We start from the raw sequence: 52,826 nt of genomic DNA, 5'->3' as shown, positions 1-52,826 counted from the left end.
GGGGGGGGGGAGTAACATTAGTAACATTTAAGTCACCATGTTGTGTGAGTTAAAACGCATTTTTAATTATGGCTATTGATGCCAAGCACACATTATAGTAATAATAATAATAATAATAATAATAATAATAATAATGCATTCTCTGGGGATTTCTTTTTCAGCCATCTGAAGATAGCAGGTATCTGTTCCAGCTGCAGCCTCTAATTGGAGTGATTTTGCGCACTGTCAAGCCACACTTACGCGCGACATGACCGCTGGTTAATTAATGTGCAATTTAAAAATAACCGACAATACCTAAGTATTCGCGTGCACATTTAAAACTGGTCGGTTATGGATAATTATGCAACAAAGCTTATGTTATGTAAACTGACACGTCGACGGGTCACGCGTGCTCCGCGGAAGAAGAAACAAAGTTGTGAAACACTATAGGACACGACTTGGACCGCCGGGGGCCACATCCGTTTAACAGCAATCTCCCCCGGGTAACCCGGGGCAACAGCTCGAGCGCGTCATCGCCCCCTCTTTAACCTCGGACCAAAGTGCCGCCTGCAGCTGCGCGGTTTAAATACCGCAGCCCGTACAGATCGACGTGACGAGGGGCGGTGCTCGTGCTCCCAAACAAAAGCCTAATTTCCGTGCGTTCGATTGCAAAGCGTGCATGTCGCAACATGAAGATATTTAAGATATTTACTTGATCCGCGCCCTCGGTGTCCTCTTGTGGTGCTGATTCTGATGACACACGTCAGGGCATCTGGATCATCTGGAAACATGACACGTTATTAATAACACGTTTATTACGACCCGAAACGTAGCAGATGAGCTCGTGGCATTTAGTTTAAACACACACGATCTCGCTGTGACATTAGGGCCTCCATTATTAAGCCGCAAGGATTGTTTACAGGCGCGTGCACAGCTACCGTGCGCATGCGTATCTAGATTATACGTGCATATGGAAACAGGATTTGAGGGCACTCTCAGTCTTTCAGTTTAATAGTCTTATAAAGTATGCACATATGTTAAATAGACATATCAAACTTTTTTCTTTTTTTTAGGGAAATAACCTGCTGCACTGATTGTTAACCCCAAGCGTATAAATACAATACAATATAATAATGGGAAATGTGTGAGAGGCCGAATGCAGTAAAGGATTGAATCTGAAAAATATATTATTAATTAAATAAACCTCTAATCATTAGGATATGACATGTTCCTGCAGTCAAATCCGGGCAGAGACACGTGGGATGTTTTTGTATGCACAATGCATACAAAGCGTGTCCAACTGTTTGCCTACGTGCACATAACTTGTTGGTTTGAAATTGAAATAACATCTGTTGCGTGTGTCTTCTCGTACGTACAGCATGGTTCTCTCTATGAACAAGTAGACTAGTACAATGCTGATTCCCTACTTGGTTTAAACGGGGTCCCTCACCATGCAGCGTGGCAGCGGGGAGCTCCTCGCAGGAGAGTTTTATTTTGGAGGTTGTAGCACTGCAGTCTTTCTCCCCGGCTGTCCCTGCTCAGAATGGAGCAGATTGGATTGCTGGCGAATGAGGGCGCTTCACCGCCATTAGAAACACACACACACGCACAAGCGCGCGCGCGTGCACACACTCCCACACGCACACGCTGGCTCGGTCTTCGCTACGTAGCGCGTGTAACACTGAAAGTAAGCGAGATGATGGACTGAGTTGCGGGTAACACCAACACGCAATCTTCATCGCGAAAGCGCCACAGGTTCTTCGATAATCGGATGATGTGAACACCCTGACCGCAGAGACCAGACCGGCTGGGAGTGAAGAAGCAGGACTAACTCTGTGCCTGTTCCTCACGCTGGCCATCAAATGACCAAGTTCTGAAAAGTCGATCCGTCGTGCTGTCTATGCGGGGTTTTTTTAAACTCGGGACGTCGAAATAAGTGAGTACGCGCGTGTGCTGCGGTTCTTCTTCTTCTTCTGTTGCATCTTTTTTTTTGGATCGTGTTTTCTGTGCGTTCATCCATATCTCCGAAACGCCATGCGTTTACGCAGTTTACGCAGGATCCTGGAAACGTTGCACACACACACACACACACATACACACAAAAAGTGCATTACATTTGTTTTTCTTTTCTTTTACAACTCGGGCTGCTCGTTGCAACAACAACAACAACAAACAATGTGTCGACCGATCATAAATATGTAGTGTGCTGAGTGTACTGCACGGTTGAATGGAGCTCACGTTATACGTGACATACGCTTAAGAGTTGCTCTAAAATTCCGCTGCAACTGCCCACGAAGTGACAGCCATGGCCGGCGGGGACGTGTAGCCCAAACAGCGGACTGAAACATATCAAATCCCGAAGGAGGAATAGAAACATCTGCTCGAGATAGCGATGAGACAGACACGCTGGCTCATTGGGGGAAAAAAGGGGGATCAAACCTCGAAGTTGAAGGTGCATAGCGGAGATAGTATATGTGGAGTTTCTTCATTGTTGACACAGCATGGTGTATAGCTGTATGCACAGAGGGAGATCAGTATAGGCCCATGCTCGCTCCGGTGAATATGCTTATTCATTTTTATATATTTTTTATTGTAGATGCATGACACGAGGAGTGCAACCACAGTCAACCACGGTCAATTTTCTTTTGAACTATTCTGATCTATTAATCAACACATGTAGACAAGTGTTAGTGAGAAGTTGTCAGAGTTCATGATAAAGAACTGATAAAGTCTCATCAACTGCTCAAAAATCCCCAAAGTAATTCAAATGACATCAATATGAAACGGAGAAAAGCAGCAGGATTTGTTTTCTTTTTATTATAGAGGAATTGCTGGCTAATTAGTATTGGCTGTCACGGTAGTTTGACGTTATTGTTATTAATATTATACACAATTAGAGGCAATCTGCAAACTCTATAAGGCCCTATGCACTTTTTTTTTCCTCATCTTCATTCATCAAATTGTTGAGCTATCTGCATTTTGAGGGAATGAGGGTTTTGTGTAACATTTCAGTTTGTTTCACGCTGTTGTACTTTTTTGATACTTTTTAGATTCAGAATAGATTAAGAACAAGGTTTTACCGCACCATTGAGTCCCATGACTTTTTCCTTTTACTTCCTCTGTTGTTTCCCCTGATCATTCTGTTTACCTAAATCACATCACATAGCTGTATAAAATGCTGCGTCCGCTGGATGGCGTTAGTTTAGGGTCCAATTTGGATATAATTCACAAACCCTGACACTATAGGGTATAGGCCATATCACAAACCCCTTTTTCCTTTAAGAGCGCATGGTTGAATGATGTTCACCTAAATAAAGCTGAGCCATATTCAATATGATTTATTGTTGCTCATCAGACGGAGAGAGAAAGCCCGACCATGGACATGTTTAATGGCAGCCATTACAGCACCTCTCCAGGTAGCTGAAGTACACAGTGTATTAACAGACGAGTTGAGGAGTTTTAAGAGGCATTATAGTTCCATCAGTTTCTGTCTCACTGTTTGCTACACTCCCACATACAACATTAAGTACAGCTGTTATATTCTGACAGCACTCTGGAAAACCATTAGATTTGACACACATCAACGTGCACTTTGTCTTCAGTGATGGTGGTTGTCAGGATGAGTGTGTGTCTGACATGAGAAACAACAGGGTTGAGTGCATTAATTAGAGTTACGTGCTGCACATTTATACTTATACTTTTCTTTATTCTCCCGCATGAGATTGAACTTGAAGCACTGGATGTGTGCCATTTATTTGAACCGGATTGGGCTGATTAGTTTAAATTAGCTCTCTCTGAAATGACCAACTGTTGCATGCCCGTGCGTACACACACACACACACACACACACACACACAGACAGACATTTTCCACAAAGATCACACACACTTTCTACCGTTTCTGCTGGAAACCAGGCCCTTACTGGCACTCTTTACCTTTTCTTGCTCTCGCTCCGATACACACACTTGATTTTACACCCCCCACGCACACACACACACACACACACACACAGACACATATACACACACACACACACATACACACACACACACACACACACACACACAGGGTGTAGCAATGTTTGCAGATGTGTGTCCTGCTTCCAGCACTGGCTCTCCTCATGCCAGTGTGCTGACTCTGAGTTTTCCACTCTCTCTCCCTCTTATGAAATAAGAGTAAGAGACATTAGAGCATATCCACTAGCCAGATCTGAATGCCTGGGCGCGTTCACAGAGACACGGGTTAAAAATGTGTGTAAGCCTATACCCTCTCCACAAACGCACACATTCTTATCTCGCCACAGGTCAAAGTATTTATGTGAATGCATCCAGTCAGAGGTCTAGTAGAAGCAGCTGGCTGGGCTGCAGTTTTCGGGCCCTGGCTTCTTCGTCTGTGTGGACTCTACCTCACGAGTTTCTGGCCTAACGTGCAGGCTCATGTTGAAGTCTGTGGTATGTTTACTCTAAGTTTGTTTGTTTTAAAGAAATAGGTTGCAGTGGTGACAATCTATTTGCATGGTTCTTATTGAGAGACACAGTTGACCATGGACAACTTTGCTATTATTTTTGAAAAGATGACGACGATGTTGAAGTCATTCTGCCATGATATTGGTGAAATAATGTATGGTGGTGATCTTGCGAGCCCTGAAATATAATCGTGCCTTGTGATTAATGATGCTCCATGTATGGGTGCCAGTTGCTTGGGAGTCTATGGATGTTCAGTGAGGGAAAGGCCTGTTGTGTTGCTGTGGAAAAAGTTAACATAACCACTTTTTATTTTTTTACTGATAACAATTTATTTCTCTCCACATTGTGAAATCAATCAGTGCATCAATGTATTTCCAAGGGTCGCATTTTGCACTGAAAATCTGCGTCTCGCTGCTTTGTTAGCCTCCATTGTTGTTATCAACAGGTAAATAACCTGTCGTCACTTTTCTGGTGCTTACATCCTGAGCGATGAGTACACAATCAAGCAATCAGGTGTTTGGATAATTGGTCCAATGGGTGAGATTTTTTTGCTATGCTCGTGTTTTGTCAAATTAGAGTGCCAATTGGGTGCAGAGCAGAAAATGTGTTTAGGTTTTTTTCCAGTGTCTCGGTATAATTGTGCTTTATGTGTCATTTTAGCAACGTGTTTAGCAATTTAAAAAAGAATGTAAGCTCAATGGCTGGACATCAAGTCTTTTTGGTAAGATTTTGTGTATATATTTACGTGTTTTTACTATGGGAGTGCAACGTTGGCTACACCACAACTAGCTAAACCACCGGCTATCTACACCACCTGCTAGCTAAACCCCCTCCCAGCTACACCAATGGCTAGCTAAATTATTGCCTTGTTAAATCACACGCCAGCTGCACCACCGGCTAGCTAAATCACCGGCTAGCTACACCACCAGCTAGTTAAATCACACGCCAGCTACACCACCAGCTAGCTACACCACTGGCTAGCTAAACACAACACATTTCCCCAAAAGGGCTGGTTCCTCTCAGCGGGTTTCCGTGTGGCATCACACTCATGTGGGCTTTACGCCATAATTGTAGTTAAATTGCCTCTTTTTTGGGGGTGTTCCTTGTGAAATCAGACGCTGAATAGATTCCGTTATATGGGCTTAGCAAGTAATTCACTGACTGGTTCCAAAGCAATTAACAAGGTCATATTAAATTGATTAGCATCTTCCTTTCATTGGTCTTCAGCCCTCAATTGGCCCATCAGTGAGGCACTTGGAGCTCTGGAGTATCAGTACATTTGTAGTGAAAGATAGACTGTAATGAATGAAAAGATAGGGGCCTAGAGAAGGAATAAAAGACATAATGACAAGTTGATAGTGAGTGAGTGAAAGATCAAGAATGCACTAATGGGAGGCATCACATTCACATTAGTCCATTCAAAGACTTGAAGAGTCCCTAAAGCCTAAGGCAGTCATGCCTCTTGTCATACTGTAGCATATTTCTGAAACCCTGTTGGACTAAAGGCAGATCAAGTGCTGGTTTACAGCCCCATCACCTAAAACATGTTTGGATACATGATTTAAAAAATAAAAGAGAACTCAAAGATGACCTACTAGGCCACTGACTGGTTTTTAATATGCAATATTGGAAGCATGTCCGGTCGGCAACCTACAGGTTTGAAAAGTGAAGCCAATGCATTCTCTCTAATAGCCACCATAGGGCAACTCCTTTGGTTCCAAAACTAAGTCTAATTGTATAGAAATGAGAAAATTAACCTATTTTTCACTTGATTTATTACCTCAGGGAACATTGTATACATGAGCTTATGGTTTCAATCACTAGTTTCAATTCAGCATGATGTTCATTTTGTAAATTATTGTCCCATTTAGAAGCAAATAGACCATAAAGCAGGACATGCTTTTGGGAATGGTTAACTTGTGATTGACTGATCTGGGAGTTGTCTTTGTGTTGGTCTTACAACTAAAACCCTTTTACAGTGTGTTTAGAGTTCATAAAAGTTAATTGTAACAACTTGGTCGCCTAAATGAGCTCCGCCCTCTCATATGACGTCTGGTCGCAAAACTCATTCTGCTTTGATCCATACCACTTTAACAATGTTTCTCTCTCGATTGTGTACTTTCATGTTGGACAGCCCGAAATGACACTGTGCATACAGGAGCCTTCACTAAAACGCCACTTGCTATGTCTTTGTACATTTTTGGAATATCTGATTCACTCAGAGGAGCTCTGTCCTGGTTGTTTTTTACCTTCAGTGATACGTCTGCCACTCTCGTTCTGCCTTGCACTTCATTTCCTCTAGCCCGAAGCACTTAACTCCACTCAGGTGGCCACCACGGCTGTCTGATATTACTGGAATGTTGACAGAGGCATGGTGGGACATAAAGAATGAGAAAGATTAAAAGCTAATGCTAATTATCCATTGGCCAAAACGAGTGTGTGTGCACCTGTTTCTCACGAGTATCTCTCACAGATTGAGTTTGACAGCTCATCGAGGGCTCTAAGTGGAGAGGTGGTCCATCAAAGCAATAATCCCATTCAAGAGGTAACCTCAGTGTTGTGCATTTATGTTAATTCATGCGCGGGTGTGTTTCCATGCCTGCTTCCCACCTCAAGGTAAACACCCACACACTCCAGATTACAATTCCTTTTCTTTGCTTTTAGAGTTTTTCAGGATGTTAAGTAAACATTTTTTTGTTGACATTCGCTGCTGTCTCTCAACAAAACGCATATATTCTGACAAACAGGTTGGATGTGTTCTCCTCGTGAAACATTTCCTTTTTAAACCATTTATTTTAATCGCTCATTGTGCACATGTTCAAGCAGTCTTCTTCTTCTGTTTCTTCTTCTTCTTCTTCACGTGGTAATTTGCTACGCTTCCCGGTAGACGGCGGGGACTGTGTATCGCATCGCATTTCGCTCCATAGTGCCGCAATTGGTCAATACTGTCTTTTTGCTCAATAAATGCATCTAGGCACTGGATCCTTTCTCTTGAGGGATCCAAACCAGAGAAAACGTATAACAATGTCAGCTCTATACTCCAAATTCACTCGCCATGAGCTTCAAAAGTACTACAAATTTGCTTGTCCAAATTTCTCAGCTCTAAAATGTATAACTTTGAAGAAATGTGTCCTGGATTTCTGTCCCCTGATATTTGTGCCATTTAGAGTTGACCTCCTCACACAGTGGTTCTTAAAGAAGATCGATAACTTAGAAATGCAAGTCAAACAGCAAATGTGTTTGAATGACCCCACTCTTGTCCTCACAAAAAAGAACATTCGCCTCAGCGTCCTCAGACACAACATAGATGTGTGTGTGTGTGTGTGTGTGTGTGTGTGTGTTAACACAGAGATGATGTGACCTCTCACCCCATAACTTTGTTTCCCCTTTGGCTTCAACTTCACACCATCACCCCATCCTCCTAACCTCCTCCCTCTCTTGACAGCTACCTTTTTGCACAAACACAGATGATCAATAGAGAATTGAGGAAACATGGAATAGGCGTGGGGGGAGAGGAGGAACCTGGGCTGGCAATGTGTGTGTGTGTGTGTGTGTGTGTGTGTGTCTGTGCATGTGTGTGTGTGTGTGTGTGTGTGTGTGTGTGTGCGTGTGTGTGCGTGTGTGTGTGTGTGTGTGTGTGTGTGTGTGTGTCCGTGCATTTCAGGGCAGAGGTAGTGGGAGGAGGTTTGACCACAGAGGCCTTAAATGTTTACCAAGAGACCCCAGGAGGCCTGGGCTGAGCCTCCCTCTTTTCTCATTGGCTGAGGCGGCCTTCCCGCGAGTCTGAGAGCTCGCAATTGGCCGAGAGGAATTGGGGAGAAACATGCACGAGATGAAGCACCAGCCTTGCCAGGGCTTTCACAGAAGCTTTCACATGAGTGAGGGGCTGAGACTAATGTTGGGATTAACATAAGGCCACATGTCGGAGTGGAGGGACTGTAATATGGAGGCCTCCAGTTATAGTACTTTCATTACTCGACTGATTAAAGAACGTTAGACTCTTAGAAAGAAAAGACAATGTGAAGGAAAAAAGAAAAGAGGAGCAAAGAACTGTGTCCAGTCTTGTGTCCAAACTTTAATTTTTGCAAAGATGTAGAGATTCCTATCTTTATGTTCTTGGTACATTGTTTTTGCTGTAGTTGCACTTTGTACAGAGTATACATTTTATTAATCTGCAGCAAATATAAGGGATGGAAGGTTTTCTTATTTTAAACAGCTGTCAGTGTGTTGATATGTGCTGTTATACAAACACTCATAATGAACTTTGCTCACACATTTTATTTTTATTTTGTGCCCCTAGGTCTGGCAATGCTCTAGCCAAGCTTTTCAGACTTAAATAAAATGTGCCTTAACTGGCCACATTGTTACTCAGTAGTTGTCACTCTATATATGAGAATGTTGTGAAATAGTCACTTGCCTTACTATAGGCACGTGTAGGCATGGCAAACAGTTTTCCCCTTTGAAAAAAAATCATACAGAGGAAGAATTTTATATCTGTGTAATTCACTGTCAGAATACACCAGAACTGGGAAAATACGGCCACAGTTGCCCTGAGAAACATAGCCTCTCAGTTTGGGTTTGCTGGCTCCCCAGCAAAGTTGCGGAGACACAGCTGTAAATAGCAAAAGGGTGCGGACAGAAAGTTTGGCCTATATTTAGAGGTTGGACTTGACTTGAGAACTTGTCCGGCAACACCAGGTTATTGATCAGGAAGAGAGTTTTTCTGAATCATCTGGATGAGAGAGGCAGTCACCACACGTCTGTGTTAAAGGTTTTGTTGGAATCTTCAAGTCTTGTTTTTGGAGGGGAGTCAATGTTCCTCTCGGTGTGGCACAAAGACATCTTTCTATATTCTCTCAGCGTGTGATGATTGGACACCAAATGTCAGATACTCCTATTTGTAACATGGAATAGATTTAGTGTGGGACAGTGGATCAAATTACTTTGTATTAAGATGTTGCACGTATGACCTACGGGTGGTAATCACATTACACACGAGTATCAAGCAGCTCAAAAGTCAGCTCAGAAAGCAGTGAAGACCAAAACAGAGTTAAAAGGAGGGGGCATATTGGACTTTTCATGTGTTCAGGATTCAGGAACATGACTGAATGATAATGTTGCCCCCATATCTCCTTGATGAGTAGATAAGCAACTGTTTTCTTAATAATTTCCCCCATATCATAGACCCTATGTAAGAAGTGACTGTCACCATCTTGGTTGTTAGCCATCGTCATCTGTTTTGTCTGCAACCAGAAGTACAACCGAATGCTGAGCAAGTGGGCTTGTAGGCAACCAAAATGTGGCGATCAACTGCCGTGGACTGAGAGGTTTAAAGTTGTAAGAAAAAAACACGGACAACTCCCAGACCTGACAATGCCGAGGTAGCGTCCTGTCAATCAAAAGGTAGCCCTGTCCTAAAGCATATGCTGCCTATGGTCTATGTAACTCTAAATGGACCATCATTTACAAAATGAACATCATGCTGTATTGAAGAATACTTGAAACTAGAGATTGAGACCATAAACTAATGTTCACAATGTTTTCCTGAGGTAATAATCAAATGAGAAGTAGAGTCATTTTCTCATAGACTTCTATTCAATCTGACTTCATTCTGCAACCCAGTCAGTGTCAGTGGTCCTGAGGACCATTTGAGAGAATGCAAGTTCACAGCACTTCCGCCTCGGCTTCCCTTTTCAGACCCGGAGGTTCTGGAAGGCCCCGTATCGACTTTAAAGGCGATAATGTGTCAGTGTTGCGCTTACAGCTTGTTTCTGCTGCCCCCAGGGGGCCATCAAAATGAATGCAAGTTTAGTATTACCACATGTGCTGTTACGCTTATGCAGTGGTATTTGTCACTGTTTATAAACCAGATTTGTATTACATGGACTTGAGTGATGTTTAAAAAATATTAGGCCGCACCTCGGAGGAACCGCAGGCATACTGACAACAAGTTAAATTACCCTGATATTTAATTCCCGATCAGTTGGCATCATGAGGGGTCACCTTTGTCTTCCATCTCAGCTCAATCTTCCTGCTGTCATTTCTTAAACCTACAGTATATACAGTCTGTTTGAAATCATATCTTGTGACAAAATATTTTCAAATGTTTTATGAGAAATGTCAAATTAAAATGTTTAGAGGAGATTACACAAAGAAATAACACTCACTGCTTACGTCTGAACCTACAAACGCTGCAGCACCGGCTGGGCATGATAATTAATTATTCCCTGTCCGGTGTTGGGTTTCACATACACCAGCTTGAAATAAATGGCAGTGCCACCCACCCACAGTTTAGTGCTCTCAGGGCAGAGAGCGAAAAAAGGGAGAAAAAAGGGAGAAAAAAGGGAGAAAAAAAGTGGGAGCGAGGCAGAGAGTACTGAGGGAAGGAGGCGGCTTTTCACATGGGCATGTCATCATGGAGTTCAACTGATGTGTTGTGTATCTGCACCTTCCTCATTCTCCCCTCTGTCTCTCTCTCCAGCATCATGACTGTCTTGTCCTCCTCCTCCAATCTCCTGCTCCTTCTCCTCATGTCCTCCCTGGATTGGCTGTCCACTCCGGGATCTGCTTTTTTCATGGGCCGGCACCGCGTGATGTCACCAGGTAGGTTTTCTTTTTTTTTGCACCGGGGACAAATAAGCAGTAGAAACAGACTGATGTGTAACAAAAACAAATGAATAAATCATCCTTCAGCTTATTAGGCGCTCTCTCATGCAGCTCATCAAACATTAACAACTGTGATTCAGGTTTTGCACACAACTCGTTGTTGACACTCGTTATCGCGTCTTCTGTCAGACATCAGTTGCAGAACGCCATGTTTGCTCAGATACATGTGGAAAGGTTCACCGTTGAGCAAACGCCGCACTTTCCTAGTTTGGCTTGTCAAACAGCCTGGTGATCAATAGTGCTAGGGTAAATATATAGTCGGAGCTTCGTTGTCAAAGTCCAGGGACACGACGACGCAGGATGTTCAGCCAGCTGATCCAGCTGATCCAGCTGTCACTGAACCATTTGAAGTAATTAGGTGAAAGAATGCTGCAGCCGAGGAAAACAGGCCAAACACGCAGATTGGCGTGCGATTTTACCACTCGAAATCCCTAAAGTGGCCAAGATGGCTGTCTTTTACCGCTTGATATCCGCAATCGATTCTCAATCACAAAACAGACTGAGCGTAATAGCCTTGTGGTGATTTGGCATCTTCCCATAATGGTTGCAGCTGGAATTAGGTGAAAGTGTGCGGCCCTGCCAAAAGTAATTTGGTTCATTCATGTCTTTCTATGCGAGAACAGCATGATTTAGAGAAGTCCTCACAGCCAAGCTTCAGCTCCCAAGAATGGATCAATTCTGCTGTTGACTTTGTCTCTAACCTTTAAAACGTTGCCGTCTGGCCTTTTTGTTCTGCTGAGTCGGCATTCCTGGGTTTTATTTTATCGGGGATGACACTTTTGACTGCAACCATTTTTCTATGAAAACCTTTATTGTCCATGGACCTGGTCCAGTTGGCTGAATGCAATCTGTGAACAAATCCTAAGAGTAGAAAATCAGGCTCTGCGTTAGTTTTATGTATTTCAATTGAGTTCATTGTGATCAAGTTCACATAAAAGAATGTAATTAGCCGCTCATCAACGTGCCCTTGGGACATCGTTTTGATAAAGCCACACATACAATAGAGCTGAAACAATTCATCAATGTTATGACAGAATACCAACGCCTATTGTGGTCATTGATATATAAATGAAATCCTTCATCAAGTGGAAATATAGAATGTGTCCTGGTAACAACATTTTGAAATGTGTTGACGAGGTGTTGTTCTTCTTTAAGCTCACTCAGTTCCAGTTAAGGGAACATTAGCTTTGGATGGAATTCAAGGTACCAGAAACATTTGGCAACGCAATAAAAGTCGTCCGTAAATATACATTTTGGGAAGTCGCTGTCCTGCCAGTCTATTCTTAAGTGCATGTGCATCTGCTCATTGGCATTAATAAGCGAGCCAGACGGCGTTAGGCGGAGACCTGAGAAATCTCCAAACCATCTCTGACCTTTTTCTCTCTTTTTTTATGTGGGTTACGTGAATACCAACTGGTAATATTACTTTATTATGGCCGCAGAAGGCCAATTGATCTTGTGTTCACACCCTTCTTCTCCTCTGTCTTTTTAGACGGCTTTCTTGGGGAGAAAACGCTGCCGCTATTAATGCTTCTGTGTTGAATATTGAAGCCTCACACTCAGATTTAAGGATGATTTTTATTTTTTTTAATAGGTCTATATAGTCCATTGTGCAATCTGCAGCTTTCTTCACTGCATCGATCAGGGAATAAGGGAATAAGTCAAAGCTTCATCAGTTGGGGAAAACAAATGACTCAGTGGACCGATGTGGCACAGAAGTTTGAGAACATTGGTTCAATTATCGTGTGCTGTGGACATATTGTTCTTTCTGCTCTCCTGCTCTAAGTACTTTAGCAAGCAAAAAAAATAATATATATATATTCGGGTGCCAGTGCTGGCCAAAGAAATGTTGTCTGACAGATTTTGGTTGTTCAACAACTCCTCCTCTTTGCTATTACACAGCGGTTTAAACCACGGACTGAAGTAATATCATTGCGAACACACATTCCAATGTATCAATAGATCATGGCTGTAACAGGCCGTAGCTGAGTGATGACATGTGACGGTTACAAGATGTGTATAGAATAGAGGTAGCCAGTCATATCCTAGTTAATTATCGAAATATTCTTTTGATATTAACAAGCAAAAAAAGAGTGATTTCAACACGGCTACCCCTGATTACAGATGCTATTTTACAATTAAAGGCACTCATGTATGAATTAGTACTGTCACACGGAGCTTTGAGCTCCACATATTTGCCCTTGGGCCTTTTGACTTTTGTTCACAGACTTACAGCAAATATCTTTATCTCTGTGACTTTCTGCTATCTTTCTGATAAGCAGATGAGGCTTTGACCGGTCCACCTCCTTCCAATCATTAAAATGGTCTCCATGCGCATCTTCCCTGACAACCGTTAAAACATCTGTAAACACAAAGCAGCCAATGATTGCGTGAGCAAACACACGCAGCCTGTGCCTTTCTCAAGCTCGACAGTGTAAACTCCAACCTGACACATGCTTTCTGCACTCGAAACAACCAATATTGGAACCGCCGCTCTTTTTCGCAATCACATCTAGGATGCTGAAATCACTCAATCTTATTGAGTAACACTTTTGGGGCTGTTTAAAAAAACATTTTGCTGTTCCAGCTGGAGACCTAAAAGAGCCCTGCTCAGGGTTATTCTGTTTCTGCAGCATTTTTATGTCCGTTGTAGAGCCAGCCGCATAACTAGCCCAGAGTAGACGTTTGGAGGTGTATTTAAAGGCTTACCAAAGGGATTATAATCTGTGGTAGTCGTTTGTCTCGATCTGTCTTCATGTACAGACTCACTCTTTCTCCCTCCCTCACACCCCTCGCAATCTTTCCTAAACGTCCGAGGGCCTCAGGAGGACTCTGCTCCTCAGACTTTCAGACTGATGCCGTTTAGCGTGGCTCTGTTCTCGGACACAGAGAGCAGTGGACTGGCGAGCCTGGCCTGGAGAGAGCGAGAGGAGAGAGAAAGAGAGAGAGAGAGACAGAGTATGGTTCATTAGCAGCAGGCCGGACTGAGGAGTACCATATCAACAGTAACAAACAAGTGAAACCGGAAATGTGTAACACTCTTAATATTACATTACATTACATTACATGTCATTTAACTGACGCTTTTATCCAAAGCGACTTACAATAAGTGCATAAAACCGTGAGTCCAAACTCAGAACAACAAGAATCAAGCAAGTACAATTTCTTCAATAAAGTTAAACTACAAAGTACTATCCGTAAGTGCCATTTAAGTGCTACTAAAGTGCTATCGGTAAGGGACATTTAAGTGCTACTACGGCATTTAAGTGCTACCTATTCAAGGTATAGTCGAAAAAGATGTGTTTTTAGTTTGCGCCGGAAGATGTAGAGACTTTCTGCTGTCCTGATGTCAATGGGAAGCTCGTTCCACCAATGAGGAGCCAGCACAGCAAACAGTCGTGATTTAGCTCGAAGTGAAGGAGCTACAAGCAGATTGGCAGAAGCCGAGCGAAGTGAACGGGCTGGGGTGTACGGTTAGACCATGTCCTGGATGTAGACCGGACCCGATCTGTTCGCAGCACGGTACGCAAGTACCAATGTTTTGAAGCGGATGCGGGCGGCCACCGGTAGCCAGTGAAGGTCGCGGAGGAGCGGACTAGTGTGGGTACATTTTGGGAGGTTGAAGACCAGTCGAGCAGCTGCATTCTGGATGAGCTGTAGAGGTCGAATGGCATTAGCAGGTAGACCTGCCAGGAGGGAGTTGCAATAGTCCAGCCGTGAGATGACCAGAGCCTGGACCAGAACCTGTAATATCTTTTTCTATGTGTATACTATTTGGGTAAACGGTTCGTTTACCCAAATAGAGGCTACATCAGTGTGATGTAGCCTTTACTCAATTCAATTCAATTCAGTTTATTTTCTATATGTCAGGATCTGTAGTTTGTTTTGTGTTTCCTGTTTTATTTTGTAGTCCCTGTCTCTCGTGTCCTCTGTTTCCCTGCACTTCCTGTCCCTGTGATTGTCTTCCATGTCCCTGATTGTTTCCTCCTGTGTCTAATCACCTGCACCAGCCCTGTGTATTTAATCCCTGTTTGTGTCTTTCCCCTTTGTCAGTTCGTCCTGTTATGATCACCATAGATCACGGGGGTGAGGTAGTCCATTGGATTTTTGCTGCAAGCATTAAAGTTGCCTTTTGTTCCCTATTCGTCGGTGTTTGGGTCCTATTCTTGCCGCTACTCCTGTGACAGTATAGCCCAATATCACAAATTACAAATTTGCCTCAGAGGGCTTTACAATCTGTACACATATGACATCCCTGTCCCAGGACCTCACATCAGATCAGGAAAAACTCCCCAAAAATAACCTTTGACAGGGAAAAAAGGGAAGAAACCTTCAGGAGAGCAACAGAGGAGGATCCCTCTCCCCAGATGGACAGATGCAATAGATGTCATGTGTACAGAATGAACAGCATTACAGAGTTACATAAACACATTACATGAATACTCAAGGCTATGCCTAATATATATTTATTAATAAAGCAATTTCTTCAAGCATTTGTGAAATAAGGAAATATAAAGGAGTTGCATATAATTACTTAACTTAAAATCACAGCGTTAAAATTGAATCATGAAGCATTTTCTTAGAATATGAAAAATGAATACCAGGGACACTTTTTCAGAAAGACGAATTAATTGCTTCGAGTGGTAGAGGCGAGTGGAGCGGCCACAGCTTAGAAAACGATGTCAGGTTTTCAGTTCTCACTTATAATAAACGCTACGGAGCCTTTCTCATTTCTTAAGCGGGGGACGTCCCACCTCAGCGTGAGGCCGCCACAGTTGCAGGCTGAATTTAGCACGTGGCTTTGTCCCGTGGGAAAACGTCTGACACCCCGCTGAATTGCCGAGGCTAGCAGAAAGGAATAAGCCAAAAAGAAAAGACGGGGGAGAAAGATAGAGGTCCGGAGAGTGTGCCCTCAGTACATATGCAGGTATCCAAGCTGGAAGCCAGACACCCCCGCTCATCTATATTTACTCTCACTTGGATGTAATATAACATAACTAAGCCAATACTGTGGGCTGTAATGGCATTAGGGGAGATTAACATCATTAGTTCAGGCAATAAATCGCTGGGAGAAGAAAAAATGCTGACTGGGTCACTGCATGGTCAAACGCATCAGATTGTCCCTGCAAGACTTCAATGCTATGAACGCTGAAGGGAACCATGAGGATCAGATGGAGCGTCAACTCGTCACTGGTCCCGAACTTAAAGAAGGAAGAAAAATACCCATAGGTCCTGTTGTGCAACTGGGAGGAAAGGCGGAACATTTCCAAGGGGTCGGACAATGGAACTTTGATATTCCCTGTTGGTTTTAGTTTTGAAGGTGTAAGTTCAGGAGGTCCGCTTGTGTGTGTGCTTTTGTGTGTGAAACCAGCTTGTGCATGTTGGGAGTTATTTATATCATACAAGCATTCCCCTGTTTGTATCTTGTTGCAGCCTCTCACCTTTCTCCCCCTCTCTTCTGGCCCACTTCTCGCACTCTCCGGATCTCTCGATGGCCTCCTGACTAAACATTTAACTTCCACTCCCAACCGCAATTTGGAGGTTTTCATTTTCTCCATAAAATAAAGGACATAGGCATAAAATACGGATTTCAAAGAGCCATATGGAGGTCTCTCCCTCCTTGCAGCTCACATCCACCCTTTGTCACCTTCTTTCGGATGAACACATTCCAACACCTCCACAGCACGCATCCCTGCACCGCTCTCGTGTGCTGACATTGCTGATCTACACACTCCATTGTTCATTAACTTCATAAATGATGTTTGTTTGAAGTATAACCTTGTGTAGACGCCCCTTCTCTTTGCCACAGTCACTAGGTAATTTGTGATATTGGGCTATATAAAATAAACTGAATTGAATTGAATTAGTTTTTCCGCTAAGGGGATTACTACGTCAGCGTCTGACCCGGAAGTGTATTATAGCATTATTTTATTTTTTTATTCTTAATTAATCTCGTAAAAGCGAGTGAATATTGCCCAATGTTTGTGCTGAGATAACATAAAATAAGCACTTGATGTTATAGCTTTACCATAAAAAGAAGAGACATTACATTGCATTGTACGCCTCCTGTTAGGCTTAAATTGAGACTTGCAGCGGCCATTCAGTTTTGTGTGCCTTGTAATTGTGTTTACCCGGTCAGTAGAGAGCAGCGTACGAGTTGTGAGTGAAGTGACCGAGGACAACAGGTTCGACTGTTCAGCAGCCATGTGTGTGTTCTCTTCAAGCAGAGGGCAATTCAAATCAATTACGTGCTAATAGCACAATAAAGAGACACTTAACGTCCTTACAGACAGTCTGTCTATATGTGTTTTTTCTTTGTGCTTTTGTGCTATTTTTGACACAGTGAGAAACACATGAAAACACTTCCGAAAACCCACTCACTAACTGTCCCAAAGTAAAAGATGATCAAGGTAATGTATGTACTTTAACCAGATTTGTGCCAAAAGTGCTTCACACAGGAAATATGAAATGCAGTGAGTTGCAGTCGTCGTGGCAAGAACTTGTCAGAGGGAGGTGGGATGTGCCCAATTGTAGGTGCAATTCAAATTATTATTATTTTAAAGCTACATTTAACAAATGCGTATATGTCTGTTGTGATTTCATTCAGGCAATCAAATAATCACACCCAGAAACCTATTGTGTGGTCTGATGTATACTGTGACGGCTGTGGAAGATGGACATTTTGTTCCTGTGAAGATTCAGGAAATTTGATGACCTGTCAATGTGCTCAGCTCAGCTCAGTTGCTAAATATGAATAAAAATATCGTTCTATTAGTGAAGCCTATATCTAAGTTTCATCTGTTTAGCAGATGAAATTGTCAGTAGATGAATATGAAAAGATTAAAGGACCCAAAATAGAGCCCTGATGGACACCAGATAATTAATCCCCTCCGTAGACTGAAATTTCTCTAGATGAAACACCACCCTGCAATAAAAAAATTGCTAGATTTGCACATCTCCTCCCTCTTTTTACCAGCCTTTTGAAGCGTTATTAACCTCAACACTAACTTAAATCTGCAAATGAGCTGGAAACGGTGATAATTCAGAGCACAATGGCCTCATTTCCGTCCCTGCTGCTTGTGACAGGCGAGCATTTCACAACTCGTTAACTGATAAATCCTGGTCGCACCTTTCTCTCCCTATTGTTAGTGCCGTTTGCCAGCTGGCGCAAGAAAAAGGCTTTATTTAGTCTTTTCAGTGGATGTTCATGGCTACAGCTGACATTGAGGTAGATAAGTGGGTCTCCTAGCTCTTCTGTATGGACTGATGAAGACAGGACGTGAAGCTAAGAGCTGTTTATCAGTCTCAGACACACACAGCCCTCAAGGACCGACGGATACATATGAACAGACAGGATGAGCACACACACACACACTCACACACACACAATTAAGTTTCTTCTTCCAGCCGAAGGCTTTCAACCGCTGATCATTTAATGGCAGCTGGCAGGTACAGGCAGGATTGATCTTTTTATCACTGAAACGGGTTGTGTATTAGTCTGTGTATAAAACGGGGAGCAAGGCCCTGCAACAAAATTACCAGCCTATCTGGGCGGGTAATCAACATGTAGCTGTCAAGACTTTGCCCCGTGGCTTGTGAGCCAGTCACAACTTGAACAGTTCCAGTTTCCTTCTTTCTTTTCTTTTTCCTTTTTACAGCAATGCATACAGATCCAGCCGCATCATACCAGAGAAGAAGAGCGAGGGAAGAGGTATGACAGGTTTAGAAAATGAGTGTAAAGGAGAGACGCTGAGCTGAGAGTAGGGTGAGAATTGGATACTATCCAAGTGTTGCTGCACAACCTTCCACCTCTGACACACTTCAGCTTAACTACCATCCTCAGCCCTGCTCAAAAATGCAAAAGACTTTTCTTTTCTTTATGTATGCCGGTGCGTTCTGACCTTTAGCATCAGAGCCATGTTCTTTATGGGGAGGGGGGGGGGTAACTTTCAAAACAATCGCTGTGTGCTCCTGAGTCTTCTTCACCCAGAGTAGAACAGCATCCTGCCCAGGAAAAAAAAGTGGGAGTTGAAATGTTGCCTGACCACGAGACACATTTAACCCAAAGACGTGCATTTCCAAGGTGTTATTTCACTTTTCATGTAATCTGCTCTGCTGTAGCTCTAAGCACTCCTTTGCATCCAGTGTCAGCAGAACAAGCTCTTTGATGGTGGCAGCTGGAATTTGCTGGATGGGGGAGGGGAGGCCCAGTTGAAATAGCAAAGCTGTGGGAACCAAGACGGAAGATGAAGGGAGGGAAGGTGGGGAAGGTGGAGGGAGGGTTGAGAGCTCCAGGCCTAATGGCGTAGGAATGCGGTGAATTAGGAGGTTGCACTGCCATCAAACAGAAAGTGAGAAAAGTAATCAAAGTAATGGTGCTGTGGCATCACAAGGGGACAGGTAGTGGAGGGACGCTACAGAGTGGCCACCAGTGCAAAAACTACATCTCCCAGCCTGCCTCACCGCTCACCCAGCTGCAGCTGCTTAAGGCACCTGATTGAGGCAGGGCTGGGAGACTTAAGGGAGAGCACCTGGGAAGGAGAAAGGAGAGCGGAAGGTGAACCCACGAGCACCTGGAAGAGGACAACAAGGGAGAGGACCTCGTAGCCTGGATTCACCAGGATTGAGTTTTTGTTTGGTTAATTAACCACTTTCTCCTCCGGGATGTTTTGTGTTACCTAACTGGACCTTTTTTGTTGATACTTTGTTGTTTTTGGATGTTACCTTGCTGGTGGGATGGGAAATAAACCTGGACTTTTTGTTAAATACCCTTGGACGTGCCTGTTTTCATCTCTCTCTTTGCACCGCCCCAGGCTAGCCTGTCCTAGCGACAGCCCGTGACACTACAGTGCATATTATGTGTGAATAAATTATGAGTATTCGCTGTCTGGGATGCTGGGGGTTGGGCTTATTTGTTGCGGTGTCTGGTTAATGTTAACTCGGGAAGCATGCTAGCCGTTTGTGTGCAAATGTCGTATGCAATGCACATGCTGGTAGCATGTATTTAACCCCTTTTACTCTTTTTTTTTTTTGGAAGATTTAGCAGTAGTCTGTATGTGGAGATAATTATTGTTTAATATATGAACTACAAAAACAAATAACCCATGACAGCTCCCTCTCTGCCCTGCTTTGTGAAGCATGTTTATGTTCCGGGGTCTGGTGGGTGATTTTTGCTGCAGCCGGCGCTGGAGGAGAGCAAGTAGTGCAGAAATCGATTGATATCTTCACGTGGCTTATTTATGATTGCAGCAAACCCCGGGACTCTGGTGGATGAATAAGAAGCTGGCCTCCTCGGACCAGAGGGGCAGCGAAAGGGTTTGAGTCAGGGCCGCGGGGTGTGGCGGATGAGAGATGGTATGAAATGGGAGTGGATAGATCTAAAGGTTAGAAAAGCACAGGTGAGGCAGCTTTGATGCAGCCTATAACTCTGTCTTTTCTACTCACAATTTTAGAGCAACACGAGATGCAAGTTAGCCTCGTTTAACACCTCAAGGCGGCTGAAAAAATGCATGATGATCACACGGTGCAATTATGTTTACAGAAAGGAATAAGGTATGCCCTGGTGTGTTGGCGAAAAAAAACTCTTTGAATATCATTGAGATTGGCTTGCAGATAGCCTACTGCCAATCGTGACTGTTGTCACGGTTTAAGGAGGATTGGGAATGGAACAGCGTTGTGTTTTACCAGGATTGTCGCATCAATAAAAGGAAAACTCCACAAAGGGGATTGATCCGCCGAATGCAATCTGAGCTCTTCCGTTTGTCTTGCCTCTGATCCTTTCCCTTCCTTCACCTTTCAGCTCCCCTTGAACCTCACATCACAGACTGCATATCGAGAGACCAGGCAACATTCCAGTGTTGGTGGAGTCCGGGCAACTTCCACAACCTGTCCTCCCCTGGAGCGCTCAGACTCTTCTACATTAAGAAAGAGTGAGTGTGATAGCCGCAGCGCCTCGTCTACCAGGAGAAGTTCAAATCCTTGTGGGTTTTTTTCAACGGTCATGTCTTTCTGTGCTTCCTCTTCTCTTTCCTCTGCCATCATCGTTTCCCTCCTCCAGCTCGCCCGCCAGTGAATGGAAAGAGTGTCCAGAGTATGTTCACTCAAATCAGGAGTGCTTCTTCGATAACGCCCACACGTCCATTTGGATCCCCTACTGCATGCAGCTTCGCAGCCAAAACAACATCACCTATTACAACGAGGAAGACTGTTTCACCGTGGAGAACATCGGTTAGTAAAAACACATGTGCAAACGTCCATATTTTTGCAACGCGTCCGATGAATTAGGGTAATTCTACATATATTCCACAATGCACTCAACATCGTGAAACATCACTGTCAAAACACCACATGCGGATGTAGCTGCGCCAATAATTTGACACATTGCTGAGAGAGTAATTCAAAACATAAACAGAAAATGGGCGCCGCTCGTATTACTAGATCACCTGCACAGACAGGTTTGTAAGAAATGGTACTTGCTGCTGCATATCAATCTAAACCAGCAAATGTCACATGCTTATCAGTATCACAGCAAGTGTCAGATACGCAGTATTTACACAGTAAATGTTTTGTCTGGCGGCATTTATCTGACCAGGATGCTGATAGACACTGTAGTGTCACATGACATATGTCCCATGTTTGCTGATATCTCTTCGACGGAGAAACGTTTTGTTTATTGGCTCACCTCGTGCGTGCACATTCGTTATCAACATGTTGTTATAGACAATAACCCACGGCAGGGTACAGAGTAAAGGAGTTGGATGTCCAGGAAATTTGCTGTGTATTCAAGGACGATCTTAACGTTTTTGGTCCCCCGGCCAGTGTAGCCATCAGGCCAAAAGTTCTTGTTGTACGCAAGAAGTATAAAATTGTATTGGTCAAATTTCCATGAAATCTAGTGTTCCTCCTTCGTCACTTGTGCAACCCGAGGGTTGCGCAACCCTCGGGTTGTAACCTCTGTTATGTATTTTTATTTATGTTAGTTTATATTTGATCAATTTCAACGTTTTCCCAGTTCATATGCGGCTCATCATACTAACATACAACCAGTATAAGTGACCTCCACGTTGACTTAAAGAGCATATTTCTTTAATTCATTCTTTATTTGTTCATCTACAAATAATCAAGTGCATAAAACATTTCACTTCATGTCATGTCATTTAGCTGACGCTTTTATCCAAAGAGACTTACAACCATGTTACATTCATACACTGTAGAACAGCTTCAGGGAACAATTCAGGGTTAAGTGTCTTGCTCAAGGACACATCGACTAGGGCGGGTATTGAACTGCCAACCACCTGATTGAAAGACAGACCTGCTAACCACTGACCCACAGTCACTCCTCAAAAAGCCAGCCATTGATTTAGCATGTTCATAATCTTGATGTAAATAATTCCAAGTGTTTTCTCCCTGTTCAGACTGAACTTTTGCCCTTTCCCCGGCAGTGCGCCCTGACCCACCAGTGTCTCTAAACTGGACCCTGCTCAATATAAGTCCCTCTGGGCTAAACTATGATGTCATGGTCAACTGGGAGGCCCCACCCTCTGCAGACGTCGGGGCAGGCTGGATGCGCATTGAGTACGAGATCCAGTACAAAGCAATAAATACCACAAAATGGGAAGCAGTAAGTCTTCTCTTTACTTGCTCTGAAATAATCTCTCTTGCTCTATTTTATGCACACACAGTAGTAACACATGGGAACACACACCGTAAAACTTTACAAAAGGCCTCTGTGCACTGGCACAAGTTGACACATGCAAACACTCATGCACCCTCTTTAAAGTAAATTGTAGGTAGGTCATACAGAGACATTGTGTTTCCTTTCCCCTCCCCCCTCCCCTGAACTCATGAGGCTAACATGCAGTGGAGCTTTGTTGGCAATGCAGTGGAAGCCAGAGCAAGGCCCTCTGGGAAAACACAGCCTCTCTGAAGGAAGGGAGGGATCTGTAGGTCAGAGGCCATGGGACCTTGCACAGGCTCGTATTCAGTAATGCCGAGCCAGCCAGCCTGACAAATGCAGCCTTGGAAACTGTTTTAAAAGCCCTCCGTTATAACACTATGTCCTCCATTTTAATGTATCTGAAATGCCTCCACAATTTTACTTTTGGAGAGGCCCCTGTTACTCTTCTGTCTTGGTAATGCAAAAGCTGAACCCTTTTCAGATTCATTTAATATACGCAGCAAAATATTAGTTTTATTATAATATATAAAATTCCATATCTGTGTTTTTATTCTCTCTCCCTCTCTCCCTCTCTTTTGTGTTTTTTTTCGTACATCAGTTGGAGATGCAGCCGCAAACCCAGCAGACAATCTTCGGTCTGCACATAGGAAAAGAGTATGAAGTGCACATCCGCTGCAGGATGCAGGCCTTCACGAAGTTTGGAGAGTTCAGCGACTCCATCTTCATTCAAGTGACGGAAGTTCCCATCAACGGTGAGCTCAGCACCGTTGAACAGGGAGCATGATGATGATGATGAGGATGATGATGATGATGATGATGGGTTCTGTTTCGTGCTGTCTTGTAGAGTATACTTTCCCGCTCACCCTCGTTCTCGTTTTTGGGATTGTGGGCATCCTCTTACTCGGCATGCTTATTGTCATCTCTCAGCAGCACAGGTAGGAACGCACTCTCACTCTCTCACTCTTTCATGCATGTACACCAATAGAGTCCAAACCTTATTCAACCCTGTAATGTAGTGCAGCTCTCAGCGGGGCACACACAAATACTGTGAAGTGTGAACCGATTACCTTCATCGTGTCCACCTCCTTTTCCCGCGTTTGCAGATTGATGATGATTCTGTTGCCGCCGGTTCCTGCACCCAAAATTAAAGGCATCGATCCAGAGCTGTTAAAGGTGCATTTATGTCTGCATTATAATTCTGCCTCGTCTGGGATTTTTTTCATACATACTAGACCCTGAGCCACACATTGGCATAGCATTGGCTGTCCTAAAGATACCAAGGATGCTATATTTTTGTGGCCATTCAACACAGTGTCCCCATTATCTACCAGAGAGCACTGACACGTTTGTATTTCAACTGTAAAATGGCCCATCTTAGTTACTTTTATTGGATTATGCATTCATGTTACAAAACAACACTTTAATATACTTTTTCTGTCATTATTCCAATACTGGTCATTCACTTCAATTCATTCATTTGCATAAAGAGTGAGCTACAAATACAACATTGCAATAAAAAATGTCAATGTCAAAAAAGTGGGATTGTGGTGTGTTCATTCAGTAAAGATTATATAAAGTCTTGTGTAACCACGTTTTTTTTTCAAATGTATTTATTTATTTAGTTTCCATTGTAAGTTTGATTAAAAACAGACACTGCTGGGCGGCAGTTGGCTGAGGCATGTGGGGCCACTTAATCGTCGCACCACCCACTGTCCCTCCTCTGATCACGGCCTGTTTATCATCTTTGTTAACTATCAAATAAAAGCATAAATAATTTCAAAGCAAACAAGCACTCTGGTTTTTGTGTAAGTAAACACAGGACCGGAGTGCCAGCTAGGGATATTACGATGTGAAGAGGGTCTGGGTTCAGCATTGTGTGTGTGTGTGTGTGTGTGTGTGTTATTGACAGAGGATGTGGGATGCATTTAACAGGCAGCTTGTGTCCTCACCCCTCGACATCAGGGGAAAGAAGTACTTACGGGAATAAACACAATAATAAGGCTGCTATTTCATGCTGAGGCAAAGGTGAAACACAAAGCGTCAGGGCCGGAGTGCGAATCATTTTGGAACGGGGGGGAAGCTCTACAACCTGGTTATTCACATTGTAGTTTAGAACATAACAACCCTACACTGCCTTTTTTATACCACCAAATACATCAGTAGCTACATGTCTTTATAAAAAGTAGGTTTGCTCAGAGATTATTGTAATTAATGCTGAATAGTCCACCTTCACAGCCTCTTGCTGTCCTCGGCTCATGCAGACTCGTAGTTCTATTATATCCTAATGTTCTCTTTTTTTCTTTTTCTTTTTAAATTGGAGAGCAGATTGACATTTCCTCAGTCGTAGCCGGCTATATGGTGCACTATAATCAAATGAAAATACAATATAAACAATGTAACCCTTTTTCACCATTTATGCACGCAGTATTTAAGTCACTCTTTTTCCGGTTTTCTTTTTCTAACCATTTGAAAATTAAAATTAAAACAGCATTTGACATTTAATTTCCAAAGAGTTTAACCTTCTGCACAGTGGACACTATTCAAATGTTTAGTCTAAATTGAAAATTAAAATGCATTACAAACAGCGTAGGCTAATTTTCCAATTGTGCAAGCAGTATTTAAGTCACAATTAAAATAAATGAATAAGTCATTACATCCTGATTGCGACAAACACTAACGTGCATATTTGTGCACACGCAGAAAGGGAAGCTGGACGAGCTGAATTTGATCCTGAGTGGTGGAGGCATGGGTGGCCTACCCACTTATGCAACCAATTTCTACCAAGACGAGCCATGTGTGGAGTTCATCGAGGTGGCTGTGGAGGATGCAGACACTGGGGAGAAGGAGGACAACCAGGGATCAGACACCCAGAAGCTCCTGGACCTATCCCAACCCGTCAGCCAGCACATGAACATTGGGTTCTCCAATGTCGTCAGGTACTGCACAGATTCCCACGTGAGGTAAAGGCTGCGTTTTCATGCTGCCAGATGTCTTATGTGAAATCCTTTTGTTCCCCATCCTCCCAGCTTCCCGGATGATGACTCAGGCCGGGCCAGCTGTTATGACCCGGATCTGCCCGACCAGGACACCCTATTGCTGATGGCCACCCTGCTGCCGGGCCAACCCGAGGTCGGGAAAAGAGCCATGGCTGCAGAGAGAGGCGCGAGGCCCCTCGTCCATACCCAAACCGAAGGGCCCCAGACTTGGGTCAACACAGACTTCTACGCCCAAGTCAGCAACGTGATGCCCACCGGGGGCGTGGTGCTGTCCCCCGGCCAGCAACTCAGAATCCAGGAGAGCACCTCTGGCGCAGAGGAGGAGACGCAGAAGAAGGAAAAAGAGCATACAGGCGGCGAGGACAGTGAGGAAGATAAGGAGAAGGAGCTGCAGTTTCAGCTGCTGGTAGTGGATTGTGAAGGGGGCCGGTACGCCGCAGAGGGCAACGCCTGGCAGATTGGCGGTCCCCATAGCGCCCCAATGCCGGGCGAAGGTTATCAAACCATATTCCCTCAGCCAGCGGAGACCACTCCTGCGGCCACGGCAGAGGGCAGCCAATCCCCTTACATTCTTCCTGACTCTCCTCAATCCCAGTTCTTTGCCCGAGTTGCGGACTACACTGTGGTGCAGGAAGTGGACAGTCAGCACAGTCTGCTCCTCAACCCGCCTCCCCGCCAGTCTCCCCCTCCCTGCCTGCCACAGCACCCACTCAAAGCCCTACCCGCCATGCCCGTGGGGTACATCACCCCAGACCTGCTGGGGAACCTCTCTCCGTGAAAATGACAACGCCATTGGGCCTTTTGATTGTAAGAATGATTGACCGGGACGTCCCCTGCAGTCACGAGAGCCTGTTTCTACCTGATTCCTGCTGGAAACCAAATAACTCCTATTGCCCACAGCGTGGATGATTGAGTTCAGGTGTTTTTTTGTGTGATGGGGAAAAGCTACCAAGCTTTGTCAATTAATTTGGAGCAAAAGTAAACACCACAAACCAAATACACACTTTGCTCCATTTGTTCAACACACGCAGATAAAAGGCCGAGTCTGTGAGTGCAACAAGTAATCAAAAGCATCTGCTCACAGCTGAACTGGATAGCGTTACACCTCTCAAGTCTTAATCGTACAGAGAGATGTGTCAGTGTGTGATTTATCAGGAGGAGATAAGCACATTCTAGCCATGGTTTTTCCCCCCCAACACACCGAGATGAACCTCTCGCCGGCAGAGATGCTTTGCCGCTCAATTGTGGCTTATTTTGTATTCTTATCTCGTCGCGTCATCTTGTCAGTAGTTAAAGGACAAATCCGCCCTAAAATACAGTGGGGAAAAAACTACTAAAAACACTTCTATGCAGTTTTACTTTGCATTCCTGGCTTCACTTTGTTTAATTAATGCTGTTCATGTTTTCATGACGACCTGGCCACACCTAGATTATATGATGTCAAGATATTTGTCTCTATTTTTCTACAGCCACGATAGAGTTTAATAGGAGAACTAAACAACTAAAAAAGAAACATACAGTATAAATGCGCGCGCACACACACACACACACTCTCAGACATGAGTCATTGGGACAAAACTATTTCATCTATTTCCTTCCTTGGGGATATTTAATGAAGGAAATCACTAACTGAGCCGCGGTGACAAATAAAAGGGAAATTCCACCATAAAAGTATTCACGTAACGCATTGCAGACTGATTATACACGTCCCAGCATGGAATTGCTCATTCCATTTCACTCTGTCATTTACAGCGCTGAACAGTCATTCTGGAAGTGGAATTGTTCAGATTCATTCGCAGCCGGGAGCCTCTTCGCGGCGACGGTGCGGCAGGACACCGAGCGCCACCAAGTGCCTTGCTCGAGGGGCAATTTAATATAGTCATTTAGCAGAGGAGAAGGGACGCATGACACAACGGTTGTTGCATTTCACCGTGCGATAGCAGCAACCTCCACAACCAGCAGCCACTCATAGTGACTTGCCTGGAACCTCCATGAGCGAGTGTGGTGTTCTTCTCATGTTGCATTGCTATCGCAGGGACAGCAACTGGAACATGTTGAAAGACTGTGAAAGTACGTCGAAGCTGTAGTAAGCGAACATTTTATACGTATTATCTGCCGAGTACGCGGCTTAACAACCTGTACCTATTGATCGTGTTATAAGCTTACCAATAATGTGCTATGGCGTGCTTACGTAATTAGGATTTATGCATTCATGCCTTATTGTAATATGTGTAGGTGAATTGGTGTGAAGCCTCGACTAAACTAAAAATCTGCACGTGCACTAACACAGCATACACACACGCACACACACTGCATAATAAAATGTTTGCCTTAATTGTTATTTAATTTTCAATCCCTGACATGGTCATAAACACGATGAGCGGAATTTTTGTCGAATACAATAGTTGCATGGGGGAAAGGCCGCTGAATCGCAATTGGCTCATTTCCGATCACGCTCGTAAAGAAACTGACCACAATTTCCAAACCAAAAATGTTGATCAGGACATTCAGCATTGATAGAGCGACAAACGCATAGATAGATAGTGAGTGTTTTTTGCCACAAAGCCTGTAATATGTGTGTAATTATATATCGATTAGTTTTCGTTGGTGAGTGGGTAGCAGGAGTGACAGCTTCTGCCAAGGTTCTCATTTTATAGGTTCTCATTCTCACCATAAAGTGACAATATGCCGACGGTCGACACAGCAGCATCGCAAAATGTACACAACAAGCTATCAGCGCTTCGTCCAACAGAGGTTGCCCCGATGTCTTTTGCGATGGAACCATAACAAACGAATTCCCACTACAGCGACTCTCCGAATGAGTTCGGAAGGATTGTTACTGAATAACGTCGCCCTGGATTCATCCTTGATAAGCTGGATGAGCAGATAGAACAGGTCTTTTGTATCGGACAATCCCATAATGAAGAGAGACAAAGCAAGAGCCATTAAAATGACTTTAAAACCAACAACAACAACAACAACAACAACAACAAAACTGTGAACGTTATAGATATGTGCCATTTCTCTCTTCCTCTCCCTCTCTCTGTGTTCCGTTGTTGCTGCCTTGTGTTGAGGATACCAGCAAGTCATTGCTGTTGCAGAAATGTCTTAATATATTCTCTAGTGCTGTAAAATTAAGAATATATGTACATATATATATATATATATATATATATATATATATATATGTATATATATATATATATATATATATATATATTTCTATGTCATTATTGTTACTAATCCCAATATATTGCTGCTCGGTACATTTATCACTGTGTTCTCACAGAGTTTGGTTATAAAATCCTGCAAATTGAATGATGCTGGTATCTGAGACTGGTCTGCTGCCTGGAAGAAATGGGAAAGGGTGATTTGGTTCGGTTGTCTGTCCGATGATCTGTAGCAACAGCGGGACAGTTTTGCCCAAAAGTCAAGATATAATAAATAATATATGTAATACAGTCCACCCTCAAGATGCTCATGCCCTCAGTATTGGCACCCATCCAGAGATCCCCGCAAGGCTCTCTGTGTACATGAAGGAAGATCAGATAATGGGTATAAAAAAAGAAAAGAAAAAGCACAGCTACGGTTCGGTTTCAGTTGTACCGTGGTGATCGTGAATGTGTGCAAACTGGAATATGCAATCAAGACATTGAGGGCATATTTATAAAAACAAGAACAAGTTACAACACTGAAAGATTGTTTTATTATTATTTTTAAAAGAAGATAAATTGGGAGGTGTTTTTATTTTATTTTATTGAAGCTTACTGTACAGGTGTTTACTACATTGTGTCTGCGAATGTGTTTGTCAGTACGCAATGGGCTCTTTCTTAACCTAGTGTAAAGGTTTGCAACTGTTATTTTAAGCTTATAAATGTTACAGACACTTTAGAGCAAGCACTTTGTACACAAACAACTGAATCAAGTTTATGACTTACCTGTTATTTTAAAACAGCATTATCTTGTTTGTTTTTTATTCAGCACAATAATCAGACAATGAGGAACCTTCAATAAGCTGATTTTACACTACCAGATTGATTGAATGATGTACTGTAATGGAGTATGTAATGTTTGGTATAAGAGTTATGGATACATAGAGCAGATAGATATAGCATGTTTATGAAGTCATATCAAAATATAGGCAGAGTGCAACGGTTACATTGTAAAGTATAGGCAATAGTGTACTATTGCAGTTGTCTGACTTCGTGATTTCAGCATTTCATTATTATCAAAGTGCATTTCAAGGGGCTACAGTTTTTTATTTTGGCCTCCAAACTTCTTTTCTTCTCTTTTTTCGCATCAGTTCAAGGTTGGCTTTTGTCACTCTGTGAACGCCTGGAAGTAATCTTGAGTGCTGGAATTTGTGCTGGTTGTAACTCTTTATCATGGAGCGTTCAGCCAGGCATTTTTCAGGTCGTTGGCGAAATAGTTTAATTCTCGACTTGAGTGCAGCGGCTGGCTTTTTTTTAACGACAATGTTCAGTGGCTCCGCTCTGTGTTTCTACCCATGTGTTATTTATTGGCATGCTTTGCGCCCTCAGATAATCCCACCACCTCATTTTACCGCTGCGAATGGGGCATCTTGAGTAATGTGTGCACTGTTATTCCCCAACGTGTGTCATCCAGGCTCATAAAACTGGAAATATTCTCCTTGTCAGAGTTTGGAAAACAACTGCATTGCGGTCGCGAGTGTGGGAAAACTTGACACCATAATTTATCAGCGTGCATCGGCTTCATTAATTGCCCCATATTTTCAGACCCCGTTGACATTGGAGCCACTGTCCTTGTCTGTTGGCTGCGGTTAAACTCGAGGCCGAGCACTGTGTTGATCTCTGGTGATTTATATTCTCTATTGTTACCTGTTGAGCCTTCCTGGTGTTGTATGTGTGAGCTTTTAAACGAGTTACACAATAAATGTATATACAGCATCTTAATCATCTTGTGCATGGTATTTCATTTTTTTCATCAGTTGTACTAAAACAAGTAATAAAAGCAAACATTTTAACTGGTGTGATTTAAATTGTTAATTATGCTTTCCGAATGATTTAAACATGTTTCTAAACACTGCGTGACCTCAATCCTACCAACGGGGGTCCTCGCTGACCTCAGAGGTACCAAAAAGTGTACGAATGTATTGGATCCCAGTCGCAAGCATCCAATCCTGCCTCTGCAGTTTTAATAGATGGAATTAGTTATTGAAGTCATGTTTTCCATGAGTCCTGGTTTAAAGCATGACACCCTATCAGGCGGGTAGGGTCAGTCATTTTGAAGGAGACAGACAAAGATTTCCTCACATGCTCTTATTTTTCTTTTAGACAATGTGCACATATTTTTCTTTCATTTATTATTTTCTATTGCACCAGCATGGTCCCATTGAGATTTAAAATCTCGTCCTGCTCAAGACGGGAGCATGAAAGATTCACAAAAACACATAAAAGCACGAATAGCATACTTACAACAAAACAGCGAAAAGTAAAAATAATAAAGTACATCAAGTTGGCAGTGTAATTCAATACCAGGACAAGCAGTTAGAAGTTAGACACATGCATGCTTGTAAAATACTCTAGTTTAAATGGCCTGTGACAGAAATGTACTGTAACCAGTAATCACATGTTTTGTCCAAATGACAATAATTACATAACGAATACTGTTTTGACGCTGGCATTTTGCTATGATGGATGTTCCTTTCTGCAGTTTATTCTCTGGTTCCCCGGTCAGTAGTCCTTGTGTGTTAAATATGGGAGTATGAAGAGCCCGACCCAATCTAATGTTAGTGTTCCAAAACAAAAGGTAAATGAGACAAATTAGATATCATTAGGTTATCCAGATCAGGCTACTTATTGTGATTTAGAACAAAAGACCTCCTTAACTCACTGACATGAAAATGTTAAAAAAAGATGTGAATCCAGAAGATGTACAGCCCTCTGCGGCCCCAGAGTTCAGCTGCAAATAGAGTTGTGTGTCTGAAAGAATTGTGTGCATCTGTGGCGGTTGCCAGAGAGCGCGTGCTTGTTTGTGAGCAACACAAGGGCACTTTGTGTGTGTGTGTGTGTGTGTGTGTGTGTGAGAACCAGTTCACAAGTGGGTGATTCTCCCTTCTCGCTGGCGGAGTAAGTGGAGAGGAAACGGCTGCAGAAGCAGTCGTGCATCGGGGGGAAAGCATATCGGACAATTAAGTCGGTGGCTGTGTATTGCACTGCTCTGTGTGGGGCTGATTGAATCAGAGAGACAGCCACTCACAGCTCTTCGTCTCAGGACATTGCAGGTAATTACCCATAAGTCACTGTTCCCCTGTATTGGATCTTCAGCCCAATTACGCCCACACCGGCAGTCCACCCGGGCCTCATTTATTACCTCCGGTTGCCTGTTGACCTTTTCAGACACACAGACAGGCAATTGAGCCGAGGGTGTTGCACCCTCAGTCTTGAAGACAGTTTTGATAGATAGATAGATAGATATATAGATAGATAGATACTTTATTTATCCCCAGGGGGAAATGTGTTAATTAATTAATCTATAATGTGTATGCAAAAATGTCACAAAAATGTCACAAACCAGCGGACTAGTTGGCCTTCACCGCCATCTGCTGATATCTAGCGGAAAGCTTGAAGAGCACCACTTAAATAAATATCTGATCTATATTTTTTACTGAAAACAGGTGTATCTACAGAGCAGAATTGGGGAAAATAACGACTATACATCTGTCTCCTGGTCATAAACGGCATGCTGGAGACTCGTGGAGCTTATGAATCTACTAGTATATTGTATGATCTCTCTGCTCTGTGGAAGTCACACAGCAAATTTGAAAGGTAGTATGCTTAAATACTTTTATGTGTCAGCTTTCAGAAGAGAAACCGCAGATGGATTGTGTTTCACCGTGAACTTTCCCAGCTGATTACTTTCAATCAAGACGGTCATTGTTTGTATTACACGTTTTCAGAAATGTTATTTTTGAATATGCAAATAATGCTTTATCTTATTTAATATGTGCTAATTCGCATACATTGCTGGACACTGGATGACGGCTGGTATATATATTTACAGCTTTTTACAGAGGCAATTTTGGATGTCACTTTGTATCAATCCATAAATAAGAATATAATGTCAACAGCCATAAATGTTTTTAGGATATAAAATGTTCTATTAAGCATTTTCTAGTGCTGTCTTTTGGGGAATTTAGAATGATTACGCTAACAAAAATAGACACAGTAGCAAAATGAACGCCTTCATGTTTATTTTGGTTACTTTCTTTCGACTAGTCTGAAGGACAATGAGGCCAAATAACCCCAAACCTCAAAAGTGACGATAAATGGCCTGTTGTGTAACAAGTACACACACTCACAAACTCAAAAGGTAACTCAACCATCTTTATTCAACTCTCAGTATCCATGTTTGACAGCCTCAACACAATACAGTTCTCTGTGCAAGCATCCGGTTTTCAGGGTGACGTTTAATCTTCCCGCTGAAACCATCATTGAGTACAGAGTGTATTCCAACATCGCTTCACTCTCATTTTCTCTCTGCCATTTTCCAAACAATAGAGTCTTGTATTTTTTTTCTTTTGTCCCTTGAAAAGGAATGCTCAGCACTCTGCATATTAAATGTGCATGTTCGTGGATAAAGATACGCCTGATACATGTTTAAGCGTGCAGGCTTTAAGAACAAAACAAAGAATAAAGTAATTCATGGCAATTATATGTGCTCAAGAACAATGATCAATAGCGTGCGCTACACACACACACAGTGGTATAAACTTTTTATATGTTGTGAGGATTCTTTTTTTCCCCACTAACGGACCAGTGCTTTTTAGGTTTCACTAACAAAAAATGTTGGCATTGACTGCAACCTTCTTCAATAAATTCACACAATCTGATTTTATTTGGATCTCTTTTTGCAGATTCTCTACGTTGTTCTTTTTTCTTCTTCTATTTCCTCACATAATCTCCAATACTTCCCTTTCAAATGTTTAACGTGTTTCTCGTGTTCCTGAACTACCCTCTCCTCTCTCTCCTGCCTGACTTCATACAGACGCCACTAGAGCTTAGTTTCTGCACCTGGCTTCATAAAGGATGGAGAGAGCCAAATGGAGGAGGGCCATTTGGGAACATGACAATCACATGCACTCCTGAGAAAGGATGAGGGCATCCCGCTGACACACACATGGAAGACAGGTGAAACACGGCATATCATCTTTAAGGCACAATCCAATTATTTGCCTATCTTTGTCGTCGAATGAGTTAACAAGCTGCCAAATCGTTGGCATTATTGAATCTTTATCGGTGTGAGGTTGGACTCGTGTTCATCTATCCCACATGCATGCTGTCAGGGGTTGCCCCGCCCTTTCCCAGAGTAATACTAGTTGGCATAAAAGAGCACTTGGCCCCGGTGTTTCTGGAAGGTCTTAATACGAGTCAGCTTACAGCTGACTATGATCTCATCTTCAGCTCACACCGGCGGGTCAGGCTCATCGGGCTGGCTGAGGTCGCGGCTGTCAGTCAGCGGGGGGCGAGCGTCACTGTCAGGTCTCCCTGACAGTGCCCGTCAGTTTGTGTCACTGTCAGGAGGCGGGCAGCGCCTCGTCACAGCGTCACAGACCGAGCGGCTGCTCGCTCCCCACCTCGGCAAACAGTCTGCGTCAGTGTCAGCATCAGCTGGCCTGAGGAGAGGCGTCGCTGTCAGAGCCTGCTGTCCACTGTCAGCTGTGCTTTGACTTTCACTTGGACATCTCTTGTGCTCAAGGCCTCATATTGGCCCTGGGGGCATCCTGTTGCATCTGGTGTATGTACACCGCCTCCTGCATCTGGCCTAATTCGTAATTGTGTTGCATATGAGCTATCCTACCATCTCGCTCGTGCCCCTGGTGTCTTACACCTTGCTGGCCAGCACCATCGTGGTCTTGACCATGGTGACGACCATGAGGGTGAACGCCATGGTTGTCCCCATGGTGGCCATGACCGTGGTGATGTTGGTGATGTTGGTGATGGCGACCGCGCCCGGCGTCTTCTTCCGCAGCCAGGGGAGTGTCTGCTTCAGGCTTTGTGTCTGCTTTTGGTGTGCACTCCTCTAGTGTCTCAACGCTCTGCGGGAGAACAAAAATGTAAGTGTGTGAGCTTGTTTTGGCTTGAAACATATTATCTGAGGACTAAGTGCTCGTTTCAATGAATGCAATGTATATTCTCGCAGTTATGTGTGGCCTGTACCTCGTGCGCGCATTGCCCACATGTGCGACTGCAGTAGGCCTCTTTGATCGCGCCCTCGACATGGCCTTGACCGATGATGGAGTAGGGAAGAGAGATTTGGTGGGTGAGACGGCCACACCTGATGGCAAAGGGGCAGAAAAACATAGTGAGGAACAGAAGGAGAATGATGAAAGCAGTTGCTCTTGATTTTGATCAAATTACGGGCAACAAACCTGTCATAAACGAGAAAGTCGTCCTTCTCTCCGCTCAGTGCCTGCCAGACATCAGGCTGCTGGTCGCTCTGGTTGTAGAGCGTGATGTTCACAGACAGTCTCTGTGCCAGCATGGCGTGCAGCCGCTGTGCTTGCTCCCTCTGCTGGTTGACGACCATGTAGGCCACGTCCTTCAGACCCTGATTCTCCAGCTTCTGGCGCAGGCCGTCCATTCTTCTCAGATGAGGGGAAAACAAGAGTTTAAACCGCAGTTGCTGAACAACAACGCTGCTAATGAGGCTTTTCTGCTTAGTTTGCTTCACAGGCGAGCATGAACTTCTTTGATGGGGGACTTTGTTGCATAAGAATGACATGTTTGAGCCTGCCACACCTTGCTGCCAACTTGGCAAACCTTGCAGAATGGCCCCTTAACATTTAACTGGCGCTGCTAAATGTCTAATGCCATTACTGCAACACTTTCTGACTAAGAAAGTCAGTGTGAATGTCATGCTTTCCCACCGATTTAGGGCTCCTGTGGTGATGGGACGCAAAGTCACATTTGTTCTTAAAAAAAAGACACAAGTGCAATACAAGAGTCGAGGGCGAACGCTGGCACACACCTGGAAGCCTGCACCAAGCAGAACAATCAGCTGGCCTGTAAAAGGACCACCACCGTCACCCGGCCCATCGTGCCTTTCATCGGCTCCACATCCCCTATCTTCCAGGACGGAGGCGGCTGACACCGAGGCCCACCCCCATCACTCTCCGCACCGCCCCCGTGGAGCAGGCAGAGAGTGATGAGCAGACTGAGGCACGCCCACATCCCCGTGGAGCACTGCCCAGATCTGCCGAGCACACAGAGACAGAGAGAGAGAGAGGGAGAGGGAGAGGAAGAGGGAGAGGGGGCCCGGGGGGGAGTTGGGAAGTGGTGAGAGAGTAGAGGATTGTACAAAAGGTCAGGGCAGGGTTACAACTTCAACATCCTACAAAATCCTTCTAAAACTGATTGTACATAGCTATGATAGACTCTCCAACTTGAGCGGAGCAGTTTATTTGAGGTTCTGATACACAGTAAACACAAAGACACAGCACATAGTTGAACAGCAAGCCTGCTTGAGTGACGAGAGCATACAGTTTTAAATTTCCTGAAATACACGTCGCTTTCCGGGTGTTTACTGCATTTTATGCAACTCGATGAAATGCAAAGAATTCTTACCCTTTGGTATAAAAGTTTCCTTCCCTCCGCTCAGCTCGCGTTGCTGCCGCTCCTTGAACAAAAACAAGTCTCTTCCTCCACTGCGCCCCCCTTTTATACTGTGCCTGTTGTTTTTCTATCTGGAGGTAGGACAAAGTTCAGCCCCAGCTGTGTGCTGATGCATACACTTTTCTCGAGAAAAAATAAGTCTTATGATTCTTGCATGAAACCCCCTTGTTGACAGGATTCAAACCAGCATTTTTTTAAGAGAACATGTTTCGTAGAAACCGGCCTCTTGGATAAATTCCTTCAGGAGAAGGAGAAACAGTTGCCTCTTTATCGGTCATATGTCAGGCCTCTGGGATAGTAAATGCCTCTGCCTTGCAAATCAAATTGAATGTGTTTACATTGTGCCAGGTACATGATAGAGGTGTATTATGAGTCCCAGAGAACGTAGAAGACCATTGTGCAATTCTGTTTTTCACTTTCAACGCAGAGAGGGGAAGTGAAAAAGGGTGGGACTCTGGTCAGCATGTTTTTGCAGGGTCCACACAACAAGAAAATTATCTCAAGTGACATGATCTCAGGATGAAGTATCCTGCACATTTGAATTCTTCTTAAAACTTGTGTATCTGATTTAGGTGAGGGAGCAATTATTGCATAAGCAAAACGTCAAAGTCCAACCAGGCAGGTGAGAGTGTCTGTCTGCAGAGCCGATATAGGTCGAGCAGTTTGTGAACTGTTATAAGATTAACTAGGCCAGCAAATGTCAGTGGCATTGTGGTTGAAACAAGAATAAAATGTGTGTGAACGTATCTGAGACTATGGCGAGCAGTACATGCAAAGGGTGCAATAAAAGTAACAATAGCCCCGCAGTAAGTTTCTGCTATGTATTTGCAGCTCATAGTTGTAACTGGGTTAGAGAAGTGTTTTGTTTTTCTCCATGGTGATTTTGAGGATGTGTTTTGCAGCGTCGTTGGGTTGTGTCATAGGCGTATATATCTCTGCAAGATTCACCACTCAAGGTTCTCGCAGTCCAATATTTGAGATAAGACAAGGTGTGCCGTTTTAGGAGTTTCTGCCCGGAACACGGAGCCACAAGCTGTAGCAGGGTTAGTGGACCTGCACGTGTCAACCTCTCTGAATGTTTGCTGCAGACATGTAAGGGAGGTGCACAGCAGTGTAGAGTCAAATTTGCATGGACACATACAAACAGAGTAGAACCGAACCAAACATGGAGGCTGTGGTGCAGCCGAACATGCATCCGTTTTCAGAGTAAAGTTGAATATCAGTTGTATATAAACACCACTTGATCAGTGAAGCAAGATGGGACGGTTGTGGTGTGGTGTAGAGTCAGCTGACGCAACAGAACATGGCATTTGAACTGCCAGGACTGGCTTTCTGTGGCACCGTGTTACTCATTTACAGTGTCTGGCACTGAGACATATGTTGACATTATGCTCTTTATCAAAGTACACTGACCTGCAGCGAAGAATGCAGATCAGGGCATTTCAAGAGATCTGACTCGATTATATGAATCCATAATAAACTATAAGGACTAAGATCATAATCTTATAGCGTAAAACATCCTCAGAGATACTTCACGCTTTGGTGCATGTGAATTGTAGGTTGTAACACATGTAAGACAGTATTTTCACTTCTTTATAATTCAGAACATCGTAATAATAGCTGTCGTGCTTTTTCGGCCATGCATTGCGACATCCTGTGTAAGATTCTTTTCCCCTCCCTCTTTTTCTCAACATGTAATTTGTTTTACTGTGACTATTTTATTTGTATATACCATATATACTTTTTTTGTGTATATTTATTTGACTATATACTATCATTTGTTCGGCTTAGTTATGCCTTATCTTATCTCTACAGACAGATAAGGGATGAATACTGAGATTTAGTTTGTTTGTATATTCACATATTTCCTGGTGATGATAAGCGAATGGCTTGCAAAAGCTGCAGTGTTATGACATCTGACCTGGTCTATAGCTTTCTGCCGCCGAATGAGAACTTACTTTAAGTATTTTGCTATTTATACGATGCCTCCTCTATATTTCAATGCAGGTCTTTTTCTTGTATCTTGTAATCTAATAGTCTGTTTTTTCTCCCTTTAATAACAGTGACAGTACGCCTACACTGCATTACACATTACTTGAAGTTATTGTAACTTTCTGGATTAACAAGGCCTGGCACATTATGCTGTGTTTATTGTTTATTATATATTTTGTTATTTTGATCGGTAGTCTGCGTTAAATCTGAATACGCTATTATCCGTTTTGGTAGTTATATTCTTGCTTTTTCATTGATCAGAGGAACAGAACACCGGATGAAGACAGTCGTCACTCGCCGCTGTCACTAAGCAACGCTCCTCAGCGTCCTTGACTTCGCAAGTGTTTCTGGGAAGCCGAGGCCCGAGGGCCGAACGACCGCCCTTTTTGTAGCACCGAAAGAAGAACAGCGCTACATGCGTCGAGGGAAATATTATCGTAAAGCAACTTTCTGAAGCAACTCAACCAAACTTGAGGTATGTATAGAGATGGTTTGTGGCGTGTATTTTGACCCACAGCAGTGATTATTAGGAAATATGTCTGGGAAAAGTGTATTTTAATGCGCGGTTTGATGACGTAATGTTGATTGTCAAACGCGAAATGGCGAGCGTGCTAGGAGGCCCGTTACCTTCGACACTGTGGGGTTGCACCGTGTTTATTTCCTTCATGTTGCATTATCGAAACGATTACATTGGTGCATCTAGTCACGGTGAGTTTGGCGTAGGTTACATGTGTGTCTGGGGGATGTGAAATGGCTTGTTTTGTAGTTCTTTCGGGGGCCGGGTTGCATGTTGTGCTAGTTAAGCTAACGTCGAGATGAACTAACGCTAGATAGCAAAGGTGGTAACGTGAGCTAGACGAACAAACGTGTGGGGTCATTCGTTGAGTTACGTGCTGGTCTCCTCACGTGCCACGCCAGGGTCCGTTATTAAAAAGAATAGTACACTTTTATTTTATGTTTAGTTTTATTTAGTTTTTGGCAAGAGCAACTCGTATCTCAGATAAGTTCACTTCCTCCAACCCAGACAGACTCAGTTGAATTAGAGTCTCTCTTCGTTGTTTATATACAGGGCTGCTAATTGTGCTCTAAAACTGCAAACTCATTGTGACTTAAAAAATGATAATAAATCAAATACATTCACTTTTTGACATATTTATCACATTGAAAGCTATGATGGTACTATTGTGTGTCAGCTCCCCCGCCATGTATGCAATAACATGCAGAGGTTACACACATAAATCTTGTGTCAGGTCACACTCACTGAGGTCACAGACTTTGCATTGGCTGACATCACTGATGCCATGACACAGATGCATCTGTTACCTGGACTTCTTTTTTTTTTTTATCCAAGTGAGTCTGATCAGGGAAAGTATCTCCGAGGGGAGATGTGGATGGGACTCTATGGCCATATGTAAATAGCAGTCAAGATATGCAGTCATGAACAGACAGCCCAAAATAATTAGTTCATTAGATCTTTTGTTTTGTTTACCATCACCAAATGATTACAGGTGTGAACAAGTTTTTGAATTTTTTTTTAAAGAAGGCGTGTTATCTTTTTGGCTGTTTTGAGTAAGTGAGTATTCTCTACACTATTTCACGCCTCTCCTCACAATGCATCAAAACAAGGGATACAACTGTTTCCAGGAGTCTAAGTCAATCAAAGTGACGTGTGTGTGTGTGGTTGGTTGGTTGGTTGGTTCAGTTGATAGATGTGTTAGTTTTCTGAAAGAATATTAAGTCACGTATGTCCATCTTCCTCCGTTCTGTGCAGAGAAGGAGAAGCTCAATGATGGCGGCTGAAGTGGACGTGGCGGTAGAGCTGGAGCAAAGCGATGAGTACCCGGCACATTACAAAGTCATGATGGACAAACTTAATGAGCAACGGCAGCTGGATCAGTTCACAGACATCACCTTGATTGTGGATGGTAAGTAGGGGTGTATTAAAGGTCATTTTTATGATGTCTTGGGGAAATACCGAAACAATGCTTCTTATGTCCACGTCTCCTATCTCTCTTGCAGGACACCAGTTCAGAGCCCATAAAGCGGTATTGGCAGCATGCAGCCAGTTCTTCCACAAGTTCTTCCAAGATTTCACGCAGGAGCCGCTAGTGGAGATAGAAGGTATATAACGTAAAGCTCCACACTTCTCCAGCAGAGAATGTTGCAGCCGCAGAAATATTTTCTTGTGTTCATTACTATGTTGCGTCGAGCAGCTTTTGCTCACCAATGCCGCTCTGTTACACACAGGAGTGAGCAACACAGCCTTTAGCCAGCTGATGGAGTTCACGTACACAGCGACGCTAGTTGTCGTCGGAGAAGAAGAGGCCTATGATGTCTGGAAGGCTGCGGAATACCTCCAGATGCAGGAAGCCATCAAAGCGCTCAACGTAAAGTGAGTCTCGATTCACTCGTCACGTCACCCACCGCTGCAGATGATCACTATCAGAATATAAATGATGTAATTTCCAAATTCAGCGGCAAACTTTTTATTATGAGCTTTAATGGAATTTGTCTGGGTATGAACGTTGTTACCTCTCACCAACAGCTTGTCTTCTCTTGTAGGATAAATGAGAATCCCTCGCTGACGGCCAAGGGCAAAGGTAAAAAGAGGAAGATTGCGGAGACTTCTAATGTGATTACAGAAACCCTACCTTCAGTGGAAGGGGAACAGGTCAGTACGTTCATGGTGGTCACACTCAAAGACATACATCGCTAAAATCAAACCAATATATGACGTGCAAACATTTCACATTTTGTCAGGACTGAACATTTTCCATGTGCTCCAGGTGGAAATTGAGGTGATTGGGGAAGGAGGGGCCATCGAGCTGGAGGAGACCGGACTGGAGGAGGTGGTTGATGCAGCAAAGAATGCTCAGGCGGCGTCCGACGACTCTGCTTTGGCTCTTCTGGCGGACATAACCAGCAAGTATCAGCAAGGGGAACCTATGCCTCAGGTCTTAAAGAAAGAAGAACTAGAAGAGGTACACTGACTTGTATGCTCTAATGGTCTATTAATTGGCAAACTATGTCTACACAGTGAGACTTCTCAATATGAAAGGCTTAACCCTGGTCACCCCGTGTTTGCACTTGACAGGAGATGGTGTACCAGGAGGAAACGGTGACGGCCTCAAAGGTGCTGGAGAATGTCGAGGTCGTGGAGGTCCAGATTTCCCAAGTGGACAACATGTTCCGCTGCAACAAGTGCGATCGCAGCTTCAAGCTGTACTACCACCTCAAACAGCACTTGAAAACCCACCTGGGTTCGATGGAAAAACCACACGTGTGCGACCACTGCGGGAAAGCCTACACGAGGGAGGGCGCCTTGAAGCAGCACATCGGCACGTTTCATTTTGATGCGGAAGAGCTGTCTCAGAACCAGAAACCCCAGAAGAGGGTGCATGTCTGTGAATACTGTAAAAAGCACTTTGACCACTTCGGCCACTTTAAGGAGCACTTACGGAAGCACACTGGTGAGAATGGGAGGCGAAAAGAACGCTGGCTGTGTTCAGTGGAGTTTTTCATCATTATGTATCATTTACTTGTTGTTACTCATCTAGTATTGAAATGCACGCATTTATATGTCTATCTGTAGGTGAAAAACCTTATGAGTGTCCAGATTGCCACGAGCGTTTCGCAAGGAACAGCACACTGAAGTGCCATATGGCGGCCTGTCAGAATGGGGCTGGAGCCAAGAAAGGACGCAAGAAACTCTACGAATGCCAGGTACAGCTTGTCCAGGATCCAGGCCAGTGCAGTGTCCACCGTAGAAAACATATTTTATTACAGTGATGAAAAGCAGTTCAGATTTTGTGACGCAATAAATGATTTGTCAACAGCGAACTTACATTTAGCACACTACATTTGGGGGAATGGAGTTTTTAGCGTGTGTAACAAATTGTCATAATTCGCTGAAAGGGATGTATGTTGGGGACAACTCTTATCACAGGGTCTCTACAAGTAAAAATGTATGGCGGTCGTAAACATTCTTTTGACGGTTGTGTGTGGAATATTATTATCAGCCAATTTCAGGTAGTCAACGTGATCCACGTAAGGCCAGATGTGCTTCACAGGTGAATGGTGTATTTCTGTATTCAAAAAGGTCTAGTTTCCATTAAGTTGAGTAGAGCAGCAAGGATTCTATTAATTGATAGATTGAATATTGATATTAATTCATAAGAAAATGCTGAAGACATGTTCTATGCAAACATTTCAAGAAATTGATGGTTCACTCCAAATTGAAATAATATGTTGCTTTTCTTGTAGTAAATGGAAAAGGTTTGGTTTTGGGCTCCAGGCCTGTGGTGGGGTTTTGCTCAAGTTTTAACATTGGCCCCACTATGTTCTCCTCCATCAGGTCTGCAGCAGTGTATTCAACAGCTGGGACCAATTCAAAGACCATCTCGTGAGCCACACGGGCGACAAGCCCAACCACTGCACCATGTGTGATATGTGGTTCACCCACCCAAAAGACCTAAAGGCCCACCTCAAACACATCCATTCCATTGAGGACAATTCGGCGGAAGAGCTGGTCCTCAGTGACTCTGCCTCCGCCATCGCAATAGAGGGAGCCGAGACGGTTCTGCTGGACGACGGCATCCAAGTGGAGCATGTCACGGTCGAGCCAGTGGACGTGATGGAGATGGAGGAGGAGACGACAATGACGACGGTCTTGGTGGAGGACGGAGGGGTGGCGGAGATGTGCGAGGAGGACGTGGAGAGACTTAAGCGGGCCGGGGTACAGATCCAGGTGGTGCACGTGACCACAACAGAAGTGGACGGGCATCAGGTGGTGAACTCTCAGGTGGAGGTGAAGATGGAGATGGAGGGTGAAGTGGTGAGCGTCGAGGAGGCGGAGCAAGCGGTTTCTGTATGAGAATGCGGAAAAAAGAAGACTGTCATATAGGACCTGCAGGACGCTCTTACAGCCCTGAGCGGCTGCTTTGTCCTGGTTACAAGTTATTTTTTTACATAAATAAACACTGCATGTGCGATACAGCATGTCCCCTCAACATGTCCTGCTGTCTGCCGTCACATCGAAGACTCCACCTCCAACATCTCTCACTCCCTTAATCTATGGGAAGAGCTACTGCTCCTGTATTTATTTTAAAGCCGTTTGCATCATATCACATTTTCCATGACTCTTCAGTGCTTCAATCAATTTGTATCAGTTTTTTTTTGTCTCTCTCTGTGTCTTTATTTTACATCCAAATGAATTATGTCACTTGCCAAGACAATTTGACAATGAATAAAAGGTTCTTGTTGCTACATTTGTTTGGTGCAGAACTTCCCTCAGTGCTAATGCTACAGCTTTTTTTCAGATTGACTTTTGGTGTTTACCAAAAGGAATGTAGGAATCACGTGGAATTGGTTTCAAGAGTGGGCCACTAGTCATGCATCCTGAGTCGATAGTCTTTAAAAAATCAACTCCGATTGAGACTTAGTCTATCTTCGGAATCTGTTTTTTATTTGTTCCTTTCCTGAAACGTGTAAATGGAGAACCGCTCTGCCTTTGTCACTTCACAAGGTGACTGCTTCAGTGCCAATGTTGTCGTCTCAACTTGTTTCCAAAGCCCCCAGGCGGAGAACAAAAATCTATGTAGTTTTGAGAAAGTTGGTCTAATGCATGTTGGAAGCTTGTTTTGTTTTGTTTAAAATACATTAATAAAATACCCTGAACTATCAGTTGTAGAGTGGAAGATGTTTTGCCACTCACCCATGAGGCTTCATCTGCTGTACTGATTGATGAGGAATCCCAGGGGTTAAAATGTCCAAATCACATCAAATACTCTGCAATAACTGCAGTATTTGCAGCTTGTGTTTATAATCTCAAGCCTGTGATTTTCAAGAATCCGTACGTCAGATATTTACACTATGATCCGACTTTTATTGTGTTGAAAGTGGACGCTCCTTTTTTACCTTGAAGCTATAGTCTGACTTCTACTACACTGTCTCATTTGATTTACGATAGCTAGCGAACGTTAGCCTACCATGCACCACGTACACCTACATTAGAAGGTCAGAAACATGTCTCCCTACCCCGCCAGAGATATTATCCAATCCGTTGTTGGTCTTCGTCACCACTGTCGTTTGTTGCGGGAGTAGCAGGTGCATCCATCATGAAAACAGTCATCTACTCATAGTAGCCGCTCGCTAGCTATGTTAGCATCCCGGGCATCACTGGGAATAAAAGAGCACTAGCGCAATAACGTGATTAACCAATGATGTAACTTAAACTCGGACCACTGATTCAACCTGCTGGCTTGGAGTCTGTTCCACCACAGTCCCCGACGTTGGTCTCACGATTAATTTTTTTCTAAAGATAGATTTGATTTTGTAGCGAGTAACGAAGGTTTCAGGGGAAATGTAAAAGTATCAGTTTTCTTTGCAAAATGTAGTGAAGAAAAATAAATATAAATAGTAAAGTACAGATATCCACAAAAAAACGACTTAAGTACAGTAACGAGGAAACATCAGCAGAAACAACTCCATTCCACTGATCACGTGTACCCCAGCGGCCACGTAGATACTTCCGGGTCATTTCACTCAGTTAGGGACTTTCCCAACCAAAAATACCAATTTCGAACGCTTTCCGTGTCACGTGAGTAAGTGCCTTTGATGCGTGAATATACGTCATTGAATTCGATTACATATTCAAAGGAAGACTTCATCGACGTCACAGGAAACCCATGCACCTTTAGAATAAGAGGGGGAAAAAAGCTAACACCATTTTTTAAACTTACCATATTTTGATTTATTCTATAATGTTGCGATTTATAAAAAACGTTGTTGGTGCTGTGCTTGGTTCTAAGAATCACTACCAAAAACAGGAGAATGCTGATCCTGGATTGGAACCCCCTTCCAGTAAAAGAAATGAGCCTTTTTATCATGGATTGGAAACCCCTTCCAGAAAAAGAAAGGAGCCTTTTTATCCTGGATTGGAAACCCCTTCCAGAAAAAGAAAGGAGCCTTTTTATCCTGGATTGGAAACCCCTTCCAGTAAAAGAAAGGAGCCTTTTTATCCTGGATTGGAAACCCCTTCCAGTAAAAGAAAGGAGCCTTTTTATTCTGGATTGGAAACCCCTTCCAGAAAAAGAAAGGAGCCTTTTGATCCTGGATTGGAAACCCCTTCCAGTAAAAGAAAAAATGCTGGTGACTGTGGATTGGACCAGTTTACATTGACACCACAGAAGAAATGTCAGAAAGAACTCTGCCTAGAAAAACAAATTCTTGCTCTCCGCAAGGAGAAAGAGGACATTTCTCTAAAACTCTCCGAGATGCAGAGTCACAAGAATAAGGACCACTGGAAGGCAATGTATATTGCTTTGGAATACAAGTTCACCAAAGCCATGAGCGATAAATGCCAGCAGGTAAACAATATTGAAAAAAATTACCATGAGAAGATCCAGTTAAATGGACACAATTTGGAGAAACTCTCTGAGGAGCACAGAGCAACAGAAAAACAGCTGTTGAGTGCAATAGCGGCCATGCAGGAAAACTTGAGTTCTCAGGATGAAAACTACAAGTCGATGATGGCATACTATCAGTCTGAGATGGACCAGGTCATCCAGTCCCAGGGCCAAAAGCAACGGGAAATCGACCTGCAACATGCAGATTTCCAGTTGGTGGAGAACAACTTGAAGTCCCAGATCGAGAGTCACATTCATCGAAACAATGTACTCCTCCAGACAAATGCAGTTTTGGCCCAACAATTAAGTTTTGTTTTGGCCCCTGTAGTCCCAGCCCCTGTAGTCCCTACCCCTGCAGTGCTTGATAAGGAAGAGGTGATGGATGTAAGTCCAATCAACAACCAAAGCATGACCATTCAACCAGCCCCTAACCCTAAACCCCTAACCCAATACCAACAACCAACCCAATACCAACAACCAACTCAATATCAACAACCAACCCAATACCAACAACCAACTCAATATCAACAACCAACCCAATCCCAACAACCAACCCAATACCAAAGCGTGGAGGAACAACGCGAGCAGGAACGCTTCGATCGAAAGCGTGAGTATCTTCGCGAGCAACGCGCCAAGCAACGCCAGCAAAACCGACGTTAAAACCAGAAATCATATGAATAAGTCATTCCAAAGTGAAAAGCTTTTCGTCATAAATGAAGTGACGCAACAACTTTAATAATTATCTAATGGGTTCTATCTGACACTAGATGTGTCAGATATACTGTGAAAGTATAACAATTCAATTCAGTGTATTTTGTATAGCCCAAAATCACAAATTTGCACATTTAATGAATAGGACAGAAATGTTTGGATAATTAGTAGGCATGGACCACGATCCAGGATTCCACAATTCATGAAACCCATACTAAAAAGAGTATATATCTGCAACCACAAGGTCTATTTGAATAAATATGGTGTTATAATAAAAGGAACACTAATGAGACTTATTCAGATGTGTAAATATCATTATATATATATATTTTACTGGTTAAAATTAAATGAACATTACACACACGTGGTAAAAATGCACGCTTGTACCCAGCCTTTGGAGTCTCAACATTGTCTGCACACATGACATCTATTGCTTCTGTCCATCCGGGGAGAGGGATCCTCCTCTGTTGCTCTCCTGAAGGTGTCTTCCCTTTTTTCCCTGTGAAAGGTTATTTTTGGGGAGTTTTTCCTGATCCGATGTGAGGTCCTGGGACAGGGATGTCGTATGTGTACAGATTGTAAAGCCCTCTGAGGCAAATTTGTAATTTGTGATATTGGGCTATACAAAATGAACTGAATTGAATTCAAAATTAGCATAGACATTTCCAGCACTAAATTCTCTGGTATAGGTCGTTTGGACTTAAGATGTGTAAATATCATTATATATATATATATATTTTACTGGTTAAAATTAAATGAACATTACACACACGTGGTAAAAATGCACGCTTGTACCCAGCCTTTGGAGTCTCAACATTGTCTGCACACATGACATCTATTGCTTCTGTCCATCCGGGGAGAGGGATCCTCCTCTGTTGCTCTCCTGAAGGTGTCTTCCCTTTTTTTCCTGTGAAAGGTTATTTTTGGGGAGTTTTTCCTGATCCGATGTGAGGTCCTGGGACAGGGATGTCGTATGTGTACAGATTGTAAAGCCCTCTGAGGCAAATTTGTAATTTGTGATATTGGGCTATACAAAATGAACTGAATTGAATTCAACATTAGCATAGACATTTCCAGCACTAAATTCTCTGGTATAGGTCGTTTGGACTTAAGATGTGTAAATATCATTATATATATATATTTTACTGGTTAAAATTAAATGAACATTACACACACGTGGTAAAAATGCACGCTTGTACCCAGCCTTTGGAGTCTCAACATTGTCTGCATACATGACATCTATTGCTTCTGTCCATCCGGGGAGAGGGATCCTCCTCTGTTGCTCTCCTGAAGGTGTCTTCCCTTTTTTTCCTGTGAAAGGTTATTTTTGGGGAGTTTTTCCTGATCCGATGTGAGGTCCTGGGACAGGGATGTCGTATGTGTACAGATTGTAAAGCCCTCTGAGGCAAATTTGTAATTTGTGATATTGGGCTATACAAAATAAATTGAATTGAATTCAACATTAGCATAGACATTTCCAGCACTAAATCCTCTCGTATAGATCGTTTGGACTTAAGATGTGTAAATATCATTATATATATATATATTTTACTGGTTAAAATTAAATGAACATTACACACACGTGGTAAAAATGCACGCTTGTACCCAGCCTTTGGAGTCTCAACATTGTCTGCACACATGACATCTATTGCTTCTGTCCATCCGGGGAGAGGGATCCTCCTCTGTTGCTCTCCTGAAGGTTTCTTCCCTTTTTTTCCTGTGAAAGGTTATTTTTGGGGAGTTTTTCCTGATCCGATGTGAGGTCCTGGGACAGGGATGTCGTATGTGTACAGATTGTAAAGCCCTCTGAGGCAAATTTGTAATTTGTGATATTGGGCTATACAAAATAAACTGAATTGAAGTCAACATTAGCATAGACATTTCCAGCACTAAATCCTCTCGTATAGATCGTTTTGACTTAAGATGTGTAAATATCATTATTGTCAAGTTATCCTGGTGTTAATGTTCATTTCAGCTTAGCCCAAACTTGAAAATGGCTTGTACAACCCAATCATTCAAAGGGACAACTCTGTTCCGTTCCAGTGTTTTTATTTTCCTTTCAAGATGGATTTGGTGGTTGAAACAGTAGGAATAGGAACCGGAATAGGTTGATAACCTTAAACACAAAAAGGAGTAGGTTAAATTCTACCTTAAAATGGCTTTAAACAATAATAATTTAACATCATTAAACTATACATTTCTTACCAAACAAAGCAATTGCACAGGCAAATCAAATTCAAATATCAAAAATCAACTGATAATGCAAGCAAACAGTTGCCTAAAACAATATTTAAAATGAACAGAACTCATACCAGTTGCGTCTGTGGTTGAACACTAGCTGCGTTGTGGAGAAGAGCAAAGAAGGCAGCTAGGCTAACACCAAACATCTATACCCATGAGGTGTGCGCTGGTGAATCTTGTCCCTCCAGAAACATGGATTGCATCCTGGGTTCCACTCTGTTTGGGTTCTGCCCCCTTCAGGCCTGGAGTTCCCAGATGCTCCTTGGTTCAGCGTGCTCAAACTTGTTTTGACGCAACACCTCACACTTGACCTCCTGGTTCTTGAACCCAAGGAGGCCACAGCATCTTTGTGTTGGGCAGGTTTGGTTTAAGTTGTCATTTGGTTACATCCGTTCTGCTCTTCAATTGGAAGTAGGACGATGATACGTCGGCCATCCCTGTGAAGGACAGTAGCTGAGATTTTGGTTGCGAGTCCCTTTGTCTTCTGCTTTTGAGCAGACTTCATAGATGGGACGGGGTAACTTGGAAAAGATCTGACGTGCACATCTCTGACGATGCCCTTCTTGTCAGCGTTGACATTGGTCACTCTGGCGAGCCTATATTGACCCCTCAGGGCATTTTGGTCCGCCAGCGAGACAACATCTCCAACTGCCACATTCCTTTGCATTGTGTGCCACTTGCTCCTCACAAATAGGTTGGGCCCAGCTAATTGACTCCATTTCCTCCAGAATAGGTCGACCTCCGTTTGGATAGCGCTCAATCTTTTGTAGGGGTAGCTTTTAAAGTCAAAGCTTCCAGGATCTCCTCTGGGTCCAGTCCGTCCAAGCAGGAGGGAATTTGGGCTGATGTAGTCTATGCAGTCTTCCCGGCTCTGCACCCTGGCATCGATGGGTCTTTCATTGGCAAGATTGGCAGCCATGAACAAGAATGTTTGAAACTCACTCCATGTGAAAACTCCTTCTCCTCCCAGGTTTTCGCAAGGCCCGCTTCACAGCACGAAGAGCTGCTTCCGCAGCTCCATTCCGGTGAGGCGAGTCTGCTGGGTGAATTTCCCAACTCCATTCTGTTCTATGCTTTGAGGCTTCATTCTCAAGCTCGGATTTTTCCAATTGGCCCAGAAAGTGGTAGAGTTGTTTGAGGGCCGGTCTGGCTCCTACAAAGTTTTTGCCCAGGTCTGACCACAGTTTCTTCCGATGCCCTCTCAGTGCTGTGAATCTCTGGTGTGCCAATAGGAAGCCTTCAGTTGACTGGTCACTGACAACATCTGTGTGCATAGCTCTCGATGCCATGCAGCAGAAGACAATTCCCCACACCTTGAGCTTGACCTTCTTTCTCACCTCATTCTTGACTTCATATGGTCCAAATAAGTCCACCGTTGTGTACTCAAATGGCTTGGCTGGTGTTATCCGCTCCAATGGTAGGTCACTCATGATCTGCTGGCATTTCCTTGCCCGAGCTTTTCTGCATGTCACACAGCTGTCAACAATCTTCTGAGCCAGCCTCCGGCCCTTTATCACCCAGGCTCTGCTTCGCATCCGGAGTAGTGTGCCTGCTATCTCTTCATGGTTCGCATTGTGGGCTTCTTTAGCGAGGAGAGTGGATACCCATGCATCATATGGTACAATTGGTACTGCCGTTTTGTCCTCATTAAAGATTTGGAATCTTCCTCCACAGAGCAAAAGTCCAGTGTCTTCCTCCTTGTACACGACAAGTCTGTTCAGTGTGGTCTCTGGAAAGATTACACCTTCTTGAGCCGCAAGGAACAGATCCCGGAGTGCATCTTCATACTCTGCAATGGTAAGTACGGCTTCCTTAGCACGTGTCGCTACCTCTGGTGCTGAAGGAATTCCCTTCCACTTTGGCTTACAAGAGATTTAGGTCCTTGCCAGTAATGCTTTCCACTTCTTCACAGCTCTCCATATCCAGGCAATGACTCTGGCCAGCTTGGTCAAATTGCTGAACTTTCCGATGTCGAGGATTCCCCCCATTGCAGAACCAGCTGGTGCTCTCTGGGATTGGATCTTGGGCCCTTGTCCATCAGGGCCACCTTCCTGAGCATCTTCCTGGTCGCTCCTCGCCTGAATTAAAATTGGAGACTTTGGAGGCATCTCGGTGGCAGATGGGACCTCACTTTGTTTTTTCCCCTGTGCTCTGGTCAGTGCAGCTGTGAAAGACTTTCTTTGGAGCCGGTCTATGCCCTCTTTGGCAAGTGCAGCCACCTCTTTGGCTGACTTTGTTGGCCACTCTACCACCGGGTCCTTCAGAAATCCTGGTCCATTCTGCCACACAGAATCCTCTTTGAGGTCTTCTGGTCTTGCACCTCTTGTTACAAGGTCGACAGAGGTGGATTTTTGAATCTCTCCAACTCTGTTCGCAAAGAAGGTTTGATACCCATAGCTGTCTCTTTGGATTGCTCCTAGCACAGTCCGGCTGTCCAGCAGGTGGAGCCATTGTTCGATTTCCATTCGGCTATGTTTTCCAATGTAATTCCTGAGCCGTGCTGCAAAGACTGCGCCACAGGTTTCAGCTTTCACTGGTTCTCCTTTTTGGTCCAGTGGTGTGAGCTTTGCCTTGGACTCCGCGAGTCTGACTTGGATGCCTTTCCGGGTTTCCCATCTGAAGTACACCACCGCTCCATAGCTCTTGTCACTTCCATCAGAGAATATTACTCCCCAAGGCTTTCCAATCCAATCAACTGGTGTGACGCTTCTGTGGAAGGTGATTCGGCTAAGGCGGGTGTATTCCTCAAACAGCAGGATGGCTTCCTCCCTCAACTTTTCGGACAGAGGTTTTTCCCAGGTGCCTTTGGTCAGAGCTTTGACTCCAGCTTCCTGAAATGCCTTCCTGACAAGAATTGCACCCTTCTGTTTGGCAGGTGTGACAAGGCCTATTGGGTCATACAGACCAGCTACTTGGCTTAGCAGTTGTCTTCTTGTCAGTGGGTTTGGAGTTTACTCCCTCACCAAGGAGATTTTGTCCGACTCATTTTTCCTTTTCTCTTTGAGAAGTTGACTGAGGTCCTGAGGTAAAGTTTATCCTCTTCCACGAGGTATCCAACTCCAAGGGCCTTGTTGTCTCCTTACCTCATCTGGTTTGGAAGGATGAATATTCTGTCTGCTCCTGCTCCTTCTTCTTCTGGCTCACCCTCCTGCCTCCCACTTTGGCCTGACCGGATCCAGAGCTTGAGGAAGAATCCGCCTGCCTTCAGGATTTCTTCAACTCTGCTGGCGTTCTGGTCCAACTTTAGCAGGTCATTATGGGAAGTTAGGATATTGTCGACATACGCATCCTCTTCCAGGATCCTACGTTCCTCCTCTAGGTGAGCAAACATGGGCAGCTTTGCTGTCTCTCTTATGGCCAGCTGTGCGATGCACCCTGCTGGTCGATCGCCAATATTGACTCTGGTGATGGCATACTCTTCGATCTCTCCCTCCTCAGTCTCTCCAGAGAAACCTGTGGAGGTGCATCTCCAGGTCTTCTAACCACACAGAATTGTACATCTTCTTGATGTCACCAAGAGCAGCATGGACACCTCGTCTGAACCTGAGTAGTACAGCTCGGATGGGATTGAGGACATCAGGCCCTTTCAGCAGAAGGTAATTCACGCAGAGCCCTTTAAACTTTTGGCTGCTGTTCCACACCAGGCGCACGGGTGTTGTAAGCGAGTGCAGATTTAGCTAACATACCACACTGGTCCTTCCCAGCTTGCAGTGACGTCTTTGGTGAGTTTCTTTGCTGCTCCTCTTTCCACCATCTCATGGACTTGAGCTGTGTATGTCATTCTCTATTCTGGCTCTTTTTGGAGCTGTTTTTCTGTTTTATTGTTTAGACAATAGTTCAAATGGTTGCCGATTGAAACCTAATGTGTTGCTTTTATTCTGAAGGCAGGATAGTAGGTTTTATTCTGATGGGGAACTTCCTGTCCTTGACCGGAAGTGTGAGCTTTGACCTCGCCAGCTTATCAATTGGCTTAGCGACAGAACTGCGCATTCTTTGAACTGACCAATAGAACTAACCTTTAGGTGTGAATTCATTTG

The 52,826-nt window shown here is 43.7% G+C and overlaps 3 protein-coding genes and 1 long non-coding RNA gene across 6 annotated transcripts; 2 read left to right on the top strand and 2 right to left on the bottom strand.

Moving 5' to 3' along the window:
- Positions 1-1,687: 1,687 nt before the first annotated feature.
- Positions 1,688-26,562, top strand: ghra (growth hormone receptor a). Its single transcript, XM_034541388.1, has 10 exons — positions 1,688-1,915; positions 10,927-11,048; positions 20,911-21,040; positions 21,169-21,338; positions 22,553-22,731; positions 23,387-23,540; positions 23,633-23,723; positions 23,892-23,961; positions 25,489-25,724; positions 25,815-26,562. The coding sequence occupies exons 2-10, from the start codon at positions 10,931-10,933 to the stop codon at positions 26,560-26,562; spliced, it is 1,896 nt and encodes a 631-aa protein (XP_034397279.1). The 5' UTR covers positions 1,688-1,915; positions 10,927-10,930.
- Positions 26,563-33,137: 6,575 nt separating this feature from the next.
- On the bottom strand, positions 33,138-36,771 carry selenop (selenoprotein P). 2 transcript variants are annotated; one of them, XM_034542309.1, is made up of 5 exons: positions 36,392-36,771; positions 35,796-36,020; positions 35,197-35,409; positions 34,985-35,102; positions 33,138-34,863 (listed from the first exon to the last, which is right to left on the bottom strand). In XM_034542309.1, the coding sequence occupies exons 2-5, from the start codon at positions 35,996-35,998 to the stop codon at positions 34,225-34,227; spliced, it is 1,173 nt and encodes a 390-aa protein (XP_034398200.1). In that variant the 5' UTR covers positions 35,999-36,020; positions 36,392-36,771; the 3' UTR covers positions 33,138-34,224. The 2 variants fall into 2 exon arrangements, with proteins under 2 accessions (XP_034398200.1, XP_034398201.1); XM_034542310.1 differs by having other exon boundaries at positions 34,249-34,863; positions 36,392-36,472.
- A 1,991-nt stretch (positions 36,772-38,762) lies between these two features.
- znf131 (zinc finger protein 131) lies at positions 38,763-44,113 on the top strand. 2 transcript variants are annotated; one of them, XM_034541632.1, is made up of 9 exons: positions 38,763-38,906; positions 40,203-40,356; positions 40,451-40,552; positions 40,679-40,823; positions 40,994-41,102; positions 41,218-41,412; positions 41,526-41,901; positions 42,024-42,154; positions 42,786-44,113. In XM_034541632.1, the coding sequence occupies exons 2-9, from the start codon at positions 40,218-40,220 to the stop codon at positions 43,302-43,304; spliced, it is 1,716 nt and encodes a 571-aa protein (XP_034397523.1). In that variant the 5' UTR covers positions 38,763-38,906; positions 40,203-40,217; the 3' UTR covers positions 43,305-44,113. The 2 variants fall into 2 exon arrangements, with proteins under 2 accessions (XP_034397523.1, XP_034397522.1); XM_034541631.1 differs by lacking the exon at positions 38,763-38,906 and adding an exon at positions 39,006-39,139.
- On the bottom strand, positions 40,744-44,957 carry LOC117736349. The gene is made up of 3 exons (XR_004609963.1): positions 44,468-44,957; positions 40,964-43,296; positions 40,744-40,870 (listed from the first exon to the last, which is right to left on the bottom strand). It is a non-coding gene; the product is annotated as an uncharacterized LOC117736349 (long non-coding RNA).
- Between the last annotated feature and the right edge of the window lie 7,869 nt (positions 44,958-52,826).

This window comes from Cyclopterus lumpus, chromosome 9 (assembly GCF_009769545.1).
Source record: "Cyclopterus lumpus isolate fCycLum1 chromosome 9, fCycLum1.pri, whole genome shotgun sequence".
Taxonomy (NCBI): Eukaryota; Metazoa; Chordata; class Actinopteri; order Perciformes; family Cyclopteridae; genus Cyclopterus; species Cyclopterus lumpus.
The sequence above is the reverse complement of the archived record's forward strand: the minus strand, read 5'-3'. Positions and strand labels throughout refer to the sequence as shown.

What these genes read in the sequence shown, in the direction of transcription:
- ghra (XM_034541388.1), top strand. Translation starts at nt 10,931, where the DNA reads ATGACTGTCTTGTCCTCCTCCTCCAATCTCCTGCTCCTTCTCCTCATG. An exon ending in ATACCACAAAATGGGAAGCA is followed by an intron (nt 22,732 to 23,386) that starts GTAAGTCTTCTC and finishes TTCGTACATCAG; the next exon opens with TTGGAGATGCAGCCGCAAAC. An exon ending in GTCATCTCTCAGCAGCACAG is followed by an intron (nt 23,724 to 23,891) that starts GTAGGAACGCAC and finishes CCGCGTTTGCAG; the next exon opens with ATTGATGATGATTCTGTTGC.
- znf131 (XM_034541632.1), top strand. Translation starts at nt 40,218, where the DNA reads ATGATGGCGGCTGAAGTGGACGTGGCGGTAGAGCTGGAGCAAAGCGAT. An exon ending in CTTCAGTGGAAGGGGAACAG is followed by an intron (nt 41,103 to 41,217) that starts GTCAGTACGTTC and finishes CATGTGCTCCAG; the next exon opens with GTGGAAATTGAGGTGATTGG. An exon ending in AGAAAGAAGAACTAGAAGAG is followed by an intron (nt 41,413 to 41,525) that starts GTACACTGACTT and finishes TGCACTTGACAG; the next exon opens with GAGATGGTGTACCAGGAGGA.